The following is a 71,549-nucleotide window of genomic DNA, read 5'->3' on the forward strand; positions in this document are numbered from 1 at the left end:
AGCATAAAGATGCCTTACCCGATTTTGTGCCTGTTGCACTTCGTTGAATAGGCACGGCATGTCCACCTCATTCACTTTTGCCTGGTCTTCATCGGTTACCAGGCATCGGAGGTAGCTCGCTACTCCCACGGGAGCAAAAGGAACCCGGGCATCCTCCGATACAATGATGATTATCGACCTCTTACGGCCGGGATCCACACTCGGGGCAGGGAACTGGTTGATTAACTTTGGGCTCCTGTTCTGCCCGCCTACCTCTGAAGACGGATCCTTTCTCGGCACTTCTGGTCGCCCAACCCAGAAAAGTCTTCCAAGGCTGATGAGTCCATGCCGTCAAAAAAGGAATGAAGGGGATCGTCCATGCCATGAACCCCTTCGTTAGATTTCTCCTTCCTCGCTTTGGCCTCCTTGAGCATAGACTCGGTGTAGGAGGGCATCCCCGAGATCTGAATTACGCCGGGCACTTCCTTTGGTGCAGAACTGGCATCCTGGGAAGTTTCACCCTGGGAATCCACGTCGACTTTCTGAGTTGGAGGGGGGTCGATCTTGCGAGTCTCCCCCTCGGATACATCTCAATCACCGGGATAGGTTGTCGTCCCGTGAGTTACGAAGACAGATTCATCCTCCGGCTTATCCCTAATCTGAAGAAGGGAGTCAGAGGCATGCACACGGGAACTGGAGCCCTTCTCGGGCTTGCGGAGCATCCACTTCTTCGATTTCTTCGCCTTGGAGCTAGGGGAGCCCGAGGGTTTTCTTTTCCTTTTCTTCTTTCCCTCCATGGCAGCAACAGAGGGAACAACGTGCGGGGGAACATCTTCGTCCCCTTCCAAAGGCCTAAGTTCGGTGGTCTTAGGCAAACCAACAATGATGAAGAAGAGGGGTTAGTATAATATAAAGCAGAGACGTAATGTTGGCTATTCAGAAAGAGACCTTACCATGAGAACGGGCTTCCCATCAGCCCTTTGAGAGTCCGCGCCATGTGCGCTAGAAGTAGGACATCTGAGTACAAATACCCTCGATCCACTCCTTTAACCGGGGGACCGCATTTGGAACCCGTGCAACAGCTGCACAACCACAAACATAAATAAGAAGATTGAAATAAAAGAAGAAGAAATTTTGATGAAGGAGTTGCACTTACGAGACGCATTCCATTTCTCAGGGAATGGCATGTATTTTGGGGGGATCAAATCCTCGGTCTTCACTCGGACGAAGCATCCCTACCAGCCACGGTCTCGGTCTTCATCGATACTGGAGAAAGAAGCCTTGCTGGCCCGACGTGTGAGCTTGATCAGTCCCCCTCGGAACATCCGGGGACTGTATAATCGAAGCAAGTGGTCAATCATGAACTGACGAGATTCGGTCTTGTTCACAAAGTAACGGAGGAGGGTCACGATTCTCCACATTAACGGATGAATTTTCCCGAGGCATACTTCGTACCTCTTGCAAAAATCCAGGACGATCCGGTCCACCGGGCCCAACGTGAAGGGATAAGTGTAAATGCTTAAGTACCCCTCCACATGGGTAGTAACGGCGTCCTCGAGCCCGGGGACTACTACGTCTTTGCCTTCCCAATCGCAGTACTTACGGACTATGGGAAGAACGTCCTCGGTCACAAAACATATATTCCTCGAGACCCCTTCGCCCCGGTCCTGTTTGTGCGAAGGCTTCTTGACCTTGACGTCATGTGCAATTGAGCATCCCTCGGGGATAAACGCCGACAAAGGAGGCTCGAGGGCCGGTTCATTAGCAGCCGCAACAGGGGAAGCCGATTCGAGGGCCACCACCTCGGGGTCAGTCGCTTCAGTACTAGCGGCCGGTTGAGAAGATGAAGAGGCAACTTGTTGAGGAATAGTTTTTGATGTTTTTTCCATTGTCATATGGGAGAGAGTTTGAAAATTTGAGAAATAAACACGATGTTTTGGAAAAATGAGTTTTGAAGGCGAATAACAGGGTATGAAGATTTGAAGAAATTTTGGGTAGGAATCTGGAGATTGCTATGAAGATTGAAGAACATGGATGAAGATTTGAATATTTGAAGAAGGTTTTGATAATGGTGGGATGGCTCAAAGATAGCAGTTTGATCGGAAAGTAAAAAAAAAGGACAAAGGAATGAGACTTTTATGGGAAAACAACCGACGTTTCGCATTCGGGGGCAACCTGCTGGTGAGCGACACGTGTCCGAAGTCAGAACGACGCGATTGATGGGACGTTTCGGCTCCCCGTCGTAACATACGAAGCAAGGAACCGGAGCCATCTGTCGTTTCCCATCGTTTCGGAAAATCTACTCTTTGATAAACGAGGGGACTATCTGTATGCAGGTAAAATTGAGCCCGCTGCATGACTCGACTCCCCGGTGAGCCAAACGGAGCAAAAACGTGACCGTAATGTATCGTAGTCAGAGCGAAGAACCCCTCGTATCGGGGCTCGGGCAAAACACCTGCTCTCGGGGATATCGGGGCCATATCCTCGAGGCCCGATTTGAGGATTGAGACTTAGGAGAGCATTGCCAAGCAGGTGCACACGACTAACGAAGGGCCGTGATATCCGTGCCTAACCGGATATCATGGCGTGAATCTCGGTAGAAAATTAGTGATCGGCGAAACGGATGATTTTTATCTTTTTTAGAATTGTATTTGGGGTAAAACTCCTCTACTATATAAAGGGAAGAGCTTATTATTCATAGAGGACATTGTAACACGCATATCAAGGCAATATATTCTCTATTATTCAAAATTCTTACTTCTGTTCATCAGTTCTTCATTAGTGTGAGCCCGGGATCAAAGGCAGGCATTTCATTAAGCAGTTACTGAGTCCGGGGTCACTCCCCTTAATTAGTTTGATAATTTATTACGTCCTTTATCTGTTTAATCTAACGCTATTTATCATTTGTATTCAATTAATCCGCATATCCTTAAAACCACATATAAATTCAATTGTTATCCATTTTTTAGGGTAAATAGCTAGTTTCTCAAATTGCTGAATTCTTATTTACTTGTAGGAAAGAGTTTATTCACTTGTTTAACATAAAGTACTGCTTTTAAAACATCAAGCATGCATATATACAGCCAGAGCGAAGAAAGTCATACCCAAGAAGAAGAAGTAGAAACTCCATTAGTAATTTAATTATATTGGTATACATTAATTTTTTTGGAATTTTGTCCAGTGTTTCTGCATATTCATATTGTCCTTTCTCTTTGAGACCTTTTTTAGTATACACCGATAATGTAAAACCGTGTTAAGACCAAAGACTCCTACCACAAAAAGTGAAAGGAAAAGGAAAAACATTCATAATACCTCTTTGTTAATTATCTTCATATCGATTAATAGTAACCAGTTATCTCTTCTTTTCAACTATATATCTTGGGCATAGAAGTCAATGATCTCCTTGAGATTAAACTGAAACCAAGAAGAGCAATCATTTTGCATCAACCACAACATGTGTTCAAACAAGATAGCATCCACATCCACATAAATCACTTTCTTGGCTCTAATTTCTTTTATTCTTCCTTTATCTTCTTTCCTCACCATTTCAATTAAAGTCCTAAATGGACTTTCTTCCAACACAAATGGCTCCACCAGAAAATTTCTCTTCTCCTTTCCCACTACCACAGTTATCAGATCATCTGAATCGCCATAACCGTCGTCCACGAGTGGCCGATACCCTAATAATCGGCCCGAGCACCGCCTTGTCAAGATTGCTACCGGCAAAACTATGCAATCCATGAGATGAAATTTAAAAAATGGAAAGTACTTCTCTAGCTAGTAAATGGTCACTTCTATGCACTATTTTGTATGAGCTAGATCCTTGGACTAGCTAGGTTATAGTTGCTATATTGGTTGAAATGGAAGAAAGGGAAGAAGAGTTCTTGATGAGGGTAAGGATTGAATTGGCCAGCCAACGGCTAGTGTAGGTATTGCATATGCACAAAGAATAAATAGACATTCTAATTAAGATAAAAAAAAATAAATGGTGTAGTTTTCAATGGTAGTTTTCGTGGAAAGAGAGCCGTTTGAGTGAGACGAAGATTTTCTAAATTTTACTTTCTTATAGGTAGGAAGATGGAAGGTGACAGACAGACAAATGGTAGGTCTAATGGCACTTATGAAATTTGTGTGACTTGGCCCCCATCTTAAGCTTCAAACAAACCTACATCTTACATTTAAACACGTACGTATGGCAAAAGAGCCAGTTGGAGCTACAAATTTCACATCAATTATTCAAAGCGCGTTCAACCATCAAAGCCGACTATATGGGCCACCTGAATTTGCTTTTGATGCTAACAAGGCTTGGAACGAAATACAATAAGATATTACTTCCTCTTATTCATCTTTTTATCCGTCGTTTATGGTTTTCAAATATCTATTAAAAAAATTCGATACGATAAATAATAGGGAGTATCCGAGTAAATTATTGTCTGTATTTTTCTTAAGTGATTAATTAATGAATATATGCCTTCTTGGATGAAGATGAATTGGAGAAAAAGATAATTGCTTTCTTAGTCCTAAGCCGTAGAAAAGAATGTCCAAATGTGGCGAACTTCTCAACATGGGACAATGGATAATCAGGGAACTTCTCAAAAATTTGAAATAAAATTGTGGATACGCTTACGTGGGTAAAGTTTGTTTGAACTCTAAATTTTCCTTCTACTCCAACTAATTTCCGGCCGATTTGCATCCAAAGAGGTCGGTCCAGAACCAAACAAAACGTTACCAGATTTTGGTAGAGTACTGAATAAAGCATCAGTTAGGTATCAAACTTTGCCTTTGTTTACCATCAAAATCGGATAACAATTGAATTTGTCAGTGGTTATAAGGACATGCGGATTAACTTGATACAAAGCGATAAATTAGATTGCAATTGGAATAAATAATGATAAAATAACTGTAAACCACATAAATTGGATGATTCCAATTTAGGAATGTCAGCCACCCTTGAGTTGAATACACTTTTATTGACTGAAAAAATATCAAAGAGTAGGAGTTTGAAAAATGTATTGCTTATCAGTATATGTTACAATGTCCCTCATGAATTGTCCAGTCCCCTTTATATATTAGGGGAGATCTACCTTTTAAGATATTATTTTATTATTCTATAAAAGGCAAAAAGGACCGTTGGTTCCCTTTTTTCGTGATGTCTGCCATAATGACTGGTTAATGGCGAGAATTAAGGACCCCTGTCGGATGAGTTGGCAAAGCTTTCTTCGATGCCGTTGGAAAAAGGACCGGTTATGCCTTCGGTAAACTCGAGGGCATATCTGATGGTTTCGATGGCTAACTTCGACAACGCTTTGGGTTCAATCATAATCACCATGTGCTGATCTTGGCCGATGATGTTTGGCGTCAGATCGATCTTCGAGCTCGACTTCACCTGATCACAGATATTTCGACACTGGTCTAATCGGGGAGTTCGGAAGCTCGACCGAATATCGAGCTTGGTTTTACCCGTATACAGATAGTCTCCTCGTTCTTCGGAGAGTAGATGACAAGGAACGACATGAGCCCCCGATTCTCACTTCGATATATCATGACGCAAGTGATAAATATGACGTCAAAATCCCCTTATTTTTCGGAGAGCAAATGATGGGAAACGATTCGAGCTTTCGATTCTTACTTCGATAAAATATGACGATTCATGACGTAAGTGATAAGAATAGTGGAAACATCCTGCCGGTCCAGTCTTTGAGGTATTAAATGTGTGTCAGTTAACGGTCAGCCATCTTGGGATATGAACCGTCGTGATGTGAACCGCCGTTTGGGAACACTATAAATACCCTTCAATCCATTCATTAGAACCTTTTCCTTTCCAACTCTTACTCTTACGTTTTAAGAGAACTTCAACATCTTCATCTTCTGGTTTTCTGGTTTTAAGTTTAAGAACTTCATTCCTTGTGAGTTCTTTGAAATTTCTTCATAAGTTACCTGCTAGTTACAACTCCTCTTTTACCAACATCTTCTTCTCTCCTCTATTTAGAAAACATGGCAAAGACTTCAAAATCTATTCCTCAAAAAGAAACCCCTTCTTCCTCGAAACCATCAAAAATTGTTTCACTTGCTGCTACTGAGGAACCAACACCGGAACCCCCTCTAAAGTCGTTTGTCCCTTCGGGGTGCCCAACCAGGGCCGACTTTAAGATCGAGAACACCCTCTTGGTACCGGGTCGGTGCGAGCTGGTCTCGAGATACATAGCACTATTACTGACAGCATCCTCGATAAGGTCAAAGAGGACTGTCACTGGGAAGATAGACTCGTTGTGATCCCTACCCCCAAGGAATCGATCACCACCTATGTGGAGGGTTTTCTAAGTGTTTACACTTACCCTTTCACACTCGATCCCTTAGACCTAGTCATCATAGCCTTTTGCAAAAGGTACGAGGTAACTCTCGGGCAGATTCACCCCTTGTTTTGGAGGATTGTAATTCTTTTGCATTTCTTCGTGAGCTAAATCGAGGGGTGTCCATTTACTATCGACCACCTCATGCGCCTGTATAGCCCTTGACTTTACCGAGGGGGATTAATCAATCTCACACGTCGAGCCACTAAGGCCATATTCTCGAGCATCGACGAGGATCAGGACCGGGGCTGGTTGGGCCGATTCGTTCGAGTGAGGACCTTGGACTTGATCCCAGCTGTGGATATGCCATTTTCTGAGAAATGGAAAATGAAATGTAAGTATAACTTTGCCTTCAAGATTTCTTTGATTTCTTTTCCTTTTCATCCCTTCTCATCGACGTTATGTGATGATGCAGTTGCTGCCCAGATGTCGGATGCCGTTCCTCGACTCAAGGAGTGGGTCGAGGGCATTGTGACATAGAGACCTTATTCCGAGCGCTTATGTCATGAGCTCTCGAAGGGCCGATGGGAGGCCCGTAATCATGGTGAGAATTTCTTCACTAAGTTATATTTGATCTTACTTTCACATCATCGATCTTTGAATAGTTTTATTTTCTCTTTGTAGGTCTACCAAAAGACGCTGAAATGAGGCCTCCATCGGCCGATGATGACATATACGTCGATCCATCTGCTCCGAAGAAAGATAAAGAAAAGAAAAGAAGAAAAGCTTCGAGTTCCTCGAGCCCTAAAAAGAAGAGACCGAGGAAGCGGCTGGCGCACAAACATAAGAATGCCAGCGCCCGAGAACTCTCATCGGACTCACTCCAACGGTTGAAGGATGAGTCCGAAAAAGAAGAAAAAGATTCTGAGTTGGTGGCCCGCGTGAGAAGCGGTTCCGAAATGCCTCAAAGCCATGGAGGACGTAGAAGAAGCAGTGGTTGAAGTTTCCGAGCCAAGGAGGGTCGAGACCGATTTGCCCCGAGCCAGTGAGGTCGAAAACAAAACAGTGACCGGTACATCTCGGTCAGAAGATAATGTGCCTAAGGAGGTTCTTGGGGTGATTGATCTCTCTGGGTCGCCTTCGTTTACCAATTCTATGATAAACGAGGCTTAGGCGCTGAAAGGTAACCTCGGTGAAGGGTCCCAAGGAGTAGCCGATTCTTTCCACAATTTCTTCGACGGCTTGGATTCTACTACTTCGGAAGATGTCACCGATTTGGGTGACTTACCGGTACCAAGGAAGATACTGTCCTCGGGAACTGGTGGGTCTTCTTCAAGCCCAAAATTAGTGAATCAGTTCCCCGCTCCAAACATTAATCCTACTCGGACACGTGAAATTTGTTTTGTCCATTCCGTAGGATGCCCGGGTTCTCTCTACCCCGATGGGGATTGCTAGTTACCTTCGGTGCTTGGTGACCGAATAGGATTAAGCTAGAATGAACGAGGTGGAAGTGTCCTGCCTATTCAACGAAGCTCAACAGGCGCTGAATCGGGTAATTTCGAATATCCTTTTATTATGTACTTAGATTCAATAATGAATAATCCTAACATTTTTCTTTATGCTTGCAGGCCTCGGTGCTTCATCACGAGGTCTTTCTCCGATACCGGGAGGAGTTCAAGCATCACGAGGGCGAGACTCGGGAGCTTGACGAGAAGAAAGATGCTTACAAGCTTCTTAGTGAGAATCTCCAGGCCGAGTTAGAAGCGGCTCGGAAGGAGAATGCCTATTTGGTCGACTAGGTAATACGAATATTCGAACTTAGTGATGATGATTCAGACACATTGGCTAATGACTCGAACCCACAAGTTCAAAAGAGACTTGACCAGATCGAGCAGCTCCAGGTGGAGGTGGACATGGTGAAGGCTGGAGCCGAAGAATGGAAGAAAAATATGGACCGCCTGACCTCGAAAAAAGAGATTGCCCGGGCGCAGTTGGGTTCGGCTGAGATTCTGCTTCGGGCTATAAATGATAAATATTCGGTGCAGGCCAATAAGATCAAGGAACTCCATTCTCAGTTGAACTCGGTTGTTTCTGGTCAAGAGGCCCTGGCCAAGGAACTTGAGGCGGCCAAGTTAGAGGTCGTTGTGACAAAGACCGAGGCCGATGATAAAGAGGCTTAGTTCAAGGCCGATGCCGAGGCCATTCAGGAATAAGCGAGAAACATGGTAAAGCATGCGAGGTGGCAATCCCAAAGGGACACCCTCGAGGGAGTCCATGCTCAGAGTTTTGATATATTGGCTGAAATTGAGAATGCCAAGATATGTGAAGCCAAGGCCCGGAAGCTAGCTTATCCCGATGAGGATTCCAAGGGGTCTGAAGAGTCGGGTGGGTCCGATGGTGGTGAAGACCCTGTAGGCGATGATGTAGCCCCCGATGAAGATTAGTCCATTTAGGGTCTTTTTACCTTTTGTATTATCTTTTGTTGAGGCCGTTCGGCCTTTTGTAAAAAATATCCATCGGGGCTATTCAGCCCTTGTAAAGAGGTTTTTGATATATATATATAAGGCTTTTCCTTTTCATAGTTTTTGAATCTTTCCTTTGCTTTATTTGTATTCGCAAAGGTCAAAATGCCTTAGCATGAAATGATTAGGTTATGTTCGAAGGTTCGAACAAACCTTGCCTTTACTTTGTGTTAAGGCATTGTAGGGATTCGGTGTTACCGAAAACTTTTCCCCAAAATAATTTAGGTTTATAGCTTGTCAATGATAGCTTTTAAAACTGGTTATAAGAGATTTTCAAAGGCCTTATTTTTGTTACGAGTCTCGGACGTCTCCGAGCCGTATTAGTATGACCGTAGCCTTTTTAGTTCGGGCGCTTCCTAATAAGCTTTTGTGCCCTCGGGTGTTATTAATCAGAACGGCCTTAGCCTTTTAATTCGGGCAATGCCAAATAAGTTCATGCCCTCGAATGTTATTAACTCGGAATGGCCTTAGCCTTTAAATTAGGGCAATGCCAAATAAGCTTCATGCCCTCGAGTGTTATTAACTCAGAACGGCCTTAGCTTTTAAATTCGGGCATTGCCAAATAAGCTTCATGCCCTTGAGTGTTTTTAACTCAGAACGGCCTTAGCCTTTAAATTCGGGAATTGCCAACTAAACTTCATGCCCTCGAGTGTTTTTTAACTCGGAACGGCCTTAGCCTTTAAATTCGGGCATTGCGAAATAAGCTTTATGCCCTCGAGTGTTATTAACTCGGAACGGCCTTAGCCTTAAAATTTGGGCAATTCCAAAGTGGCAGTCCCCGAGTGAAAGTGAATGTTCGAACTTTGATTAAGGTGGCCCTTGGGCTCGATAGCTTTAGCTTTAGGAATTTCCTTGAAAGATGTAAGAAGTACTTTAAAGGACAAGATGTTTATGTTCAAGGAAGAATCTTCTTTTATAGTCTTGTGCATAATAGTTGTACATGTATACATGTTTTGTGCCAGGGCTCGAGCGGTCTGTGTGGGCACGGTTCATTTGACCGTTTGGGCCTTACAATAAATCTTTTTCTCGTTAAATTCGATATCTCTGAGGGTATTGCCCCTCAGTGTTCGAGGTTGACCGAAGAGAGGCCTCGAATGCTGTTGTGATCAATTCCACCGGTTCCTAGCCGGCCTTCGATTCTAAGTTAGCATAATTTACTTGCTGCCTCGTTAAAAACCTTGCCGAAAAACCCATTTGGGACAAAACCGGTTCAAGAAAAAAGAGTGCAACGCATGCTTTCAGACCTAGGATCTCGTATCATCCTTTGTTGGTTGCCTGCAAGTGTCAGTTTGAAATGTAAAAAGAAAAATAAAGAAAGAATTGGGGTCGTACCTTAGAAATAATATCGCTTTAAGTGAGTTATATTCCAGTTGTTCGGTAATTACTCGTCGTTCATTATTCCGAGCTTGTAGGATCCTTTTTCGGTGATCTTGATAATTTGGTACGGTCCTTCCCAGTTTGGGCCCAATTTTCCTTCGTTCGGGCTTCGGGTGCTCAGCGTGACTTTTCTTAGTACCAAGTCCCCTGTATTGAAGTGTCGAAGGTTGGCCCTTCGATTATAATACCTTTCGATACGCTATTTTTGGGCGGCCATTTGGACTAGGGCGGCTTCGCGCCTTTCATCTAATATCCCTAGGCTCGTATTCATAGCTTTGTCATTTGATTCCTTCGTTGTATATCGGAGTCTGATGCTTGGTTCTCCGACCTCGACTGGTATTAAAGTTTCGGTGCCATAAACTAAAGAAAACGGGGTGGCCCCAGTACTGGATTTTGAGGTCGTACGGTACGCCCATAGGACCTCGGGTAGCATTTTCTTCCATTTCCTTTTGCGTCGGTTAACCTCTTTTTAAGGCTTTGGAGTATAGTTTTGTTGGTAGATTCAGCTTGTCCATTTCCACTAGGGTGATAGGGAGTGGATAAGATCCTTTTGATCTTATGGTATTCGAGAAACTTACTTACTTTGCTGCCAATAAATTATTTTCCGTTGTCACACACAATCTCGGCTGGTATCCCGAACCGGCATATGATGTGGTCCCAGATGAAATCGATGACTTTCTTTTCCCTAACATGTTCGTATGCCTGGGCTTCCACCCATTTAGAAAAGTAGTTAGTCATAAATAATATAAATCGAGCCTTACCGGGTGCCCATGGAAGGGGGCCGACGATGTCTATTCCCCATTTCATGAACGACCAAGGCGACAAAACCGAATGCAGCAGATCCCCAGGTTGATGAATCATCGGAGTGTGTCTTTGGCATTCATCACATTTTCAAATGAACTCCCACGCATTTTTTTCCATGTCGATCCAATAGTAACCGGATCTGATTATTTTTCAGACCAGCGATTCGGCGCCCGAATGATTTCCACAGGTGCCTTCGTGGATTTCCCTCAGAACGTACTCAGTATCCCTCGGCCCTAGACATATTGCAAGTGGACCATTGAATGTTCTTCTGAACAGGGTTTCGTCTTCGGCTAGGCTAAATCGGGTTGCTTTTGTAGGCAGGGCTCTCGACTCTTTCGGGTTCGAGGGAAATTTTTCGGTCCTGAGATATTCCACGTACTTGTTCCTCCAGTCCCAAGTTAGGCTCGTCGAGTTGATCTCGGCGTGGCCTTCTTCCACCACCGATATCATAAGCTGCACGACTTCTCCCGAATTGAACTCGTTGACTTCGACCAACGATCCCAAGTTAGCGAGGGCATCGGCTTCGCTGTTTTGATCCCGAGGTACATGTTGCAAAGTCCATTCTTTGAACCGATGTAATGTCACCTATAATTTGTCCAAGTATCTCTGCATTCCTTCCCTGACCTCGAATGTTCCATTAACTTGATTTATTACAAGGAGGGAGTCGCACTTGGCTTCGATCACCTCTGCCCCCAATCTTTTGGCTAATTCAAGGCCTGCAATCATGGCCTCATATCCGGCCTCGTTGTTAGTCAATTTCACAGTCTTAATAGATTGTCTAATTATATTACATGTTGGTGGCTTTAGTACGATACCAAGTCCGGACCCCTTTGCGTTTGAGGCCCTGTCTGTAAAGAGGGTCCAGATTCCTGGAGATGTCCCTGAGTTAACCAATAACTCTCTTTCGACCTCAGGTACTAGGGTCGGCGTGAAGTCGACCATGAAGTCCGTCAAGATTTGGGACTTGATGGCAGTCTGAGGTCGGTACTCAATATCGTACCCACTTACTTCCACAACCCATTTGGCCAATCGGCCCGAGAGTTCGGGTTTATGCATAACGTTCCTTAACGGGTAAGTAGTTACGACACATATAGGGTGACATTGGAAGTATGGTTTTAGCTTCCTAGAGGCACTTAGCAAAGCGAGCGCCAGTTTTTCTAGGTGAGGGTACCTAGTTTCGGCCTCACCTAAGGTCCTGCTAACATAATAAATTGGAAACTACATACTTTGCTCTTCCCGAACCAAGACTCCACTTACCGCTACCTCCGAGACCGCTAAGTACAAATACAGTTGTTCGTCTGTCTTTGGTGTGTGAAGCAGCGGTGGGCTCGATAAGTATCTTTTGAGTTGCTCCAGAGCTCGTTGACATTCCGGAGTCCATAATAAGTTATTCTTCTTTTTTAACAGTGCAAAGAATCGGTGGCTCTTGTCGGACAACCTCGAAATAAATCGCCCCAGAGCGGCTATGCGCCCGGTTAGCCTTTGCACGGCCTTTACGTTGTCAACGATCGTGATATCGTCTATGGCTTTGATCTTATCGGGGTTGATCTCGATTCCTTGGTTGGATACAATGAACCCGAGGAATTTACCTGATCCAACTCCGAACGCACATTTTCCGGGTTCAACTTCATATTGTACTTCTTCAATATGCTGAAGGTTTCCTGCAAATGTTTTAAACGGTCCTCTGCTCGCAGAGACTTAACCAACATATCATCAATGTAAACTTCCATCGATTTTCCTATTTGTTCTTCGAATATCCGATTTACTAGGCGTTGGTATGTGGTACCAGCATTTTTTAATCCAAACAGCATTACATTATAAGAATATGTGCCATTTTTAGTGATGAAGGAGGTTTTTTCCTGATCACCCGGGTCCATCCGTATTTGGTTGTACCCGGAATAGGCATCAAAAAAACTGAGGATCTCGTGGCCGGCCGTGGCATCGATCATACGGTCGATGTTGGGCAAGGGAAAGGAGTCTTTGGGCCATGCTTTATTCAAATCTTTGTAATCTACACACATTTTTAGTTTATTCCCTTTTTTAGGGACTACCACTACGTTTGCTAACCAATCCGGGTATTTAACCTCTCGAATGGACCCTATTTTAAGAAGTTTAGATACCTCGTCCTTGATGAAAGCATTTTTGACCTCGGACTGGGCCTCCTCTTCTGCTTGGCCAGATTGATTTTTGGGTCCATGCTTAGTTTGTGAGTGGTTATCTCTGGTGGGATCCCTTTTATATCAAGATGGGACCAGGCCAAACAATCTATGTTAGCTACCAGAAATTGCATAAGTTTTTTCCTAAGCTCGGGAGTTAACCCCGTGCCCAGGTATACCTTCCGATCACGTAAACGCTCGATCAATATAACCTGTTCCAGCTCTTTGACCATTGATTTGGTTGCGTCGGAGTCATCGGAGGTTATAAAAGCTTGGGGAACCCCGTTATCATCGTCTCCATAAGTCTTGTGCTTATCCGGTTGAGTCTCGGCCGGTATCAGTGATTGTTATTTGGCCTCTTGGTTCACGCTCGAATTTGGTTCCTTCGATATTGTGGATGTTAATATTAGAACCACTTCTTTGGCTGCAAACATCTCTCTTGCTGCCGGTTGTTCCCCGTAGATTGTCTTAATCCCTCCCTCCCCCCCCCCGGGGTTGGGAATTTCAACACTTGGTGAGGAGATGAGGGCACTACCCTCATGTGATGGATCCATGTCCTTCCGAGGAGGGCGTTGTACCTCATGTCCCCTTCGATCACATAAAACTTGGCCTCTCGTATGATCCCCGCAGTATTGACTAGTAACGTTATCTCTCCCTTTATGGTTTTACATGCTATGTTGAACCCGTTTAGGATTCGGACTGCGGGCACAATTTTGTCTTGTAGACCGAGCTGTTCTACGACCCTCGACCGAATTATGTTGACCGAGCTACCTGGATCAATTAACACACGTTTAATTTTAGTTTTATTTACTAGTACAGATATTACCAGTGCATCATTGTAAGGTTGTATGATCCCTTTCGCATCCTCGTCGCTGAAAGATAAGATTCCTTCCCATATGTAGTCTTGAGTTTGTTTCTCCCTGGTGATGGACACTCTGGTCCATTTCAACATCGGCTCTTGTGGAATATCGACTCCACCGATGATCATATTAATGACGTGTTGAGGTTCGGTATCTTCTTGTTCTGTCTGTCTGTTAGAATCCCTATTCCTGAAATGATTCTTGGCCCGGTCGCTCAAGAATTCTCGAAGGTGCCCATTGTTGAATAATCAGGCTACTTCTTCTCTCAGTTGTCGATAATCTTCCGTTCTATGACCGTGAGTTCCATGATATTTGCACATCTGGTTGGGATCCCTTTGAGCTGGATCGGATTGTAGAGCTCGGGGCCATTTGGTCTCCTTGATGCGCCCGATAGCTTATACGATGGCGGCAGTATCGATGTTAAAGTTGTATTCTGATAGCCTCGACGCTTCTTTAGGCCCGACGGACCTGTCGAAGCTATTTTTGGTCATGAGCCCCCAGTTGCTTCGACTTTGTACATTTCTCCTTTCGCTTCTTATGGGGTTCCGCCCGGACCCACTATTTCTCCGATCTCCATTATATGGCAGATACTGATCCCTGTTTGATCCTGGTTCATGATCGATGTCTCTCTTGACTCTGTCGAGGGTTCTGGGGGGATAAACAGACTCCGAAGGGGCCCCGAGTTGATCATCTTCGACCCTGATTTTCAATTGATACTGATCGTGTACATCGGCCCAGGTAACGGTAGGGTACTCTATCATATTCTGCTTCAATTGCTGTGAAGCCACCGAGCTTTGAATATTGAGTCCCTGAGTGAAAGCTTGAACGGCCCAAGCATCAGCGACCGGCGGCAGATCCATTCGTTCCATTTGAAAACGGGACACGAATTCCCTGAGCATCTCATTGTCCTTTTGTTTGACTTTGAAAAGGTTCAATTTCCTAGTTTCGACCTTGATGGCACCGACATGTGCTTTTACAAAAGAGTCTGCAAGCATAGCAAATGAGTCAATAGAGTTAGGAGGTAAGTTGTGATACCATATTATGGCTCCCTTTAATAGGGTCTCCCCAAATTTTTTCAGTAAAACAAACTCGATCTCGTCATCTTCCAAGTCATTCCCTTTGATGGCATATGTATAAGAGGTTACATGCTCGTTTGGATTGGTCGTCCCGTTATACTTAGGTATATCGGGTATACGGAATTTCTTGGGGATCGGATTCGGAGCCACGCTTGGAGGAAAAGGTTTTTGCACGAACTTCCTAGAATCCAGTCCTTTCAATATCGGAGGTGCTCCTGGGATTTGATCCACCCTGGAATTGTAGATTTCCCCATTTTTGTCGTTTGCTTCAATTTTTTTCCCCTGATTCTATCCGCTTTGTCAGCTCATCAAGCATCTTTATAATTTCGGGGTTAGGGCCCGATTCTTGTTCATTCGACCTTACAGCGACCGGCTCAGTTCTGCAGGCGACTTCTCGGGGCGGATCGGGCTCAACCCTGCTTGGTGCCTGGCTTTGGCTCTGCAACTGAGCTATCGCCACCTGTTGGGCTTGCAGCATTTCAAAGATCATCTGTAGGCTGATCCCGTCTTCTTCAATGTTTTGTGTGTTTCGAGCTGCAGATCGGGCTCCAACATGGACGCTATTTTCGGGGCTAGTAGGGAGGTTCGCGTCGATGGCCACATATGAATTAACGTCAATCAGATCCGTGGTCCCGAATTCTAACGGGGTCAGCAGGTGGCCTTACGTTACTGGGCGCCACGTTGTTATTCTCACCTTGATGACCGGACTCGTTGTCGATATGTAGGGGTGCTAATTGAGAGTTTGTCATTTTTAGCCTGAAATCAAAGACACTTCAAAGAGCAAGTGTAAAGTAGTGTGTGTTATGGAGATTTGTATCAAATAACCACTATTATCCTTATCCCCCACGGTGGGCGCCAAACTGTTTACCCTCAAAATCGGATAACAATTGAATTTGTCAGTGGTTATAAGGACTTGCGGATTAACTTGATACAAAGTGACAAATTAGATTGCAATTGGAATAAATGATGATAAAATAACTGCAAACCACAGGAATTGGATGATTCTAATTTCGGAATGCGAGCGACCCTTGAGTTGAATACACTTTTATTGACAGAAAAAATATCGAAGAGTAGGAGCTTGAAAAATATATTGCTTATCAGTATATATTACAATGTCCCTCATGAATTGTCAAATCCCCTTTAAATATTAGGGGAGATCTACCTTTTAAGATATTATTTTATTATTATATAAAAGGCAAAAGGACGTTGGTTCCCTTTTTCCGTGATTTCTGCCATAATGACTGGTTAATTGCGAGAATTACAGACCCCTGTCGGATGAGTTGGCAAAGCTTTCTTCGAGGCCGTTGGAAAAAGGACCGGTTATGCCTTCGATAAAATCTAGGGTATATCTGATGGTTTCGGTGGCTAACTTCGACAACGCTTTGGGTTCGATCATAATCACCATGTGCTGATCTTGGCCGATGATGTTTGGCGTCAGATCGATCTTCGAGCTTGACTTCACCTGATCACAGATATTTCGACCTTGGTCTAATCGGGGAGTTCGGAAGCTTGATCGAATATCGAGCTTGATTTTACCCATATACAACCTTCCTTAGCGCTAGCGGGTACGGTTTTAGCTCGGTCTTATCATAGGCGAATTCAAATTTAAATTTGATGGTTTAACCTCTACATTCTTATTATTGAACCAGTTACGCTTTTAAAATTAGTTTCAAAATTTAACACACATTTTTTGAAATTTTAGCGATTTTACGCATGTATACTCCATGTGAAAAATATTTGATTAAGTTAAACCCATTAATTTAATGCTACCTTTGCCACAACTCGTTATATTCTAGCATCGGTTATCCGAGTAGAACGCATGACATAACATATGGAGTAATATTAACAAGGTAAGTTTTGAATCTTAATTTTGTTTAATTTAAATTTTTCTAGTTGCATAACTAAAAAGTTACAAATTTAGTGTTACGAGCAATAAAGGTCAATTGTGTGTTATCAATTTAGTGTTAATTCTTCTGCAAATAGAGGGGGAAACAGTCATTTTGCATTTCTTCTAAATCGCTAAGACAAGGAAGCACGTTATAAAGATGGAATCGGAAATCCTAACTAAGATCCACTAGATTTTGTGGGATTCTCAAGTCCAGGTAAAACTTGTCTAGCTTTTAGCATTTCACTAAAAAGAAACGTGATTTCAAGTACTAGATCATATTGGTGAGCATGTTGATTACTCATCATGATTGGAATTCGAAAAAGGAAATAATTTGAAAAAGGAATTAATTTGTATAATCTTAGTAGCTAACGAGAGGATAAGAGATGAAAAGTGCATATCCTACTCCATCCATTTACAAGAATTTCTAATCAAGTACTCTCTCTCCGTTAACTTTTAGTTATGAAGTATTTTTAAAATAATTTTTTATTTTTAATCACTTTTCGCATATCAAGAAAAAAAAAATATTTTTTCTATTTTGCCTTTAACATTAATTACTCATTCCAAATCAAAGGGTCAAATATACCCATCTATCTACTTTCATATATTGTCTACATTTAACATCCGTTATACTATCGGGCCAAATTTATCCATACCGTTATACTATCGAGCAAAATTTACCCCTACAATCAGCAAACTTTAAAAAATTACCCCGTACTCCGCAGGTGACCCAGAATCTCCCAAATCATTTTAATTAAGATACTGATTCTTCTTCTTGGTCCACTATTTTCGAAATAATTGGCATTCACCTACTTTCTGAATTGGAAAAAAAAAAAAAGAGAAAAATATTAAATAATACAATTGTTATTAAATAGAGTATAGTAAATTGAAAAATCTAAATTAGGTAGCTTTTCTAAATTCTAAAAGTATTTACAACATCCCAATTTTAATGAATTTGTTGCACCAAATGTATGGAGACTTTGCAATTATTAGTGATTGAAGTTGAAGTTCCTCGTAGACTTTACATTGTCGAATTCAACTTTGATTTAATCAAATGTCTACACATTGTGTACTCTTAAGTTAATCAATCTAACTCTATACTAATCAGGCAATGACAAAATATATTTGAATATACATGTACATACATGATGATCAGTTGCAATACAAAATAAATGAAACACTGAATTCTACTGTATGTATATGATTCAAAAATAAATAAAATTTTAAACCAATTTCAAACCCATTATTACAAGAAGAGAAGTGGGTGCATTGGTAATTAAAAACAAATTATGAATAATTTGTAGTCTAGTAACTTTAGCAATTTCTAAAAACAATGAAGCAAGAAGAACAACAAGTGATTTAAATAAAAAGAATTTGGGAGACTTAGGATTACTTAACGATCAAGGGGTAATTTTTAAATGTTTGTTGATGATAAGGGTAAATTTAGCCAGATAGTATAACGGTAGGGGTAAATTTGACCGGAGGTTAAATGTACACAATATTCAAAAGTAGAGGGGTATATTTGACCCTTTTCCCTTTTCCAAATCAATTAAGACTACACCCATTAATATGGGTATCATGATAAATTATACACTTTATTTATTACTCTCTCCATTCACTTTTACTTGTTCACTATACTAAAAATGCATTCACTTTTACTTATCCATTTTAGCAAATCAAGAGAAAGACAATCTTTTTTTCTTGTTTTACCCTTATAACTACTTATTCCCCAAATTATTTCCCAAGACTTTTTGAAATGCTATCATTATTAGGAGTTATATAGTAAAATAGATACTACAATTATTATTTCTTAAGGGACATGAAAAGTACAAAGTGGACAAGTAAAAGTGAACGGGGGAATTATTTCTTAAGGGGTGTGCAAAGTCAACAGTGGACAAGTAAAGTGAACGGAGAAAGTAATTCCTAAAAGAAGTTACAAAGTTAAAACAAATACTCAACCAAATGTCACCTAAGCGACCATGAAAATGGCTTTCTGGAAATCAGCCATGCTTTTTACCTCAGCTAGTACAAATCAACTACATACCAAAAGGAAAAATATTGAAGTGGGGAAAGGTGGGGGGGGGGGGGGGGGGTGGGGGAATAAGCTCAAGTCGAGAACTCAAGAAACACCTATACTCTGCCTCTGTTAGCATCGCGAATATATTGCCAACTCTATTGTAGGGAACGAAGAAAGTCAAATATCGTTGGCAATGTCATGTCAACTAAGGAAGCATTTTTCACAGTGATTTTGGCCAGCCCATATTTGCAAACATAGACATACCATGCATAGGTTGGCCAGCATTACCAAAGGGTCCTGGTTCATGGTGGAAAGGACTATTGCCATTTTCATCAGATGAGTCACTTGAGGCACCTTGAGAAGGAGGGCTCGTTTCTGTGACTGGAGCACCAAAATTCAACATATTGGATGGTGGTGTCGAAGATGGTGCCTTAGACTTTGGCTTTTTCCCTTCTGCAATGAAGCTACCTACAATTACCTGGTCATGAACTTAAAAAACAGTTAGTAATGACATATAGTGCACTCAAACATGAGGGGAGGGGTACAAAGGTAGATAGAACAGCACCTGCACGGGTGTGGCAGCCATAAGCATTCCTGCAACTCCACCACCCAATACTCTACCATCTGAACCAGCCAGTGACACGCTTAGACCACTTGCTCTGCTGCTGTCATTACTTTCCGACTGCAGGAAGGAACCTGACAAGGAGATGATTTCAAATCGGCCCTGCATATTAAAATATATCATGATTGAGAAAAATATACATATATCATATGAGATTATTAGTATAGGTACTATACTAAATAATTCTGTGTATTACAAGCCAACAACCTAACTCATCCGATGCCACTCACAATCAGGTTAGCAACACCATGTTCTAGAAAAGTACATTGATCAATTAAGATTCCATTTAAGCTCCACATGATCATATGCACAAAGTAAGCGAAAAATTCACTAATGGTCATTCAAGTTACGCTTTGCGTTTTATGTCACTTAAAAATCATTTTTCTAAAGCCTAGTTAAAATAAATATAAATGTGGCCGGAAGATGCAAATTTTGGCACGAAATCTGATGCGGCTATCCTAATCCTCTAATTAATTTAATAAAATTGATGGAATGTGTTAATCCATTTTAACATAAACCCTTAACCGACCCATACCTACTCACCAAATGGGTCAATAACCCATTTAACCCATATTCACAAATGGGTAAATATAAAAGTTAACTACCCCACCATTTTCCACAATACTTATCCATTCTCTTTCACTTTCTATCCTTTGGCGATTTAAGGCTCCAAAACACAAAGTTTCTGAAGAACTTTTGTGTAAAAGGATGGAATCCTCTTTCGTGAAAAGAAATAATTTAGATGACACACTTTCCTTATTAGTCCGTTCCAAAAAGAATGACACATTTCTACAATTGAAAATAATTTAACTTTAAACTCTTCATTTTACCCATCTTTCCTTTAATGAAAAGCTTTTATAACCACACAAATGTCATGGCTCCACAAAACTTTTACCCCTTAAACTTTTAAGACCACAAATTTCAAAAGTCTTTTTTTTTCCTTAAACTTCGTGCCAAATCAAACTACCTCATCTAAATTAAAACAGAGAGAGTAATATTTTTCTTGTTGTTCTTGTTTGTTTATGTCTAAACACAAATGATCCTTTTTCTGCATTGTTCCGAATGGCAAATTTAAGCAAGCCAAGTATAACCATAATTTAAGAGCTATGCACAAAAGAACCAATCAGCCGTGGAAACAGCCTCTTGTAGGAATGCAGGGTAAAGCTGCGTACGATAGACCTTTGTGGTCCGGCCCTTACTCGGACCCCGCGCAGAGCGGGAGCTTAGTGCACCAGGCTGCCCTTTTTGCACAACAGAACCAATCAACTGAAGCTCACTTGCGATCAGCTAAATTAGCTCATTCAAATATATATCTAAGCAGGTCAAGTTCGACTGCAACTTTAAAGCTCTCTAAGCATCAAAAATAAAACTTGACTAGCTCTATTTCATGCTTTTACCTCTCAATGGCTTCGCCTAACTGGGCTTAACAGAACCTCGAGCAAATAAAAAAAATTATAAGGGAACCGCAAGCAAATAATGATTCTTAAAGAAATGATTGGCGCTAAATAAACCTTGTTTGCACTATGGAAATTATTACCTATGGTTAGAAAACACAAGTATGCCCAGGGGAGAAAACCTACCCATAAATATCCTGACCCATGCTGTTTGATTATAAAATATTTAAGTTTTAATTATATGCTCATCATAAACTATTAAATCTCCTATTTTCAAGGCCAGTTTCTGTAAGCCTGCAATCGAACAAAGCGAATTGCTTTTTTTACAGTCTAACCAACTGTTAGCCTGGAAAGTAATGTTGCAAGGACTGAAGGACGCAGATAGCAAATTAAACACTATAGTGACCTAGTAATCTCCGCCACCCCTTACTATCACTTTAACGTAGTCAGTCCTAGTTATCTACTAAGGAAAGGTTTGCCTAAGTTTTGCAAGAGAATTAAAAAGATGCTTTAGGGAAGAGATTTATCAATCTCCTTAAAGAAAGCGACCTAAGAGAGTGGATCCAATTTTAAGACAATCCTTCAGACAGAACTTAAGAAAGCGATCTTTTTATGGCATAAAATGCACCTTTATCTTTCCATCATTGGCAAGGTTAAATAGATAGCTAATTCTAGCAACCAAAATTGTATCAATGGTTACTACTCTCCATTGCAGTCAAGGTCAATTGAAATAAGACCTATCTCAAATATCAAACAAATGAAGACAATAGAAATGTCAAAGTCAAACAAATTGACAACAGGAAACAGAAAAGAATTTTGATCTTCATTCTCAATGGCTAATTCCGTATTGCAAAGCTGAGGTCATGTCCTATATATAGTCCAAGTTGTTTTCCAACTCAAAGAAGATGAGCAACGTTTCACGGCTGAGATAAAAAGATCAAATAGATCTCAGAATAAAACTAAAGTACTGTTCAATAACAGTTTTGCTTTTTGCCCACAAATAACTAGGCCACTCAAGAAACAAATCTATAAGCATTATTGCATTTATGAGTGTACTACCATCCATTGAAGACTTTCCAGTGTTTCAACCCATTTAAACCACATCCATCACACAAACTTGCGCATGAAAAGCAAGGACTAGGTCTAACACGAAATAGAAGAAAAAGGAGGAAAGATTGAATTAAAAAGCAGATAAAAAGAGATGTGGTTTCTATTACCAAACACTTCTATAGTTAAACTCCGTATTTGTTATCAATCCACCTGACAGATATGTGCTCAAAAATGTACAGGGACACAAATCAAGATTCTCAGGGTAACTAATGTGTTTCATACAAACCTCTAATCAGTAATCAGGCAATAACAAGGACCAAAAAATGGTATCAGTTCACAATAGTTTTTTAACAATCATTTAAAAGAGGATTCAATTAAACAAACTAATAAACTTAGCAAGGACTACAGGAAATATTCCAAACTATGCTACGTCAAGAGTCAATTTTTCAAGTATTAAAAATGTTAGGTGAAAGTATGTATATAAGATGGAAAAGCAGATACTTTAGAACATGCTCCCATTAACTCCAGTGCACAGGCATGATAGGGAAAACTATATGAACTAAGATAATGAAACAGAAATTGTCTTAAAGGCAAATGCATACAAACCTCGTAGGACACAGTGCCACCTCCCATTGCTGGTTGGCGAAGGGTGACGTTACAGATGGCTCCATTTGCAGATAGTATACAAACTGTACGTGGCCCCTGCTGGGAGAAGGCGATTATTTTTGATGCTATGTCCTGAAGACGAGGAAACAGATTCGCATCATATTGAACAGCCAACTGAAGATTCACAGGACTAGGAATTTATTAGAAGTCAATTTTAACAAAGACAGATAAAGCTAGAAAACAAAGGCTTCAAACTGCATCAGTGTTCTGCAAAACCGTAACAAAAAAAATAAAAAATAAAAAAACACCCCACCACCAAGCCCTTTAGTAGATACAAATCTATGAACCATGGGCAGCAAAAATTAAAGATGTACATCTACCAAAGGTGCACCTTCTCAAAAGATATGTCTAAAACGGTAAAACCTATCCAATTCTTTTGATTTTGCAGCATACAAACCAAGGTGCAACAATTTTGCATAAATCTAGATAGGCACATGCAATCTATCTGTTAAAAGCCACCCATTCAAAAGTCTAATCAAATGCTGAAAAGTATACCCTACCATTTTCGTAATACTAATTCACAATTAAAATAGTTGAGATCTCCCAAACAACATGTATATCAAAAAGAACAAAGTAACTTCTAGTAACAAGTTAGAGTCAAGGATACGAACCTTGGCCAAAATAAATAAAAATGCTATATAAACTAAGTAATTTTCGCAAATTATAAAAACGGACTGAATAAGCAAACGAAGATTGACATACTTGAACCTTACCACTGCAACCGGTCAACTGAACTCTTAAACTGGTCATATACAATGTCAACCACCAATGACGTCGAAACAACATGCTGGAAACCCTACTTATTTCCACAACCAAAACAAGAAGTTCTATACACAATATTCTTTACAGAATGAGATAAAATACAACAACAACAACAAGGACTACAGGATTAAGCATAAATTAGTTCGTTATTTCCAAATCCATACTTCCCCAAAAACGAAAAAATAAACTAATTAATTTACCCAGCCACTTCCTGGTGCAATATTTACACCTCTTGCGTTCCCAAGACACCAGTGTGAAAAGCCTACCTTCCCAATGCCCAGGATACCTCTCAAAGCACTCCAGCTGGTGGCAAAGATCATCGATCTCCAACCATAAGGTTAGGGTTCAAATGATAATGTAATGTAAATTGATTAATTCCAAATAACAAGGACTACAGGATTAAGCATAAATTAGTTCGTTATTTCCAAATCCATACTTCCCCAAAAACGAAAAAATAAACTAATTAATTTCCCCAACCACTTCCTGGTGCAATATTTACACCTCTTGCGTTCCCAAGACACCAGTGTGAAAAGCCTACCTTCCCAATGCCCAGGATACCTCTCAAAGCACTCCAGCTGGTGGCAAAGATCATCGATCTCCAACCATAATGTTAGGGTTCAAATGACCAAGGGAGCAAAAGCACACCAGGTAGGGGGATTTGGTAGTAGAATTACTACACCTTAGGGGTGAGTAACCTTCAAGCCAGAAGATACGTAACAATGCCTCAATCCCAAACAAATTGTGATCGCTAGAGTAAAAAGAATTAAGGTGTCACATTTGAGTTAAGATTTTGTCTTTTTACTGATTACCTGTTTTGTTAACATACAGGTTTGACCAGGAACGGAAAAAGATTGAAGCATTTGTCGGATCAAAAGCTGGTATTCAGGTAATATCAGGTTAACCTAGCACATGCACATCTTATTATACTGACCGGTTACTGCCATTGAGTTAACTATCTTTTTTTATAAGGGGCTATATGAAACATCATTGTCCATGTCACTCCATTTAAACTAACAGTCCAATATTATATAATATAATTTAAGAAAAAGCACTAGAAGTTCTTTATAATCTCTACCGCATATATAAATCTCTGACAAGATGACAAGACTCCTGGAAACATTGGTCCTAAAGTAAACAAGAGATCATGAATAAAACTTAATCCCAACTTATTTGTATCGCCTATCTGGATCTTTTTCCCCTTCCTTCAACAATGCAAAATTTAAGTTAATTCATAATACCAGGAAGATTTCTTATATTAAAGTTCTACTATATTATTCATAATCACTATCATATCCATCCATATCATCTCCTTGATGGTTCTTATATATATTGTTGCATGAAATAGCCATCTAGTCTCGTAGAAAAAAGACAAAACATAGGTCAGCTCCTGTGGGCACGTGACGCGCATGCCTTAGCGTCATTGTGCCTACAATAAGTGCCAAGCCAATGTTTATAAAAGCAAAAATCGTGAAAAAGCGACAAGCCTCATGGGGCTTGAAGCAAAAAAGCGAGAAGTAAAACGCACTCTTCTTTGAATTGAAGCACACAACTTACAGAAAATTAAAGAATGCAAAATAATATGAACTTAGAAATATAATACTCCCTCCGGTCCATAATAAGTGACTTTTTTACCTTTGGCACATCCATTAAGAAAATACTAACTCCTAGAAAAAAATAGGTATTGTGACTAAACTACCCTCAATTAAAATTTGCGTAAGTAGTTATAGTAGCACTTACCGTAGCTCTATTATACTCCAACTTAAAGTGGCACTTAGCGAAGCAACAAATAAACCTTTAAACTCAGCGGTGGATCCAGTATTTAAACCCAATGGGTTCAACTTTTATGGTTTTTAGCGTTGAATCCATTATATTTTTAAAGTTATGGGTTCATATCTACTACTTTTGTAATTTTGATGAATTTTTACATACAAATTTTTATTCCGCGTCGAAAGTTATGGGTTCAGTTGAACCCATCCCCAGAACACTACATCCGCCTATGGTTAAACTTCTCTTCTCAAGTCATTTCTCAACACATAAATCTAATTATATTAATGGCAATCAGCCTGAGAATGTGATAAAAATGTGAGGAAGTTATTCTCACACTTAGCGCACATCAATTGCTGAACCTATTTAGTGTTATCATTAAAAATTGGAGTAGGTTAAGAAACATTCTAGGGATAAGTAAATAAGGATAAATTTGGAAAAATAAAGTGAATTCTTTCTTGATTATTATGTAAAAGGACACTTGTTTTAGACCAAAATTAAAAGGTAAAAAAGTCACTTATTATGGACCGGAGTAAGTAATGAAATTGCAAGTAAAATAATTAACTTTAGCATCAAAATACAATGATGTCGATCGATATTAGTTCAACTTCTCAACGTTGAGATTCGAATAACCAGTTGCTTCTCCTTTGGGTTACCTTGAGAGTCATTGTCTGAAGCGCACATCTCTATCAAGCGCAAGGATTCACCTATAAAGCGCTACCCTCGCTTCAGGTGACAAAGCTATGACTCATAACAACAATGTGCCAACTAAACAAGGTAACCACTCAGCTTGCTCTACACCTAGGTTCAGGGCTTAAGCACGTCTCAAATGATATTGTGAGCTCCATGGCCAATCCTAGATCTAAAAGTCCCAAGATGAATCCCGCCAACCCTTTGGATCAAGGATATCATTCAAGGAGGAGCAACTAAATTACTTCTCATGTTACACTGATATGACTACATCCCCTTCTTGAGCTCGTGTGCAGCAAAATCGTTGACTTTCACCAATGAAATCTTCAAATCGTAGCAACAGTTACATAAATGCATACATTCCCTATGCTATAAAAATCTCCAACAAGATTGTTGGTCATTTTTGTCTCATTTGCATCTCAAAGGAGACAGAAATGCGACTTTCCTTTCAGTCAATTCGGGGAGTTTGCAATTTCACCAAAAACAGATGCTTCTGTACCAAGAATTCACTCTCTCCAAAAATATTTGTCGCAAAGTCATTATAATGCAAAAACACAGTGTAAAACATGCATATAACAGTGTAGATAGACACCTCCTAACACGTTCAGTAGGTTAATGAGCATGTTTTGTAAAAACAACATAACATACTTACCAAAAAAGAAAATAAAAAACAAATGAACAAATTATACCTCCCCAACATTCACTGTGATCACATGGGGCGTAAAGCCGACTCCAGCTGCACCTGTCAACCATCAAGAATCCCAAGAATCACTTACTGCAAGCAAACTGAATTGTAGAAAGAAGTTCAAGAAACCGAAAAAGGCAGTATTTTTTTTCTTTTTTACAAACAAGTAAAAACTCAAATTACAACAGCAATAATATACTGTATATATACCTAAAGCATCAAGCTGTTTTTTTGAAGAACTAGGAGGCCTTCCTCGGGCCTTTTTGGACGGGTTCTCTGAAGATGTACCCTCCACATCACCACCACCCCCAGAATCTGTATTCGTCGGCACCACAGAAGAAATAGGGGTAACAGGAGTAGGAGAGAGACCCAAAGCGATGTTACCATCAGGAGAATACTTTCTGGGTCGGCCCCTTTTCTTCCTGGCAGGCTCAATGCTGAACCCAGTAGTAGCTGCCCTAGGAGATGATGCATCTGAGTAATCAAGATTGGGTTGTTGGACTGCAGAAGCAGAAGCAGTATTCACCGCTGAATTAAAGGGGAACCCAGAATTCTGTTGCTGGTTCTGGTGCTGGTGCTGCTGGTGTTGAAGCTGTTGCATCATGACAGAAGAATTGTTGTTGTTATGTGTTGGAACATTGTTGGATACAGCATAGGAGTTGGCTTGTTGCTGCTGCTGTGGGTGCTGTTGTTGTTGATGTTGTGGATGTTGATGTTGTGGGTGTTGTTGGTGTTGATGTTGTTGTTGGGGTCGTGCCATCATCATAGGATGGCCAAGTGGCGGTGCTTGTTGTTGGTGGTGGTGTTGGCTTTGGTGGTGTTGAGGGAAAGAATGAAGATGGGGGTGTGGGGATTGATGATGATGTTGATTTTGGTGGTGACCCGCTTGTGATTCTTGGGAATCCATGGAACACAGAATTATTCTGGTGAAAAAGGGAGTTTTCAAAAAATGTAATCGAGGGGGGTGGGGGAAGGTACTGTTTCTGTGCACTGAATACCTACTACTGTGGAGTGAGAGAGTACAAAATGAGGAAAGAAAAAGAGAAGGGGAGGGGGGGGGGGGGGGGGGGGAAGATGGTGAAAACACTGAAAAGCGGAGGAGAAGTTGGACTAAGGGGGAAGACGCAGATGGGAATTTTAGGGTTTTATGGGATTTTTTTATTTTTGTGCTTGCGGATCTGTCTGGCGACTGCGTGGTCTTTGCAAACTACCACAACAAATAGTCATTTTATCAAAACTTTGCGATATAGTCCAGATTTGACCATCATTTTTCTGAGTAACTCCTTCTAAATCAGCCGTAATTGTAACAATTTATTCTCTCCACTCTAGAAAAACATCACTTGAAGACTACCGTTAGTACTCCACCACTTATATTTCCTACAACACTCACAAAAAGAAGACAAAAAATCACACTATTCGAATGATCTCTCTTGCACCTTCAGTTGTATCATTTTCCCCGATCAACATTTTACCTCTCTAATAGAAGAAAATTGATCATCAACCACTATAATTGCACATTCACTTTCACAAGATGTAACTATCCAACAGGTCATACAGTATTCTAGCATCTTGTTATGTTATTTGAGACTTTGAGTAGGTTTGTGTGATATTTTATGACTTGTGGGTATGCATAATTTGGATCACGAAGGATTCGGGAAGACTTAGGAACACTATTTTGCTATTTGGAAGATTAAAGGCTAAAAGAAGCAACTTCACCCCTCAATTTATGTATTCACGCTTTTATTCATGATTTGAAACTTCTAATAAGTTTATATGATGTATTTGAACTTGTACGTATATATTCGAATTAGAACCCGAGAAGCCAGGGAGCATTTTAGCGCCATTGCATAGAAGTTGGAACTTAAGGATTCATAAGTTTGACTTTAATCTTCGTTTTGAGTTGTTGTGTTTTGCTTTGTGTTTAGAGCCTTTGAATAAGTTCATAAAGAGATATTTGAACTTGTCGGGATGGTTTGGAGGAGACTCGAGCGACACGGGTAAATTTCAACACGTTTTTAGCAAGTTTGAAAAAGCTTTGAGCTGCTGAAACATAACCTGCTGCATTTGGCCTCGCTTCACAAGTATATCTTCCAACATATAGCTAATTCAGGGATGATTAATAAATAAAAAGAATTGTAGGCATTTGAGTCTAGTTTTTAGAGGTGCAAATCGTTTGTCATTTAGACATTGTACAAAGAGTTAACCTTTCTACTGGAGGATGGCATTGCTATCACAACTTAACCAAAAATGTTGCAAGTTAGAGACCTGATGCGATGCATAGCGTAAGAGTGTAGGGTTAATTTTTCAGCAGATTCTTAGATTTCTTATATAAATAGCCATATTTTGTACTATGAGCTTATTTCATACAGGGAGCTCGAATTTAGGTAAATTTGGAAGAGTTTTTCATCTACGACGATGGGCTACTAATCCCAACTCGATTATATGATTATAACATGAATCTATCATCAGTTTTGCCTTAGAATCAAAGAATCATAATGATGGAAACGAGGATTTTTGACTTGAAGGAAAGAAAGTATTTTTGATTATTTCAATATTGATTTGCACTCGAATTGAGAACTGATCACGCTCAACTCTAGTCCTAAAAAGGATAAGCAGTCGCTGCAAATATAATTTGGTCTAAGAGTCCAGAGTCGAATCTCACAGACAACTAAGGCTTAGCTACATCTTTTTAATATCACTAAGTAGACAAGCTCGAACAATTTCTAAGTTATAAATATTAAGATTCTTATGTCTAACTAATTAACTAACAACTTAAAGTAGTATATTAATAATCAGAGATACTAAGGGTTGGAGACAAGATTAAGGAGATCTAAAGTTATGATTTTCCCAATTGTCAGAATCCTTCCCGCCACATCTCCTATAATTTCGCCTAAGTATTCTCTACCGATCGTGAGTACTTCGGGTGTCGTAATTCTCTCTCGAGTAACTACCACTATTTACTATATGTATTCTCTCGAACTACACTAGCTGGTACTAATTCACCGCTCACTACGATCGCACCAAGGTTTCGTTATCTCTAATCCCGCCTTTAAACCCTCCGTATTGACATCTCACATACGTTAGGAGTGATGTTGTTCAACAACTACCTAAATGCGTACTCTCTCTCGAGCAGTACACACTAAATAGGCACAGTTAATTGATGGACATTCAATCAACAACAACAAACACGTAGTTGAACAAGTAGAGAAATCCAACGGCTCAATTATATAAAAACATAACAATAATTTATCCTCCAAAAGGTTCCGTCAAAGCCCTAGATAATAAATTAGCTATTTATAATAGTATGCAAAACTACAATACTATAATTCATAGCCAATAATGAAAATAGAGGAAGAAAGAGGGGAAAACGTGAAGTTGAATCCTTCTCCTTGCTTCAAGTGTGTTCTTGCCTCTCTAAAGTCTTCTCTCTCTCCAAAATAGTAGCTCCCTTCAAAATCACATTTTAGAATATATTTATAGCGACTAGGGTTTGTATGGGGCGAATTTTCCTTCTCCTAATTCGGATTGGAAAAGCTAATTTTTTTTTTGCTATTGTCCCGGCCTGGCGAAGTAAACCTCGCTTCGCTGTCCGGGACTTTCCTGGTTTCTTCTGCTACGGTCCCTGTCTAGCGAAGCGAAGTCGCTTCGCTTTCCGAAACTTTTCTCTTCAGCTCTTTTTTTCACCAATTTTTCTCCTATTTAATCCTTTTCCATATAAGTTTGTTCCTACATATAAAAAATATGTAATGAGCATATTTTCACTTTAAAAATGGTGTGAACTCTCACAACTCACATAAGAAATAATATACAAACATACTAAAAAATATGCATTTTTCACCCTTTATCATCACCCCACACTTAACCCCTGCTCGTCCGCGAGCAACAAAATTAAGCACATGTGCAAGAAACACATTTCGAAATATATTCAAGCATCACACCAATGACAATAGTTTAAATCAATGCTTAGAACCCAGCATATGCACTCTTCATACCTTTTCTCAAGTTTTAAACCCATGCCAAGATCATTTAAAATATTCATGTGACTCTTTCTAATATACTCGCCTTAAAACTTGACTCTAATACATTCCACACTATGACTCGCTCCTTGTGCCAACTCAAAAACCAAGGTCTCTACCAATCCTTTGTAAATCATGTGCTCTCACTAACAAACCATAGAGAAAATAGTCCATACACTCAAATATAAGTTCAAGTATAGTCTAAGGACTCTCAAATCAGAAGAATTTTCTCATTCTCACAAAGAAACTCTTATGCCACCAAAACTCATACCATAGGCTTGCCCCTAGTGTAAGTCTCCACTAATTTAAGCTCGCAAAGTCTAGGATCAAGTAGGGCTTTATAGGTTGTAATGTAGGCTAAGGAACGAGTAGGATATATTTGAGAAAATAATGACTAACCCTCCTAAATACACTACATTTCTCTTCCAAGCACATTCTTATCATGACCACTTCAATGTCTTGCCATTTAACCATATACATTTAGGCCTTTCTTTATTAAGCACGTCAACATATAGATACTTACTAGCCCAGACAAAGATATAGGAGGTGTTATTTTTTTTTCACTCTCCTTAATTTGGTATTTTTGGCTAGTACTTTTTTTTTTACAAGTGCACCTTGTCGGCCTTTCTATGGTTTCACTCAAAAGCTACCCAATCAATTTCTTTACTCTTCTAGCTACTTAAGTGCTTTCGGAGGTAAAGGTTTAACAAGATTTGATTAAAAACAAAGAGGGTTCATCTTGTAATGTGGTTGCCAAAGAAAAGGTCTACATGCTCAAAAGGGGTGACTATAGATAATATTAGCACTAGTAGGCAAATAGGCTAAATGGTCAATCAAAGAAAGCCTATATCACCTCCCAAACTGACAAGACTTAATCATTTTGCTTTGACTTACACAGGGGGCAAGTTCTAGACTAGCAAGGATGGCACAGAATACACCAAAATCTCACCTCACACAATGCACATGACTCACTCAGGACGGCTTGGACCCGACTCTTAAGTTAAAGCAACTAGCACAGTCATCATAAAATTTAAGCACACGGAAAGAGTCAAAAGATGATCCTCGGTGTCAAAAGAAAGCCACACATATTTTCAAGACATGTAATTACTAAGACCATGAAGAAAGTACTTTGTTCAAATGCTCCTGACCTAAGCCCCGATATAAAACATGTCAAAATGCATAGATACTCAAGTTCTCCCCATTCCATTATCAATTCAAAATGAAAAAAAATGAAAATCTTTTTTTTCTTTGGACTTTAAACCCTCAAGAAAACTGTCTAGGAAGTCTATCATTGGGAAAAGACACAATTTTTTGAAAATTCTACCTACAAAAAAAACTACTACCCGGTTCAAAGAGTCATCCCTTGGAAAAGAACCGTGGCTATAAGAAAAACCAAGAGGGATTATTTCTACCTAATAACTTTTTTGATTTTATTTTTCAACACACATAAAATAACACAACTAAAATAGCATAGGAACACTCAAACAGTCTCTTCACCCCACACTTAAAATTGTGCATTATCCCCAATGCACACTCAAAAATACAAGAGGGTAAAATAAACTACCTGGTAGGCCAAAAGCCGAAGCATTAGCCACTCATGGGGTAGTCAGACTTCTCCCATACTTGGTTCTTTGTGCGGGCATCCCAACTTAGTTCTAACCATCTTACTTACATTTGCTTTTTTCCTATAGCCTTGCTTCCCATGCTCCTAGAGAAATAAAAAATAACACTATAAAAATAATGCAATAAAAAAAAAGAAAAAGAAAGAAGTAAAGCTGGGTTGCCTCCTAACAAGCGCTTGATTTAATGCCGCAGCATGACGTAAACTATTTTTTGCCTCCACCTCGAGCTTATGAATTGAACCCCAAGTTTTGCTTCAAGCTTATGATTATGCTCCTGGGGTGGTGGAACGAATCTAACTTTCCCAAGGAAACAATGTAGTGTTCTGCACTTCTTGGCCTTTAGATGAGGTGTGTAATCCTGACTTTCTAGCAAGAAGAATTCCAGAATGTTGACACCTTGTTCCTCATTCCTTGACTCCTCAATTGGCTCGGATGACTCTATTTCTATATTATCATCCAAACACAATGTAGAAAAATACTTGGAGTATGGACCAATGCGCTCAACTACATGAACTGTGGGACTGTCAACATCCTCAATACCAATGACACTAGAGTCAGCTAAATATGTATCCTCAATGTTCTTGGATGACTCTAGTATTACTTCTTCAACATATACATCCTCAAATTCTGGTTGGATAGATTGTTGGTGTTCTACTCTGACCTCCTCCATTAGCATCTCAATTTCTACATCTAATGCATGCTCTTTTTGGCTACTATCCACAATATCAGCTTGTTGAGCATTAAATGTTTCAACTAATTGACTCACTTGTACTTCCAGGTTATGAGTAGTTGCCTCTTGCCTTTGGATAGTATCACATAGCCTTTGTTTTTGCAGTTGTTTCTCATTACTTTATTCTGTGAAACACTTTAACATATCTTTGATCTCCTTCGGGTCAGCTTCCCCGGGTTCTTTATTCCTGTTAACCTCACAAAAAAAAGTAGAACCATCATAATAAGGGGTTGGGGGAGAATAAGACATATAAGCACAACCATAAAAGTGACTATCTTGACCACCACAAACATTACATACATTTCACATACAAGATTGAGTTGGTGCACATAACTCGTTCTTAAAAATATTTTGACAATTTTGTCACAGGTGGTTTCCTCCACAATATACACAAGGAAGTTCAACAGTAGAATTACCAACATCAAAACTTTCATAATTCAACAATGTCATGTTTCTCAAATTAACAAGAAAAACTAAAATAAAAAAATCAAATACTAGAAAATAAAATAAAAGTTCAAACTTGAAACCTAGTAACATGTACCGCTACAACTACACCATTAGTTCCCCGGCAAAGGCGCCAAAATTTGATCACGCCCAAATCTAGTCCTAAAAAGGATAAATGGTCGCTGCAAATATAATCTGGTCTAAGAGTCCGGAGTGGAATCTCACAGAGAACTAAGGTTTAGCTACATTTGTTTAATATCACTGAGTAGACAAGCTCAAACAATTTCTAAGTTATAAATATTAAGATTCTTATGTCTAACTAATTAACTAACAACTTAAAGTAGTATATTAATAACTAGAGATACTAAGGGTTGGAGACAAGATTATGGAGGTCTAGAGTTATGATTTTCTCAATTGTCAGAATCCTTCATGCCACATCTCCTTTAATTTCGCCTAAGTATTCTCTACCGATCGTGAGTACTTCGGGTGTCGTAATTCTCTCTCGAGCAACTACCACAATTTACTAGATGTATTCTCTCGAACTACACTAGCTGTCACTAATTCACCGCTCACTACGATCGCACCAAGGTTTTGTTATCTCTAATCCCGCCTTTAAACACTTCGTATTGATATCTCACGTATGTTAGGATTGATGTTGCTCAACAACTACCTAAATATGTACTCTCTCTCGAGCAGTACACACTAAATAGGCACAGTTAATTGATGGCCATTCAATCAACAACAACAAACATGTAGTTGAACAAGTAGAGAAATCCAACGGCTCAATTATACAAAAACATAACAATAATTCATCCTCCAAAAGGTTCCATCAAAACCCTAGATAATAAATTAGCTATTTATAATAGTATACAAAACTATAATACTATAATTCATAACCAATAATGAAAATAGAGGAAGAAGAAGGGAAAACGTGATGTTGAATCCTTCTCCTTGCTCCTAGTGTGTTCTTGCCTCTCTAAAGTCTTCTCTCTCCCCAAAATAGTGGCTCCATTCAAAATCACGTTTTAGGATGTATTTATAGCGACTTGGGTTTGTATGGGGCGAAATTTTCTTCTCCTAATTCGGATTGGAAAAGCTATTTTTTTTGCTCCGGTCCTGGTCTGGCGAAGTGAACCTCGCTTCGCTGTCCGGGACTTTCCTGGTTTCTTCTGCTGCGGTCCCTGTCTAGCGAAGCAAAGTCGCTTTGCTTTCCGAAACTTTTCTCTTCAGCTCTTTTTTTCACCAATTTTTCTCCTACTTAATCCTTTTCCATATAAGTTTGTTCCTACATATAAGAAACACGTAATGAGCATATTTTCACTTAAAAAATGGTGTGAACTCCCACAACTTACATAAGAAATAATATGCAAACATACTCTTATATATTTTCATCCTTTATCAAGAACCTTCTTATATATTTGGCCTTGTGAGGGTATGGATTAGAGGGATTTAAATTTTGCTTTCGGATTTGACCATCTAGCCTGGATTGACTTTTGTTGACTTTGACCTAGGCATATCCTTTGCTTATGGAATTGAGGCATATGACCTAGATTGATGTTTTAGAGAACCTCACTTCGTTATCCGAGACTTTTCTCTTCAGCTCTTTTTTCACCCATTTTTCTCTTATTTAATCCTTTTCCGCATAAGTTTGTTCCTACATATAAAAAAAATACGTAATGACATATTTTCACTTCAAAAATGGTGTGAACTCCCACAACTCACATAAGAAATAATATGCAAACATACTCAAAAACATACATTTTTCATCCTTTATCAAGAACCTTCTTATATATTTGGCCTTGTGAGGGTATGGATTAGAGGGATTTAAATTTTGCTTTCGGATTTGACCATCTAGCCTGGATTGACTTTTGTTGACTTTGACCTAGGCATATCCTTTGCTTATGGCATTGAGGCATATGACCTGAATTGATGTTTTAGAGCATTCTTTGGGCTTGTTTGAGGGACTTGGAGCATAGAAAGATAGATTTTGAAGAATAGAACTAGTTCGGAGTTGAGACTTGACCATGAATAGGAAACTTTTATCAAATTATCTTGTTTGCTATGTGCTAGGTATTTTTGGTGTAACCTACATACAAGGTGACGAGTGTATATAAGAATACCATATGATTCTGTGCTTGGATAGATGGATAAGCTTCATAATATTTACTTGATTTACTTGTGTCATGACTGTTTGTGCATTTTCATATGCTTGTATAATTGTATAGGCATTATTCACATGCTAGTTTAATATTATAGATTTTATGTACTTATTTTACATGATGGAACTGCTTAGTCATGCATTGTTTCTTATATGCACCTTATTAGCAAATATATTTTGTTCTCATTACTTATTTGAGGCTGTTATGTGTAAAGTTGAGTTGTTCGACGTGTGCATTCATGTTCCTGTTGAGGTATCAATTTGGACTAGCATTACATATTCCTGCTGAGGTATAGTTTAGCTATGTCATTACATGTTCATGTTGAGGTATCCGTTTGGGCATATCACTACATGTTCTTGTTGGGCGTGTGAGATCAAGTTTCTATTTACGTGTGGATTAAGATCTATCCCTCTAGAATCATGTGATCACCCATGTTACCTTGAACCGTATGCGAAGGTTCAAAAACCAATGGGTTTCTGGTTTGATTATGATAGTGAATAAAGAGAATGAGCAAAAAGGTGAAAGAATTATTTTGTTTAAGTGATCCTTTATGTATATTCATGCATTTTTATATACTTATTCATGCTTATTATCTATATATGCTTTTCATGCATTCATACACATGTATAAAACTTATTAGAAGGTTGAGCGCACTTGGGAAGTACCAATTGGATGTCAAGGTTGACTATATATCATACATATATGATATTAGGCTCTTGTTGATGCGTTTCATATGTTCAATATTTTTATATATGCTATTTGAAGCATTGATACATGCACGGGACATGCTTAGCCGAGATAATATGCATCACTTCATATGCCCTATATATACATATTATTATATGCTTGAATTTTAATAGCTTATTGTGGTGCTTATGTGCATTTTCTCTATAATTTCTATGTATGAAATGTATAGGTTTGTAAAGTAAATATTTTGACTAAAGTTTTGTCACTACTTTGTTAGGGGATAGTAAGGAATACTTACTAAGTACTGTGTTGGTATACTCATATTACACTTTTACACCCCGTGTGCAAATATTGTAGTCGAGCTATAACAGAGTTTGAGAGTGAGCGTTGGAGATTCAATAGTGTTCCAGTTGTGATCTACCAATTGTTTGCAGTAGCCTAGAGTCTATATTTCTATTTATGTATATTCAAACAAATGATGTATTTTCTTCATATCATCCTTGATTCTTATCCTTAGTTGTTCATGACTTGTGATACCAGTTCTTGGGGTAGTTGTATAAAATTTCTCACTTTTATTTCATTATTTGTAAGATTATCTTCAGTTTGGGTTGCATTTATGTTTGTTGGTTCACCTAGAGGATTAGGTTAAGTGCCATCACGACTTGGTGGGATTTGGGTAGTGACAAAGTGGTATCAAGTACTAGGTTCGCAGCTTATATGAGTCATGAGCGGTGTCTTAGTAAAGTCTTATTTATGGATATATAGAGCTCTATATCTATAAGCGAGAGGTTATAGAGGCATTTAGGAAAGTATTCCCTTTTTCACTTATTTTTCGTGCTATAGAACTGGAAGTAGGACCTTGAAATTCTTCTTGTCTTTCCTATACAATGTTAAGAGCATGTTCTTTATTTTAGCACTAGAGGATCGAAATAATGTCATGGATGGGTCATGAGATGTTTTCCCCGTGATATAGGATAGGCCAGTCTAAAAGATAAGTCTCAGGTTTAGACCCAAAATAGGCTCAGAGGACTTAATTGAGTGAGCTTGTTTAGGACTCTTTAGTCCGATAATGCCCCTAAAAATAGGAGTAATGGTGTATTGATGCTATGATATAGTTATGTTTTCCTAGTTGGTTGCTTGCGGATTTAGTAGATGTCTTCATAGCATTAAAGGATAGTAGAGGGTTATGTTGCCAAAGGGAATTAGTAGAGTTTGCTAAACAGCTATGTAATAAGTATTATGTGCCTAAGAACTAAACTTGGAGAGTTAGATATAACGAGAAGAAATTACTTTAGATGCAAAAGGAAATGGGGAATGCTTGATCATCGTCCCAAACTATTAGTACAGTCTTATGGTATGGATATAACAATAGACATTCAATCGTTCATTAGTGGGATAGAACAAACTCTTACATCTTTTGGGTATGTGTAAACTCGAAAAGTTCAGTTGATCACATAGAGATAGTATCCATTATAAGGTTACAATGGGAAGTCGGATAAGGACAAAGATAAGTAAGCTTATCTCTTATGATGAGATCCAAGGCTTTTATGACTTCTTATTGATATATTTTCCTTCTATCGCGCATAATGGATGTGCTATGAAGAGAGTTTGAATAGCTTGAGCAAGGTGACATGACTGTTACAATGATAAATTGTGCATCTAACAGATGTTGTGAGATGCGCTATACTTAGTACCATAAGATCTTATGAGAAGTTTAGCTGAGTATCAATGAGAGGTAATAGTAGTTAAGAGAAAAAAACTATTGTAAGCTCTCGGATGATGTGATTATGGATTTAAGACAAGTGGGGAGCCTATCATCAACGATTATACCACACGTGCATGTGTTGTTATAGTTCCTAGGACAAGGTGCACTTGCAAATTTGTTACAATTTGAGAAGGGTGTCATTGGGGTTTATTTGGAAAAAGGGTTTTGCCGGATATATGATGTGCTACACTTGATTGATGCTCCAAGACTGTTGGATTACTCAGACTTCTCATTTTTAGTAGGCATGATGTTGAATGAATAAATATTCACTCGGTTGCCTAAGGGTGAGGTTACTCTTTTTAGGGAGATTTTGTATAATGGAGCACAAGTTGTTTGACATGTTCGGTTGTGCATTGGGACACTAGAGTGGTTGACTCTCAGGAATGGTTCTAGTGGATTCAAGTTTCATGATATGTTACTTGAGGAGACCCCAAATGTTTTACTTGTTTGAGAATTTGATTTTAGCATTGGATCGTGTCAGAGTCTTAGAGTACTTTTATATAACTGTTAATATGACTTTGTAGAATTGGAGAGATGAAAGGAATAATTTCATATTCATTGAGGGAACTTTAGAGAGAACATCTCGATTTGAGGTACTTCCGTGTATGTGATGGAGGTAGAGAGGCCTACGGATATTATGATAATGTCATTTCATATCAGGATCACTTGGTGTGTATTTTGGTTAAAGAACATAGTGTTTCGGGAAGACAAGGGATGTCTTTAAAGGGAACAGTAATCTGCAGAATATTGAGGTAGTATAGTAATGGTTTGGACCAGTATTGCAACAGAAATGATTGATTTCAGTGGTGTAATCAGGTATTACAAACACCGTGTACGAAGACTTTTGGGTTTGTCCTTCTATGTAGCTTGGTTGACTTAAAGAGGTTCAATTATAATGGCTTGATTGTGTGGAAGTGAACCTCTAAGGGCTTGAAATAGTTTTGATCATGAAATTAAAGTCGATGTGCCTCACCAGTTGGTTTAAGTTGTATGATTTTAAGACAATGAAACTTATTTAGAAGAACTATCATACTTTGAGGATTTGGAGTTGATAACAAAATTTATGTACTCAGATATGAAATTATTATCAATGTAGTGAGTCGTGTGAGGTTTGTATTTATGTATAAATGTTGTCGACATCTTCATGTAGAAAATCAAGGGCTAGAGACATCATTAAGAATTTGAGTAGCTTAAGAGCGTGCTAGTACTATTTTGTATCACTCAGGAAGGGAGTGGGTTGCAGAGGATGCTTACAGATGAGGTCTACGGATAATTTGATTAAGTGCTATGGTAATTGTGTGATAAGTAATTGTTGAGGTTCAGAGATCTTAGATTGAGGAGTATGGTTCAAGAGGTTGCTGGCATTGTTTCTGTATGATTAGAATGGTGAACAGGTTAAGGAAAAGACCTTAAAGACTCATAGATTGGAGTACTTGATGCATTAGGGTTCCACGAGGTTGTATCAGGCTATGTGTGACTTGTAAAGACAAATGAAACATGAAAGGAAAAGATACAAAATGTTTCTTTTGGGTATTTGAGTTGATACTAGTTAGATATTAGTAGTTGGGACTGGTGGGTTAGAAACTTATTACGATATCCATGAGTAGAAGTTAGAATGGGTCACTATGGACTTGTGGAAGACTTATTACCTTTTTTGAAAAGATTTTTAATCTGTTTGGGTTACTAGTGGCCCATTTGGATTGTATATTTAATGATGGGTTAGATTTGCTTAAGCAATGCAGTATTTACTCTAGATATACCACTTGGAAGATTATCATGTTATCCAAAAGGTTGTACGTTGCACTAGGTACTTGTTTCATCAGATTGACAGAGTGACAATTCACTGTGTGATTATGGCAGTTGTGTCAGATGGTTTGGGTGCACAGGCTGAGTTGGGTTGAGCTTACTTATCCGCTACTTGATGGACAGATTGAGTTTGGAACAAAAGGGAATTTACTAGTATGGTGCGCAAACCATGTCATTTGAGGTTTTATGTGGAATTTGACATGGTTTGTTGTCACAACCCAAAATCTCCACCAATCGAGATCGTGATGGCGCCTAACACTGCTTGCTAGGCAAGCCAGCACACAATAATAAAATATGAAAGAACTGCAATAAATGACTAATAATAGGATAATGACATTGCATAAAAGCAATTTCTAAGATAAACGTGATAAGTGTGAAGCCAAAAACTAATGCAAACTATCTCACGATGTGGAGTCACAAGTACATGAGCTTATAGAGTTTACTACATACACTGTTTTGAAAGAAAATACAACATTGTCCGAAGAATGGAAATAGTACAATGGAAATAAAAAATGACTCAACACCTACAAACGAAATACAGCTCTACCTCGAATCACCTGCCTGGTATCTGCTAAGCACCTCGCGGGACTCTACTGGTACCGATGTTCGGATCTGCACAAGAAGTATATTATGAGTATAACCGACCTAATGTACTTAGTAAGTGTCGAACCTAACCCGACAAGGTAGTGACGAGATTAAAACAAGACACCCACAATAAACCTGTACAGTTATATATCAAGAGGTAGCAAAATAACAGATAAAATAATCAAATATGACAATGGATTAATGACAAGTGGAAGGGATAACAAGTACACAGGTAAAGAGGCATAAATCGGTAACATAAAGTAAGGTGTCACTGGTAAGCCTCTTTCAAAGTAAGTAACGAAGTCACAAAGCCAAGTTGACATTTCAAATATCAAAGTAAGAGCAAGGAAATCCATAGAATTGCACGGCATCACCCTTCGTGCTTTTACTCTCATCCTCACATTATAATATAAAAGCAAGTGAACTACATCAACATTCATGCTTTTACTCCCATCCTCACATAATAATAATAAAGCAAGTGCATGCCATCATCCTTCGTGCTTTTACTCTCATTCTCACATAATAATAATAATAAAGCAAGTACACGGCATCACCTTTCGTGCTTTTACTCTCATATTCTAATAATAATAAAGCAAGTGCATGACATCACTCTTCGTGCTTTATCCTAACGTTGGCTCAAGCAATGATATCAATATATAAATAAGGCACGACAACACCCTTTGTGCATTTCAATCTTTCTCACCAAGTAATCACATACACCACATTGCCAAACGAGGTGGGAAGCATATTCAACATCAACAATAGTATTTTTACGCAACTCGTCATATGAGAATCTTCCAACAATTAGTGCCAACAACAAATCAATATTTTTCACGATATCAACACACAATATAACAATAATCTCAATATAAGAAATATAATAAAAATGAGCAATCAAATAATTCAACAATCTATCTAAAGCATGGAAGACATAATACACAAAATAACATAGTACAAGTAAGGCTAATTCTTCTCGCATGCTTATCCCATGGTCAACGCATATACACTCGTCACCTTGCATATACGTCGCCCCCAACACATAGATCACATAACAAATAAACTCGATTCTACCTTATTTCCCTCAAATCAAGGTTAACCAAGACACTTACCTCTTTTAGGAACACAATCAACGATCCAACATGGCTTTTCCTTTAGAACAAGCCTCCAAACCAATCGAATCTAGTCAAATATTGTTCAAAAAATTCAAAACAAGCTTTAGAAACTCCCACGAATAAAAAAGATTCAATCTTTATTATAATTGAAAAAAGTCAATAGAAAGCTAACTCGGGCCCACGTGGTCGAAATATGAAAATAGGACCAAATTTCGACTACCCATTCACCCCCAAGCATGGATATGTGATTTGTCTCAAAATTTGACCTCAATTTGAGGTCTAAATTTTAATTTTATAAAATTTCTAAATTCTACCCAAAGCCCCCAATTTTTGCTTTGCAATTCATAGATTTGATGATAAAATTCATAGAAAAGTAATTGAAATTGATTGAAAATAAGTTAAAGTTACTAATCTATTTGGGAAGAAATTAATCACCAAAAATTGCCTTTATAGGGTCTAGGGTTAAAAAATGGTGTAAAAGAGCTAAGTACCGAAATCCCAACATTTTACCTAGCTGCAGATGTCGCAATTGCGAACTCTTGTTCGCAATTGCGACCTCCACAAAAGCGAACCATTGTCCGTAAAAGCGAACAGCTTCTGAGCCCTTCAGTTATCACAATTGCTCGCCTAAACTTCGCATTTGTGAAGTCCCACCTATCGCAAAAGCGATCCTGTCTTCGCATTTGCGAAGCTCTCCAGTACAGCATCCTAGTCGCAAATGAGACACTTTGATTGCAAATGCGATGCCCACCTGCTCGCAAATGTGACCACTGCTTTGCAATTGCGAAGCATGCCTGCCCCTGCCCTTTATCGAAAATGCGAGCTTGGCTTTGCAAAAGCGAAGCTCGCATTTACGAACAGGTCCTCGCAAATGCAAGTGCAGATTAAAGAGCACCAGAAGTTCTGTTAAGCCAAAAATAGTCCCCAAAGCATCTCAAACTCACCCGAGTCCCTACGGCTCCAATACGAACAACCACTGGTGACGATCAATTTTGACCCTCCCTTTTAAACTTAATTTATTCATACTTAATGATTTGCAATAAATATTTTGAAAAATATTTTCTAATCAATAATATATATTTTTACAAAAGTATTAAGTATTAATGGTGTTGAAATTAATAATTTAGTATTATAATTACAAAATATATCATACTTACTATTTTAAGATTATTAAAATAACCTTTATATATATTACATAGGTTTTATAATTAATTTAATAAATTATTCCTTAATTTTTGGTTAATTAATCTACTATTTCAATAATTCAAAATCTTTTATAAGTAATTAATTAATTACAATATTTAGTAATGTATTTGATAATTATAAATTTACTACATTTTGTTGAAAGTAATTAAGTTTATTTAAATTAATTTCAAAAGGGTTAAAAAACTAAAAGGCTACCATTGCAATCTCCTAATTAAACATAAAGTGGCTACCATTTAAATAAAAAACGACCCAATAACCAAGCCTAAAGCCAAAACCCGACCCAGTCCAAACACCCCTTCCTCTCCACTTTAGCAAACCATGCCACTCCCTTTAAACCAATAGCGGTGGGCCACTTCACCCATCCCAATCACTCACACAACAATTACAACGAATCCAAGCCATCCATCTCGTAGATCAACGACTCCGAATTTATCTCCATTATCCCCTTAATTTCAATACCCCATCAGACTTAATCGTGGTCATTGAAACTAGGAGATCCAACGGCCCTCACATTTTCTCCTTAAAAACTTTTAAACCCGGAATTATCAGGGCCGTTGAGCTAAAGAATCAATGGCCCAGATCCCTTCTCTAGACTTTATCCCTATAGACGGACTACCCAACCCCAAAACCCTAAAGCATTTCACCTAAGACTCCCCCTTCCTTTTTCTCTCTCTATCTCTAAAATGTCATGAATGAATCAGTCACAGACATTGCACAAATTTGTGCAAGGTTACAAATCCTGACCCCAAATCATTATTTCTCGCCGGTGCTTCCCCATTTCGTCATACAAATTTGAAATCTCGAAGTCCTCTGACTTAGATGCAAACATGAAACTTCAAGTCCTCAAGTCCTTCGATGCTGCAATGAAATCCCTCATGCATGAGCACCTCATGATGATTATTCGAAGCCAGAGGTCAAATGCAATGACTTTTGGATTTTCGGTCTTTGTTCGCTGGTTTTCTCACTTGTAACGGATGTCACACACTCAAGTAAAACTCCCACTGATCTTTCCCCTCTGTTCGTTTATGATTTTACTCGATTGTGCTTGCATCACCATTCCTCCGTCACTCTCCACTACCAATTTGAATATGTGAAACCCTAAGGCTTCAAAGGCCACTATAAATTGGGGCTTTTATTGCTTTCACCTAACACATAGCAAGATACATATGAGAACCATCTAACAATACAGAAAAACATTAATTTTAGTCTTCAGTAGCAAAAAATCAAACTAGGGTTCCTAACTAGCTTTGATCTCCTTTCCTTTATGGGTTTTGAGCTTCACATTGGTCGGAATTTGAGCTCTTGATTCTTAATGGCTAAGGAAGATTCTTGTTTGGTTTATTGCTCAAAAGAAGGTCAGTGAACTCGACCGTTTTTCTTTTTTATTTTCTTTTAGTTGCTAAACTATGTCTATTCTGCTATCTCTTATTGGTTGTTTCAGCTTATAATATTTTTAATGTTAATTTACAATTGATTACTTCTATTCATGATGTGTTCATAGTCAACTATTATACTCAGACATTGTATTATTCAAGTGGATACCAATCGTTTGTTGCGAGATTATAATGAATACTGCTCTAAGTAACCTATATGATCAACCTTCTGTAGTTAACTAAAGACTCTTGATGATTCCCTGCACTTGTTTGACTGTTCTGTTATGGCTTTCATGGTCACCTTATTGATCCTGCATAGTGTTATCTGTTAGCCTGTACTTGAAGTTATTTGTGTGATAAAACAAACTAAGGATGTATATGAATACCTAAGGTAAAGTATAGAACTGTCTCTTTAACTTAAGTATGGCAGCTTAAAAATGTTTGAGTTGCTTTTCCTCTTTAATGTGTTCTTCTATGGTTCTGTGACTCTAGAGAAACCAATGTAAGAATCTTTTGTCAACTCCCATAATTGCTTAATCATATTTGTGTGTCTCATTGCATGAGATAATGCCTAGAGGTAACTAGAATGGGTTCTAATGAATCTCGGTATCCAAGTGTTGTCTGCTGTTATCTACTTAGCCTAAGGCCATGCCAGAAATCTGACTAAAGTTGCATCTGTTGTGATTGAGTACCACTTGTTGAATTAGGTGTTGCTAAACTTCATGATGTTAGACTAGTTTGAATGAATATGAGTCTTTAAGAGAGAAGACAGAGTCACCATTCCTAGTTTGGGCATATCATACTCAATTATTTGAATGACTCCTTTTCTAACATGCTCCTGTGATTCTGTTAAACCTCATGGTTGTATAACCATGTCTTGATCTTACTATGTAAGCATGTCCCTAACTAACTGGATTTTTATACTTATTCTTGTGTGTATTCTGATAGTTGCCATACATTTAGCTTAAGCTATGAAGCTTGGTTAAGATATTTTCATGTTGTTTTGATGTTTCATTTGTTGTGAGAGCTGAAACTAAGCTTCATCATAGCTGAATTTCTATACTTGACCTGCATAACATATCTTTAATATAAGGTTTTCATTGCCTTTTCTGAACTCACATAATGACACTGCTAGTCTGATTTCATGATTCCCTATCATGTTTGTGATGGTGTAACCCTGTTAAATGTCCCATGTAAGTGCTCTCTCTTGGATACCTTGCACTTATCTTGTTCTTGAACAACTCTATGATCAAATAAGTACCTACATTATCTTTAAAACCTCATCAAGCTTACCTAAATGAAATAGGATTGGTTTATGAATCTTAAATGAACCTTCTATTGTTGCATGTTTTATTTGAGTATAGTAATATGCTTTATTTCACAATGAGATTGGGTGAGTATAAAGTTAAGAGCTCTTAGAAGGAAACAATCATGTCATTTGCTTAGAATGTAATTGAATTGTTAACTCGCATCTTTGTTAATACCCTTTAGAGGTTTCAATTGAAGCCGTTAACCTGTACACATACTAGAAGTTAAGATTTAGTTAAGGTGAATCCTGTCGCACTCCGTTTTCTCGCGAAAGTGGGTTTCGACATGTAACAACTCTTTTAAATGACAACTCTTGAGAGGGCCAGTTGCTCATATCGGCTCTGTATCCATTCAGCACCACTAAGCTCGGCCTCCCATATGATTCTTAGGGAAGGAATCTTCACCTCGGTATGTATAACAGCTTCAGTACCATAAAACCAGTAGATAGGGGGTTGCCTCAGTTGATATGCGGACTGTGGTGCGGTATCCGAGCAAAGTAAATGGTAGCTTCTCATGCCATTGCTTGTAGTTATCCACCATCTTCCTTAATATCTTCTTGATGTTCTTGTTGGATGCTTCCATGGCTCCATTCATTTGCGGTCTATATGCTGTAGAATTTCGGTGCTTGATTTTGAATGTTTCACATATGGCTTTTATCAGATCAGTGTTGAGATTGGCAGCATTGTCGGTAATGATTGACTCAGGCACTCCGAATCGACAAACAATACGATCCCGGACAAAGTCTGCTACGACCTTCTTAGTCACAGCTTTATAGGAAGCAGCTTCGACCCATTTTGTGAAATAATCTATGGCTACCAAGATGAATCTTTGTCCATTAAAAGCAATGGGTTTAATTGGTCCGATGACGTCCATGACCCAGGCAGAGAAAGGCCAGGGTGAACTCGTTGCATTGAGTTCGTTGGGTGGCACCCGTATCATATCAGCATGTACTTGGCATTGGTGACACTTCTGTACATATTTGATGCTGTCTGTCTCCATAGTCACCCGGAAATACCCTGCCCATAATATCTTCTTGGCTAGAATGAACCCGTTTATATGAGGTCCGCAGGTTCCGGCGTGTATATCTTCAAGCAACCTAGATGCCTCCTTGGCATAGACATATCGCAGCAATTCCAAGTCAGGAGTCCTTCTATATAGAATTACTCCGCTCTAAAAGAAGTGGTTGGCCAATCATTGAAGCGTACGCTTCTGAGTGTGTGTGGCATTTCCTGGGTATTCTCCTTTCTCCAAATACTCCTTGATATCATGAAACCATGGATTTCTATCAAATTCTTCTCCAACATGAGCACAGTAAGCTGGCTGCTTACGAATCTCTATCGGGATAGGATCAATAAAATTCTTGTCTGGATGTTGTATCATGGAAGACAAGGTAGCCAGTGCATCTGCGAACTCGTTTTGAATTCTCGGAACATGTTTGAATTCTATCTTCGTGAAGCTCTTGACCAAATCTTGCACACAGTGCACGTATGGCAACATTTTAGTGTTCTTGGTAGCCCATTCTCCGAGTACTTGATGTACTAGCAGATCTGAATCTCTGATTACTAGCAACTCCTGAATATTCATGTCGACGAACAATCTGAGTCCCAAGATGCAAGTCTCGTATTCTGCTATATTGTTGGTGCATGGGAACCTAAGCTTGGCAGATACCGGGTAATGTTGACCGGTTTCTGATACCAAAATAGCTCTGATGCCCACTCCTTTGAAGTTTTTGGATCCGTTGAAAAACATCCTCCAACCATCATATGTTTCGGCAATATCTTCCCCTACAAACGACACTTCGTCATCGAGAAACTACGTCTTCAATTGTTCATATTCTCCATCTACGGGGTTCTCTGCCAGGTGATCAGCCGATGCTTGCCCCTTGACCGCCTTCTCAGTCACATAGATGATGTCAAACTCACTCAGCAATATCTGCCACTTTGTTAGCTTACCCGTAGGCATGGGTTTCTGAAAGACGTATTTCAGCAGATCCATCCTCGATATGAGATATGTGGTGTATGCGCAGAAGTAGTGCCTCAAATTCAGGGCTATCGATGTCAAGGCACAACAGGTTCATTCCAACAAAGAGTACCGGGCTTCGTAAGGTGTGAACTTCATACTCAGATAGTATATCGTCTGCTCTTTTCTCCCGGTTTCATCATGTTTTCCTAGGACGTAACCAAAAGCTCCATCCAACACAGATAGGTACATCAATAGAGGTCTCTCGGGCTCTGGTGGGACCAACACGACTGGCTTGGACAGGTACTCCTTGCTTTTATCGAAAGCCCTTTGACACACTTCGGTCCAGCTTATCGCGGCATCTTTCCTCAGCATTTTGAAGATCAATTCACATATTACCATTGACTGTGCTATAAAATGGGTGGCTTGGATAGGTACTCCTGAATAACTTTGATCTTTTTTGGGTCTAACTTAATACCATGACGACTGACGATGAAACCCAGCAACTTTCTAGCAGGGACTCCGAAAGCACATTTTGCAAGAATTAACTTCAGATTGTACTTTCGAAGTCGGTCGAAAAACTTCCTCAGGTCTGCTATGTGGTCCGAACTCCTCTTAGACTTGATGATGACATCATGCACATACACCTCAATTTCTTTATGTATCATATCGTGGAAAAGAGTAGTCATGGCCCTCATGTAGGTAGCCCCGACATTCTTCAAACCAAACGACATCATTTTGTAATAATATATTCCCCATGGGGTGATGAAGGATGACTTTTTGGCGTCCTCTTCGTCCATCCAAATCTAGTGATATCCTGCGAAGCAATCCATAAAGGATTGGAGTTCATACTTGGCACAATTATCGATCAGTATGTGTATATTGGGCAATGAGAAATCATCCTTTGGGTTTGCTCTGTTCAGATCTCGAAAGTCAACGCATACCCACACCTTCCCATCCTTCTTCGAAACTGGTACAATGTTGGCTAGCCAAGTTGGATACTTGACCACCCGAAGGACCTTGGCTTTGATCTACTTGGTAACCTCTTCTTTTATATTTAAACTCATATCTGGATTGAATTTCTCGAGCTTCTGTTTTACCGGCGGACATGTGGGGTTGGTAGGTAGCTTATGCGCCACTATGGATATGCTCAACCCTGTCATGTCATCGTAGGACCATGAAAAAATATCCTCATATTACTTTAGAAATATGATGTACTCTTCCTTCTCTAATGGTGATAGATGAATTCTAATGCGGGTTTCTTTGGTTGTTTCAGAATCGCCTAAGTTTACTGCCTCAGTTTCTTCCAAATTGGACTTTGTTTTGTTCTCAAAATTCTCTACCTCTTTGACAATTTCCTCAGGTATTATATCATCTTCCCAAACTTCTAAATCATTTTCCTTATGTTGCATTGTCTTATTACATGTCACAATCGTAGGTTCATCAGGATATGTAATAATTATGCTGAAAAAGAATGTAGAAAGATAATAATATAAATAAACAAAAATCAATGATGCATTAATAAAACTTAAAACTATCAATAAGTATAACTCGATGTTTCGAGTAATTATTTCAAAACAAAACACTAAAAATGTCTTAAATGCCAAAAACAATTTTAAAAGTAAATCATGCTAGTTCTGCCAAGGCTACCTAAGTGCCCGGCGAGCCCGAGATGGTGTAGTAGTCCAGTTCCTGAGAACATCTCCTTATCCCATTATCTGAATGGTGAGGTTTTCCTCCTCCTCCTGCTCCAAGATTGCACTGCAGTCCATATTTTCCTCATCCAGAAATAGCTTCCTCATACCGGCCAAAACGTTATCTTCCTTGAATCCCTAAATCATATCAGTCTGGCAGAATGTCTAGTGCAGCAATGGTATGGGTTATTCTAATGGATAGTAAAAGTCACGCCATGGCAGTGTCCAATCATTATATTCTTGCATGGTGTATTCGTATCCGAGACCAAAGGTTGTGCTATGATATTGTGGCTGTATTGGTTCTGTGATCCCTTGAAGCTTTGGACCAAGACCCTTGGCGAGCTCAAAACATACACTTAAATTATGCTCGCTAATCAAATATAGTATAGTATAATATCGTATCAATAGGGATTGGATTTAAATAGTATTCTCATAGTTTCTAGCTTGGTCGCTATACAAGATGATCAACAATTGAGATTTATATGATTTCTAACTAAAATTAACTAAGAGTTTAAAGCTATTGACTAATGACAATCGAAACAAGGAATAAGCAAAGAAAGTTATCAATGGGAGAAAATAGGGTTTTGATAGGATATGTGCACGATAATTATTTGGGATCTAACTCTAGATAATTCACTTCTAATGTGTAAGTGAGTATCTCGAATTCACTCAATTATTAGTTCACACGTTCAGCAAAAACTCCTCTCTCGATTAAGTCTTCACCTCGCGAGATGAACCAAATTAAGCACGTAAAGATATGCAAGAATGCATAGTGGATTGATCTTTAGGAGAACCTCTTTCGATTATCCTCCTAACTAGGTTTAATCAATGATTCAACTAGCCTCTTTCGATTACTAAGAAGAATTAATGAACTAAACCAACAATATAATGTAAAGATATCACAAGTTATGCCTCTCTCGATTACATGAATACGGGAATATAGATGCAATGATTAAATAATCCAAAAATGCTTCAATATATATAAAACTAGAGTTATAATCTACAAACAATCATCAATACACCAAATCCATCAAACCCTAAAGAGAACTACTTCATAGATATGGATAAATTCATCACAAATAAAGTTAAAGTATAGGAAAACATAAATTCGATCCAAACTCGGGCCTTGAGTGATGAAGGAATGAAGAAATCCTTGTGCTTTTACCTCCAACTCTTCCTTAGCCTCCTTAGGTCGATTATGTGTCAAACGCTTAGAAAATAACGTTTTCCATGTATTTATACCAAGTAGAGTCGGGCCCATATGAAACCACCTTCTCCTAGCCGAAATAGAATTTTCACTCTGTAAAAATTTCACAGGCACGTCGCATGGGGCGACACTGTCACGCCCCGAAATCGGGGAGCGCGACTGGCACTCAACCGAGTGAACCCGACCGAGCAAGCCTGTTAGATTTTCTTCTACCCAAACTCACCCATGAATGGAGATAATACATATTTTCATTAATTAGACAAAAAGGTGTTCATGTCTACAATACCAATTCATTACCAATAGTTTCATCATTTTTAAAGTCTCAAATGGAACAAGTAATACAACCACAACATAACATAGTTTGACTTTCCCAGCACCAATACACAACCCACACTATGTCTACGGAGCCTTTAATAGATACAAAAGAGTACTATGATAATGCCGTCAACAAGTCCCGGCTATACCTCAAACACAATACACGAGGAACAAAAGATACATGACCCCGAAATGAAGTGGGGCTCACCAAGTCAGCTGGGAAGAGGATGTACCGCTATCACTGATCAATGTCTCCTGCTGTGGAACCGACTGTATCCATTGAAGATGTAGTGCCCCCGGCAAAAGGGACGTTAGTACATATGAAATAGTACTAGTATGAATGATAAAACACCCTCTCAATAGAATAATAAATAATACAAACAAGAATATTATAATATCAGTGGAAGCATTAAACAACATCAAACCTCAATTTAGGATCAAGACAGTGTTCAAATAAATTTCAGTATGTTTAAGTTAGGAGGTTTTTAGTACCAATATGACACTATTCCCGACTCCAGTATTCACAATACCAATACCACCGTTCTTTTAGCATGGAGTCCGATCACGACACTACAAGAAAAATTCGCAATAGCGAAGGGAAAATTGGTCCCTAAAAGTAAGGAATTGGTCCCAAATGGTTAATAGCGACCAGATAATATGGTCCTTATAGCTTCCGCCGCTAATGTCATTAAGGATGAGATAGAGTACTGGTCGCTAAGACTGTTTCGTGACCAGTTTAACACTAGCCCTTAAAAGGTTTTTAAGGACCATGTTTTTGGTGCCTATTTGTTTATTTTAGCGACTAAATTCCTGGTCCTTAAAATATTTTCGCGACTAGTTTAAATGTGGTGGTTAAAATGTTTCACGACTAGTTAGAAGCTGGCCGTTATATCTTTTCGGAGAAGTTTAACGCTGGTCCCTGAGTCGAACAGGTCAGTACTTCAAAGCTACAGATTTAGCAACTAAATTTTCTACTCTTAAAAAGGATTTAAGGACTAATAGTCTAGTCCCTAAATCACATTCAATTTGCAACTAGAAAATCGGGAATATTCATATATAGATGATGTTGCTTTCATAAAATAATACCAAAAATGATCAACATCAGTTAGTTGCACCATACATCAATGATGTAAGCTAGTCACAATATTGTGTTCATAAACATTTAGCAAAAAACTGCATATCACTAATATCCCTCGATTGTAATATAAAATTTTCTTGAAATTCCCAGCAAAATGATGGTTAATCTATATGTCGTCAAAAATCTGCTTCTAGTAAACTTCAATATCCAAAACCTGTAGAAGAAATAAGAAATTTTAGTTAGAAAAACTATATATAACAGTGTAGACGGAATGTTATCACAGTAGGTATGGGAATTGACAAAAAGAACAGTAAATTATTAGGTATGGAAGAGCATAATTTAGGTGATAGAGACCACTCTAGAAATAGACCCAAGGTGTATCATTGCCTTTTTGAAAACTTTGAAACTTTTATTTCTTAGAGTCAAAACTTGAATCCTGTTCAAGAAACCAACCACGATGGAAGTTGTTCTAATCTAGTTTGATGCTTCCTTGTCGTCGTTAATTAACCAGATTTTCTGAAAATAGTTGCCACTCATAACATGAGAAATAAAAAGAGAGATTTCCTAATTCTTTAGGAATTGTACCTCTAAGACCCATCTCCCATGCTTGAAACATAAAAAGAGAGCCATTTTATGCTTGTTACTAACTGCTACTTGGTCCAGTCAATGTTGGATTTTTACTGGAAATTGCTTTCTTCTTGGAGTCACTGGATTTTAGTTTCCAAGTATTAGTGATTGACAAAAAGAACAGTAAGTTTAGTAGGTATGGAAGTGCATAATTTAAATAGTTGATCAAAATAAAACTTACATTATAACTAGAATCAAAATAGAGCCTATATTATAATAGTTGATATAGTTGATTATTACTATGTTAGTGTCATCTAGGTTCACTTGTGGGTGGAAAAATAAGGCAGAACTAGGAGAAGGATAGAAGGAAAAATTGTACTTGGATGTATTTCTGATTTTCTGTTGTTCAGGATAATGTGTTTGCTTTTTATTGCACAACATATGTTTTGGAAAGTGTAGGAAAATAGTTGACAACTGACAGTAGTGTCTTGTGACAATGTGTATCTTGTTTAGAGAGATAGGGAAGAGTTGGACTATACTACAATGAGGAGCCAGGTGGAATTAGGTGCTATCGGGAGATGATGAAGAAACTCTTCCATGAAACACAACGTTTAGCCCATTTGAAAATGCCTTTGTTAGATAGTGGTAACTGAGTATTTATTGAGGATTTTGTCGAACCATACTGGAACATGGATGATACAAGGAACCAGCCCACCTTGTTTCTTTGATGTTCTAACTTTCAAGAAATACCTTATCCACCCTTTCCTTCTTTGTGAAGATCTTTTGTTTCTCTTATATCTTTGGAAGTGCAATGAGGCATCAGGTGCATACAACATGATACTTTGTTAATCAACTGAAATTGTTCACATCCAGTTTTTACTATCTGTACTTAAGCTTAGTAGTAGAGTAGTGAACATGGTTAATTTAATGCTCAAAACATTGACCTAATCAGAACATTACGAGGCTTAGCCTATATTCTCTTTGCCTTATCATTACTCACATTTGAGCCCCATTTGCTTGAAAGACAAAAAAGCAAAATCTATTCCATGACTGAATGTTGGGATATGCTGAACCAAATTATAAATCATATTGCAGTCCTAATACGAGCAACCAATACCCATTTTTGGTGAAATTTCAGTTCTGGGGTGCTTGACATTCTCTGATGTCCGATGATTTTACGAGCAACCAAACAGCTCCTCTTTTGTAAAAAATTCTCCTCACACAATAAAGATCACCCAATTTAAAACCCAATAATCTCACTTTTATCACTCACACAAGAAAGATCACTATTCAAAACAACCAATTGCAGAAAACAAATAAAGAAACAAAAAATTACAGAACCCTTTTGCGATTTCTGATTCAATGGGAAAAAAAAAGCACGATGAAGAAAAAAGAAACAGAACAGATTAAAGAGAAAGAAATTAAACTTACTCTTGTTTAGGCGGATAATCTAATAGTATAATTTGTGTAAAGTACTTTGGAGGTTTAGCGGCCTCCGAAGAAGAAATTAAACAGAACATATTTCTGAATTTTGACGAAGTTTAGCGGCCGCCTCTTTGCAACCTTCTGAGTTCTAATTCAACCTTCTAAATTTTGAAGGAGTTTAGCAGCCATCTCTTAGGGATTTTAGTCTGAAAGTACTTTGGAGGGATTTTAGGGTGAAAGAGAATTTGGAGGGATTACCGTGAAATTTTGGAGTTTAATTTCCTTTTTTTTCTTTTTTTTACTTTTAGTTTTCATCAGTTTCCCACCCTATCCTGCTAAAATCTAATATTAGAGACCAGATATTAATTTTTGTATAGACCAGAATAGGTCTGGTCGTGTATTTAAAAGATAAAATTGCATATTAAAGACCAAAAAAAATTCTCATCCCTATAAGTACACTTTTAGGGACCATATTTAAAACTTGTCGCTAAATGCTGGTCCCTAATAAGGTTTTTCTTGTAGTGCGACCCAATCGGCTAGGCTATCTCATTAGAGACATCAATCACAATCACTCTCAATACACATACCACCGTACCTTTAGCACAGAGTCCGATCATGACCCGATCTCTAGGCCATCTCATTAGAGACATTAACCACAACTACCATTTCAATTACAATTTATAGCACAATCACTACCATGTGTGCAGCATGGTATCCGATCACGACCCAATCGGCTAGGCTGTCTTATTCGAGATATCAACTTTTTTATATCAATCATCGCATTTCATACTTCTTTCACATTTTTTCATTTCATTGGCACTAGTGGCCACAATTATAAAATCATTCTTGGCACGTTGGCTGCATTTAGTATTTCATGCTCACCTTTTCAATTTCAAACATCATCATCATCATCAACAACAATTACAATTCAATTCAAGGTTTGTAGTACACATGTGAGCAATTTAGAGTCTTAGGCACATAGAGATATTTCACAAAATTTGGCATAATAGCATTCGTTTGAACTTGACTTGAAGTTGAAATATTATTAATGCACAACCCATATTTTGAACACATCCTCAATTGATAACATAACATAAATAAAATATTTGGGATACTTATTGCCATATATCTTTCAACACAACCTTACTCGGAATAGCCACTTTTATAGTAAACAATTCGGGACTTACATAGATTACATGGATACCATGGGATATAATTCTAGGAGAAAGGTTTAGCCAACATACCTCAATTGAGCTTCCTTACACTCTAAAATATTCCGGAATTCTTAGCAACTTCAATCTATTTTAGAAATATAACAAATTAAACCAAAATTAGGAGGATGATCATAGTTCTAGCTCATTTGAGCATTTTATCAAACACTAGGTATGCATTAAGATTTCAAGGTCCTTTTATGGAGGATTCCATCATCCACAACCCATTCTTTGCCATTTTTAGCTCAACAATCTTCATACACCCCTTGATAACACATGCATGTAAAATAAATAACTCTCATGCCCAAAATTATCTTACTAATTACCCATTTCTAGATACAATTCGAGATTGAGGGTTAGGGTGTAGAATCTTAGCTCTAGGATAAAGATCTAGTGAGTTTTCCTTGTTAATCTTCCAAGATTCGAGCAAGAATTGAAGAACAAATTTTGAAGAACACATTCTCACTCTAGGGCACTCTCTCACTCTAAAAGTATCAGACTTTTGGTCAAAAATGGTACACATCGTCTATTTAACGAAGTAGGGTCGGGTTATAAAAACCCAAAAATGTTGCCCCGGAACAGGATATGCGATCGCAGAATGGATATGCGGTTCGCAGAACAGGCTGCATAATTGGCCATCGGAACTGGGAAAATCTGACTCGGTGTGCGGTCATTATACGGCCTGCAGACCTATTCTGTGGTCGCATAATACACCACAGAACTGGTCTGCGGTCGCACAATGCGCCGCAGAACCTCCTTCCGAAAATCACAAAGTTGGATATGCGATCAGAGTGCGGCCCACAAAATCGATTTGCAATCGCATAATGGACTGCGAAATGACATCAAAAACTCCTCAGTTGCCTGCTCACTCTACGGACATTATGCGGTCCGCAGAGTGATTCTGCGGCCGCATAGTGGGCCGTATAAGTGCCTTTCTTCTGCCCAAAGTTTTCCTTTACTTTCCAAATCTCAAACACGTAAGCCCAATTCGGCACCACGAAATATTAGTTTTCCTTTGTGAAATTTTACAGGGCCTTACATTCTCCCCCACTTAGGATCATTCGTCCTCTAATGAGGGTCAAAATCTGCTATTAGCATCAAATGTGGCCTAATTGTTGATTCTCACTCACCAGTAGTTTCAAAATTTGGCTAACTCCCTAAATTTTCAAAAATTTTGCCAGAGTCTCCCCTGTAACTGGGCCTATCCACCTACCAGCGAATCTCAGAAATCAATCCTAACAATATATACATGATCCGATGATGCAATATAATATAAGAACAACACCAATCGTGGCCTCATAAGCAATGTATTGCCAGAAAGGAACACCCTTAACGTCAATTTGTACAAATGATACATAATTCATAGAAGGTAACCCTAAGAATTTTCATAGAAGACAATTTTATAAATACATGGTTATTCAAACAAATAAGGATACATTTTCTTCATTTCTTCCTCGGCCTCCCAAGTAGCCTCTTCAACCTGTTGGTTTCGCCATAGCGCCTTTCACGGATGCAATTTTTTTATTTCTCAACTTTCGGACTTGTCGATCAATAATAGAAACTGGAATCTCTTCATAAGTCAATTCTTCATTAACCTCAATAGTCTCAACTGGAATAATGAGTGTCGGGTCTCCAACTACTTTCTTCAACATAGACACATGAAATACTGGGTGCACTAATGACATCTCAGGTGGTAGCTCAAGCTTGTACGCCACCTCACCGATCCTCTAAATGATTCTGTACGGTCCGACATACCTCGGACTCAATTTTCCTTTCTTAACAAATCGCATTACATCTTTCATGGTGGAAACCTTCAAGAATGCCCAATCATCTTCTTTGAACTCTAAATCCCTACGACGAACATAGGACTTCTGATGACTCTGAGCAGTCTTTAACTGCTCCTTAATGATTTTAACTTTTTCCATAGCCTGATGTACGAGGTCTGGCCCTATCAACTCTGCTTCCCCAATTTCGAACCACCCAATGGGAGATCTACATCTCCTTTCATATAAAGCCTCGAACAGTTCCATCTGAATGCTAGCATGATAACTATTGTTGTAGGTAAATTCTATGAGTGGCAAGTGATCATCCCAGCTACCTTGGAAGTCTAGAACACAAGCGCTCAACATATCCTCAAGCGTCTGAATAATTCGCTCTGCCTGCCCGTCAATCTGCGGGTGAAAGGCTGTACTAAGATTCACCTGAGTATCCAGACCTTGCTGAAATTTCTTCCAAAAATTAGTAGTAAATTGTGCTCCCCGATCAGATATGATGGAAACTGGAGTGCCATGCAACCTAACTATCTCTTTGATATACAACTGAGCATAATGTTCTGCTGTGTCGGTAGTCTTAACCAACAAAAAGTATGCTAATTTCATGAGTCGATCCACAATCACCCAAATTGAGTCAAACTTGCACGGAGTGCGAGGTAGTCCTACCATAAAGTTCATATTAATCATTTTCCACTTCCATAATAGAATTTCTATGTTCTCTTCCAACCCACCGGGCCTTTGGTGTTCGGCCTTCACTTGCTGACAATTTGGACATATTGCCACAAAGTCCACTACATTTCTCTTCATATCAATCCACCAATAGACTTTCTTAAGATCATGATATATTTTTGTAGAACTCGGGTGCACGGAATACCTAGAAGTGTGAGCTTCAGTCATAATTCTTTCCCGGAGACATCCACGTTTGGAACACATAGTCGTCCTTAGTACCTTAGTGTACCATCATCCATGCCAAGAGAAAATTCCATGGTCTTATGTTTATGAATCCCTTCTTTCAATTATGCCAACAATGGATCGTTGTATTGTTTCTCTTTGACTTCCACAACAAGTGATGATTCAGACTTATTTTGCACAATCACCCCTACTTCACTAGAGTCCGCAAGACGAACTCCCAAACTAGCCAATCGGTGAACTTCCTTGGCCAATGGCCTTTGATATGCCTCCAAGTGTGCTAAACTGCCCATAGATTTCCGGCTAAGAGCATCTGCCACAACATTAGCCTTCCCCGGATGATATAGAATATCAATGTCGTAGTCGTTGAGTAACTCAAGCTATCTTCTTTGCCCCAGATTCAATTCCTTTTGCTTGAAAATATATTGAAGGCTCTTATGGTTCGTGAATATATCCACATGGACCCCATATAAATAATGACGCCAAATTTTCAGTGCAAATACCACCGCCGCAAGTTCTAAGTCATGTGTTGGATAGTTCTTTTCATGATTCTTGAGTTGCCTAGAAGCATAAGCTATCACCTTGCCATGTTGCATTAATACACACCCAAGTTTGATTCTCGAAGCATCACAATATACTACAAACCCATCCATACCGTCTGGTAGAGTCAACACTGGTGTCGTAGTCAATCTCAATTTCAACTCCTGGAAACTCCTTTCACATGCATCTGACCATTGGAACTGAATTGCCTTCTGCGTTAATTTAGTCAACGAAGAGGCAAGGGTTGAGAACCCTTCACCAAACTTTCTGTAATACCCCGCTAAGCCTAAGAAACTGCGGATCTATGTTGGGGTTGTAGGCCTCAGCAAATTCTTCACAGTTGCAATTTTCTGAGGATCAACCTTAATTCCTTCACTAGAGACGACATGACCCAAGAATGTGACAGATTCAATCCAAAATTCACACTTTGAAAACTTTGCATATAACTTGTGCTGATATAGGGTTTGCAGAACTACCTTGAGATGATCAGCCTGGTCCTTTCGATTGCCTGAATATACAAGGATATCGTCAATAAACACTATCACAAAGGAGTCAAGAAAAAGCTTGAAGACTTGATTCATAAGATCCATGAAAGCTGCTGGGGCATTTGTTAGCCTAAAAGACATTCCCAAAAATTCAAAGTGCATATATCGGGTTCTAAAAGCTGTTTTCGGAACATCTTGCTCCCTGATCTTCAATTGATGATATCCAGATCTTACATCGATCTTGGAGAAGTACCTAGCACCATGCAACTGGTCAAACAAGTCATCTATCCTTGGCAGTGGGTACTTATTCTTGATTGTGACCTTGTTAAGCTGCCGATAGTCAATACACATTCTTAGTGACCCATATTTCTTTCTTACAAAAAGGACCGGTGTGCCCCAAGGCGACACACTTGGCCAGATGAAACCCTTTTCTAACAAATCTCTTAATTGTTCCTTTAGCTCCTTCAATTCTGCTGGTGCCATTCTGTAGGGTGGAATAGACATAGGATGCATGTCTGGCATCACATCAATCCCAAAATCAATCTCCCTGTCTGGTGGGATCCCTGGGAGTTCATCCGGAAAGACTCCCGAAAATTCATTCACAACAGGCACGGACTTAAGTGTAGGTGCATCAGCATCGGTGTCCGTAACCTGGACCAAATGGTAAATACACCCCTTGTTGATCATTTTCGTGGCCTTAAGGCAAGAAATAAGCCTAACTTTCGGCACTACTTCATCACCCTTCCACTCAATAACTGGCTAATTTGGAAATTCGAACCTAACAGTTTTGGTTCGGCAATCAAGCTTGGCAAAACGTGAATAAAGCCAATCTATACCTATTATCACATAAAAAGCGACCATTATCAATTCAATAAGATCGGCCACGGTGTCCCGACCACATAACGTGACAACAGAATCCCTATAAACCCGCGCGGCCAAAATAGATTCACCAACTGGAGTAGACACAGAGAACGACTCATGAAGCTGTTCCGGTTCTATCCCAAATTCCATAGCAACATAAGGAGTGACATATGACAAAGAGGAACCTAGATCAATAAGAGCATACACATCATGAGATTGGACAGTCAATATACCTGTGACAACATCTGGAGAACCTCTGAATTTTGGTGACCCCTCATAGCATAGAAATGGCCGGATCCTCCCGAACTCTGTGCTCTATCCCTAGCTGCACCACGCCCTGTGGGTGTTGGAGTGCCTCGAGCTGAAGGAGGTGCTGTGGATATAGTAGCTGTAGAACTTGCCAGTTGTGACGAGCCCCTGCTCGCACCCTGGCGGGACGAACGACAATCCCTCTGAATGTGACCCCTCAATCCGCACCCGTAGCATATGGGTAAGTCCATGTAGAATATTCCTAAGTGCATCTTTCCACACCTAGGGCATGGGGGCCTCCTCTACTGCTGGAATCTACCACCATGACGACCCTGCTGAAAGGAGCCCCTGTTGCCCTGACTGGGCTTGAAATGGCTCCACTGTTGCTACTGACTGGGCCCTGATGGCGGTGCACTAGCTGAAGACTGAGCAAAGGACTGAGATGGACCTGACAACCCTCCCCTAAATGTTGAATTGCCACCACCAGAAGAACCACCTAAGTTACCCGCAGACCGGGCCTTATTGCTACCCTCCCGCTCCATTCTGTTCCTCAATTTGCGAGTCTCTGTGGCTTGAGCGAATGCCACCATCTTACCATAGTTCATATCAGAATTCAAGGCAGCTGTAGCGACCTCATTAATTACCAAGGGACTAAGTCCCTACACAAAGCGGTGCACTCTAGCCTCCATAGTGAGCAACATGTAAATAACATACTTAGACAGGTACGCGAATTTCATATGGTAATCCCACACACTCAGGCTACCTTGTCTCAGGTTCTCAAGCTCAGCAGCACGGGATGCCTTAGTCTCGGCAGGCAAGAAATGATTAATGAAGGCATCGACAAACTCACCCCACCTTGCTGGAGGGCTCCCTTCTCCATGGGACTCCTTGCATAGTTCAAACCAAGAATATGCCACCTCTTTCAGGCGGTAGGAAGCCAATTCCACTGCCTTTGTCTCAGTAGCACGCATAACTCGGGGAGTCTTGTACATCTCATCAATGAAGTCTTGGGGATACTCCTCTAGGTTAGTACCCGTGAACACTGGAGGATCCAACTGGAGAAACCTGTTCACCCTGAAACTAGTAGAATCCCCTGGCTGACTAGAAGAAATGGGTGCAACATTTGATCTCTGGGCCTGGGAAGCCACTATTTGAGCCAACATCTGCATGGCTCCCCTAAGATCAACATCAGAAACACCAGAATTGGAAGCTGGAACTGGAATATCAGTTGGAGGGACCGTTGCATCGTCAGTAGGTGTAGGGACAGGTGCGATCTGATCAGTTGTAGTGGAATCATGCAATGTAGTAACTGGAGGAATATTCTCACTCCTTGGGTTCTCACCCGCATCATCAAATATAGGATCAACTACCACTCCTGGGGTGACATTGGCTCTTTGGCCAGTTCTTGCCTTCTTTTTAGGCGCCATATGCTGAAAATTAGAGCAATGCACGAGTTAAAGGAGGAACAATCTTACAATCAGCTTTATCGCACGATCGAGAACATGAAAGAAGGGTATTATTCCTAAATGCCCAAGTAGCATCCTAATTATAGATGTGGTCGACAACACACCGATAAGAAGGACTCTATGAGACACGGCTCCGAGACATTCTAGGACACTTTAAAATTTTAGGCTCTAATACTAAGTTTGTCACATCCCGAAATCGGGGAGCGCGACCGACGCTCAACCGAGTGAACCCGACCGAGCAAGCCTGTTAGATTTCCTTCTACCCAAACTCATCCATGAATGAAAATAATACATATTTTCATTAATTAGACAAAAGATTGTTCATGTCTACAATACCAATTCATTACCAATAGTTTCATCATTTTTAAAGTCTCAAATGGAACAGGTAATACAACCACAACATAACATAGTTTGACATTCCCAGTACCAATACACAACCCACACTTTGTCTACGGAGCTTCTAATAGATACAAAAGAGTACTATGATAATGCCGTCAACAAGTCCCCGGCTATACTTCAAACATAATACATGAGGAACAAAATATACATGACCCCGAAATGAAGTGGGGCTCACCAAGTCAGCTGGGAAGAGGATGTACCGCTATCACTGATCAATGTCTCCTGCTGTGGAACCACCTGCATCCATTAAAGATGCAGCGCCCTCAGCAAAAACGACGTTAGTACATATGGAATAGTACTAGTATGAATGACAAAACACCATCTCAATAGAATAATAAATAATACAAACAATAATATCATAATATCAATGGAAGCCTTAAACAACATCAAACCTCAATTTTGGATCAAGACATTGTTCAAATAAATTTCATTATGTTTAAGCTGGGAGGTCTTTAGTACTAATATGACACTATTCCCGACTCCAGTATTCACAATACCAATACCACCGTTCTTTTAGCACGGAGTCCGATCATGACCTAATCGGATAGGCTATCTCATTAGAGACATCAACCACAATCACTCTCAATACCAATACCACCATACTTTTAGCACGGAGTCTGATCATGACTCGATCGGCTAGGCCATCTCATTAGAGACATCAACCACAACCGTCATTTCAATTACAATTTATAGCACAATCACCATCATGTATGCTTCATGGTGTCCGATCACGACTCGATCGGCTAGGCTGTCTTATTCGAGACATCAACCTTTTTATATCAATCATCACATTTCATACTTCTTTCACATCTTTTCATTTCATTGTCACTAGTGGCCACAATTATAAAATCATTCTTGGCACGTTGGCGGCATTTAGTATTTCATGCTCACCTTTTCAATTTCAAACATCATCATCATCATCAACAATAATTATAATTCAATTCAAGATTTGTAGTACACATGTGAGCAATTTAGAGTCTTAGGCACATAGAGATATTTTACAAAATTTGGCATAATAGCCTTCGTTTGAACTTGACTTGAAGTCGAAACATTATTAATGCACAACCCATATTTTGAACACATCCTCAACTGATAACATAACATAAATAAAACATTTGGGATACTTATTGACATATATCTTTCAACACAACCTTACTCGGAATAGCCACTTTCATAATGAACAATTCGGGACTTACATAGATTACATGGATACCATGGGATACAATTCTAGGAGAAAGGTTTAGCCAACATACCTCAATTGAGCTTCCTTACACTCTAAAATATTCCGGAATTCTTAGCAACTTTAATCTATTTTAAAAATATAACAAATTGAACCAAAATTAGGAGGATGATCATAGTTCTAGCTCATTTGAGCATTTTATCAAACACTAGGTGTGCATTAAGATTTCAAGTTCCTTTTATGGAAGATTCCATCATCCCATAACCCATTCTTTGCCATTTTTAGCTCTACAATCTTCCTACACCCCTTGATAACACATGCATGTAAAATAAACAACTCTCATGCCCAAAATTATCTTACTAATTACCCATTTCTAAATAAAATTCGAGATTGAGGGTTAGGGTGTAGAATCTTACCTCTAGGATGAAGACCTAGTGAGGTTTCCTTGTTAATCTTCCAAGATTCGAGCAAGAATTGAAGAACAAAGTATTGAAGAACACTTTCTCACTCTAGGGCACTCTCTCACTCTAAAAATATCTGATTTGTTGGTCAAAAATGGTACAAATCGTCTATTTAACGAAGTAGGGTCGGGTTATAAAAACCCAAAAATGTTGCCCCGGAACAGGATCTGCGTTCGCATATGCGACCGCAAAATGGATATACGGTTCGCAGAACAAGCCGCAAAATTGGCCTTTGGAACTGGAAAAATCTGACTCGGTCTACGGTCATTATGCGGCCCGCAGACCTGTTCTGCGGTCGCATAATGCACCGCAGAACTGGTCTACTGTCGCACAATGCACCGCAGAACGTCCCTTCAAAAATCACAAAGCTGGATATGCGATCAGAGTGCAGCCCGCAAAATCGATTTGCGGTCACATAATGGACCGCAAAATGACATCAAAAACTCCCAGTTGCCTACCTCACTCTGCGGCCATTATGCGGTCCGTAGAGTGATTCTGCGGCCGCATAGTGGGCTGCAGAAGTGCCTTTCTTCTGCCCAAATTTTTCCTTTACTTTCCAGTCCTCAAACACGTAAGCCCAATTCGGCACCACGAAACATTATTTTTCCTTTGCAAAATTTTACGGGGCCTTACAGACGCGCCATGCGGGGCATTAGTGGGGAAATTGAGATAGCTAAGCTCTGAAAGATAATAGGAATTTGTACAAGCACGGTGCCCCACGTGCCACAGCAGTGGGGATTTCTCAAAGTACGGATTTTGCTTACGTTTTGACGTCCAAACTTGGTCCTCAACCCCCGAACATGATCCCGACTTAATCCCTTGGGCTTTTACTCGGACTTCAAAGGTCCAAATAGCTCGAATTAGCTCCATAACATCTACATAACTTGGAATCACTCCTACAAGGCATAAAACACACAATAAGTGCAAACACTATCAATTAAAGCTCAAACATGAATAGAGTGCAATAAGCGACTAAAATACGCAATTATAGCCTACCATCAACACCCCACACTTAAATCATTGCTCGTCCTTGAGCAATTAAACTACACTTCATATAAACACGACCCTTTTCAACAACTCTCATAACTCATCACACCAAGACTATTTAAAATAGACTAAGCACAATACCGTAACATCCTCGCCTCAAGATTTGACTCAAAAGGACCATGCATTTTTATAACCCCCTAACTTACTCTAACACAAAGGTCAACGACATTACCTTTCCTTCATGAATCAGGTGCCCTCACACAACAATAGAGAGTAGTTCCACACACAATAAAATTTAAAAACAATCAGGAACTCAAGATAGAAAGAATTCACTCACTCTCAGAAGTAACATTCATATGCCACAAAAGACGTACCATAGACTTGCCCGTGGTGTATTTCTCTACTAATTGAGCTCATTCCGTCAAGGATCAAGTAGGACTTTAATCGGTTGTAATGTAGACTGCGGGATGTGTATGATATATTTGGATATAAGAGTGACTGCACCTCCCTAAGCACTTTAATACATACAATTCATTGTTAAAAACCCCACACTTATATCAAGCCATAACTCCATCTTCACATCAATATACATCAACTCCCTACTTCTTTAAGCACAATTATATCAAGAGTTACCACTGTCAAGGAATATTTTTTCCACAATCATACACTTATTTTTTCTTTCTTTTTTCAATTCAAGTGGCTCTTTCTTTTTCAAAACAGTGCATCTTTCTCCTTAGTTCATTAGTTCCACTCAAAAGCCAAACCAGCCACCCCACACTTCAACTTTTACAAAGTTCATAACAAATTCAAGTGCTTCGAGAGGTAGAAGGTTCAAATAGATGGTCGATTCAAACAAATGGGTAAGACTTGTAATGTGGTTGCCAAAGAAACATGATTACATGATCAAAGGGGTTAACTAAGATACATAACAATTAGGTGGGTAAAAGTCTATAACTAGCTCAACAAAGAAATGCCTATATCACTTCCAAGATTGAATAAAACTACTATTTTGTTTTGTAAACACACGGGGCAAGTTCTAAACATCAAATGCAATGCACAGGATACACAAAACCTCACACACATATGGCACATAACTCACTCAGGATTGGACTATCAAGATACTCTAGTCAAAGCAGTTAAGCAAAGTTAAGATCATACAATTTAAGGTACTTGTACAAGAGTCAAAAACTTAGCCGAAGCATCATAACTAAAGCACTTACTATTCTCATGGCATAATAAGGTTAAGAGGTATTGCCTTCAATTCAAATCACAGCACAAGGTTTCCTACCTCCTAAAAAACAAAAACTAACTACACCCGGTTCAAACAAAATTTTTGGAAAAGAACCGCGGCACAAAGAAAAACCAAGTAGAAATTATTACACTACCTACAAACGAAAATCTTTTTGTCTTTTTTCTTTCGACTTTAATCCCTCAAGAAACATGTCGATGATATCCATCGTCGGGAAAAATCGAATTTTTTTTATTTTTTTTCAATTGTTTTTATCCCCAACTACTACAACCAACAAAAAAAAACTAATATACATACATACATACATAAATACAAATATCCCCCACCATACACTTTAAGTTGTGGCATGTCCCCATGACACACAATTAAAAAGCATAAGGTAAAGGAACTTCCCTGAATATCTAGTCGGGGTCTGAGTCAAAGTCGGGCTCCATTCCTCGCACCCGAACTAATGCACACATCCATGCAGACATTTTCTTCTCAGCCTTTTTGGGGTACACCCCACACTTATCTTTCTCACTCACTGTAGCCTTCTTTCGAGCCCTTCACTTTCCACTCAACATTCACAGCTAGTTTTTCCTTTTGTGCCCCATTTACTACATTTATCTTAAAAGCCACAGTCTCCTCACCCATTCTAAGCATGAGTTTTCTCTCATGTATATCCAATATCGCTCTACCCATTGGTAAGAATGTTCTTCCTAGGATAAGGTGGACCTCCTTGTTTTCCTCCATATTCACCACTATAAAATCCATAGGAAATACGAACTTATCCACCCGAACTAAGAATCTTCCACTATCCCCTCGGGTATTAAAGTTGTTTGGTCTGCCAGCTGCAATGATATTGGTGCAGACCTTATCTCTCCCATCTCCTTCTCCAATTTTATGTAAATAGATAGAGGCATTAAATTAATTAAGGCACCATAATCACATAAAGACTTATCAAAATGAATAGTTCCTATAGAGCATGGTATAGTAAAACTCCTTGGATCTCCACATTTTTGTGGGAGTTTGTTTTGCAATATCGCACTGCAATGCTCTGTGAGCTTGACCACTGAGGTCTCTTCTATCTTCCTCTTATTTGTCAGGATCTCCTTCAAGAATTTGGCACAAGCAGACATTTGTGAGAGCACTTCTGTGAATGGTAAGTTTACATGAACCTGTTTCAGCACATCCAAAAATCTCCCAAACTGCTTGTCCAACTTTTCTCTATATAGATTTTTGGGGAAAGGTAAAGAAGGCATATGCTGGCTCTCCTCAGGTTCCTCCCTTCTCGAAGTTTCTCCCTTCTTCTTTTTCTCAGTTTTTATCTGGCCCTTCTTCTTTTTATAAACATCATTCTTCAGCCGCTCCCCACTTTGTTTTTCAAGTTTCATATCGTTTTGGATCGGGGTGGGATCTTTTAACACTTCCCACTTCTCAGAGTTACAACATTCACTATTTCTTTGGGATTTCTCTCAGTATCGGCGGGGAGAGTTTCTGGAGCCCTCTTAGATAATATTGTTGCAATTTGTCCCACTTATCTCTCCCGGTTTCGAAAAGATGTGCCCAACTCTTTGATAGCTGCTCCATGGGTGTCCAACCTCTCATTTGTTTTGATAATGAATGCCTTCATTAGATCCTCTAGACCAGGCTGAATGGGCTGTTGAGGCTGAAATTGCTGCCTCTACTGATTTTGGTCTGCTGGAGCTCCTTGTCCCTAGGGTCTAGAGTTATTTTGTTTCCAAGCGTTCGCAGTACCCCAGGTGAACTCCATGAAAAACTGGGGTGCCTCTGACCCATTGCATTAAAATTGTAGTTTCCCACAGCATCCACTTCCTCAGTTGAGGCTAGACACTCATGAGTAGGGTGTCCTCTTCCACATATATCACAAGCTGCGTGAGACTCATTTTGTATCGAGGCTAAGGTAAGCTTCTTTATTTCTTTAGCCATAACATCAAGGTGTACCTGCACAGATGTAGTAGCATCAACCTGATGAACACCAGTCGATCTTCTTCTTTTAGCACCCTCAGAGGGCCACTGATTTGCATCTTCAGATAACTCATCAAGAATTGTAACTAGCTCCTCTAGATTCTTCTTAATCGACGGGCCTCCAGCTGCATTGCTTAATGTTTTATGTGAAGCCGGTGTCAATCTATCCCAAAAGTCCTGAAGTTGCATCCATAGTTCAATTCCACTATGTTGACACTTTCGAACGATCTCCTTAAACCTCTCCCATGCTTCAAAAACAATTTCATTCTCTTTATGGCAAAAGTTATGGATTTCTCTTCTAAACTTGCCCGTCTTAGATGAGGATAAATATTTATCAAGAATTTTTCTAGTCATCTCCTCCGGTGTTCTAATCGATCCCGTGGGCAAGCTTCGAAGCCATTGCTTTGCATCATCATTGAGTGTGAAGGGGAATGCCCTTAGGTACACTGCATCTCGTGACACACCACTGTATTGAAAGGTGTTCATAATCTCCTCGAAGTCCATCAGATGTGTATTTGTATCTTCGTGCATCTTTCCTCTGAAGACACAACAATTTTGAAGGGTTTGAAGAACCCTTGCTTCAACTCAAAATTGTTAGCTGCAATTGGAGGTGGTCTAACACTTTATAATCCTTGATTGTAGACTGGTCTAGCATAATCGCCCAGTGATCTCCCAGGTATGGGAGCTATATTACTGAACTGGTCTGCAACCAAGGATTGATTTTGTGCAATTCTCCGACCCCTCTCTTCTTCATAGATGATCTGTGCATCTCTAATAGCTGCTTTCTCAGCATCCCGTGCAGCTTTTTTCCGTTGTTGGGCTGCCTCTCTTGTAGCCAAATCTACATTATCATCACTGTTTCCAGCCATAGTTCCTTTGGTTGAGGATTGTCCAACCTTTTCTGATGTATCGGTGAGATCTCTTTCCTTCCTCAGCTATCGCAATTATGTTTCTATCTTTGGCTCGTATGGTAGCACTTCTTTTGCAAAAGCTCGAGTCATGCACCAATCTAAACCTGTAACCTGCGCACAGTCAAAGAACACCAAACGTAAAAAGAGAAAAATAAAATAAAAATTCCTGAATTAGCACTACAAACTATTTCAAACACTATTGATTGCCAATCCCCGGCAACGGCGCTAAAATTTGACGAGCTTGAAACACACACTTAAATTATGCTCGCTAATCAAATATAGTATAGTATAATATCTAATCCACAAGGATTGAATTTAAACAGTATTCCCATAGTTTCTAGCTTCATCTCTATACAGGATGATCAACAATTGAGATTTATATGATTTCTAACTAAAATTAACTAAGAGTCTAAAGCTATTGTCTAATGACAATTGAAACAAGGAATAAGCAAAGAAGGTTATCAATGGGAGAAGATAGACTTTTGATAAGAAAAGAGCAAGATAATTTTTTGGGATCTAACTCTAGATAATTCACTTCTAATGTTTAAGTGAGTCTCTCGAAGTCACTCAATTATTAGTTCACACGTTCAGCAAAAACACCTCTCTCGATTAAGTCTCCACCTCGCGAGATGAACCAAATTAAGCACGTGAAGATATGCAAGAATGCATAGTGGATTAGTCTTTAGGAGAACCTCTTTCGATTATCCTCCTAACTAGGTTTAATCAATGATTCAACTAGCCTCTTCTGATTAGTAAGAAGAATTAATGAACTCAACCAATAATATAATGCAAAGATATCACAAGTTATGCCTCTCTTGATTACATGAACAAGTGAATATAGATGCAATGATTAAATCATCAAAAAATGCTTCAATACATAAAACTAAAGTTATAATCCATAAACAATTATCAATACACCAGATCCATCAATCCCTAAAGAGAACTACTCCATAGATATGGAGAAATTCATCACAAATAAAGTCAAAGTATAGGAAAACATAAATTCGATCCAAACTCGGGTCTTGAGTGAGGAAGGAATGATGAAATCCTTGTGCTTTTGCTCCTCCAACTCTTCCTTAGTATCCTTAGGTCGATTATGTGTCAAACGTCCAAAAATAACGTTTTCCATGTATTTATACCAAGTAGGGTCAGGCCCAGATGAAACCACCTTCTCCTAGCCGAAATAGGATTTTCACTATGTAAAAATTGCATAGGCGTGCCGCATGGGGCGACGCACCATGTGGGGCATTAGTGGGGAAATCCAAAGAGCTAAGTTCTGATAGACAACAAGAATATGTACAAGCGTGGTGCCCCACGCGCCGCGGTAGTGGGGATTTCTCAAAGTACAGATTTTACTTGCGTTTTGACGTCCAGACTTGGTCCTCGACCCCCGAACATAATCCCGGCTTAATCCCTTGGGCTTTTACTCAGACTTCAAAGCTCCAAATAGCTCGAATTAGCTTCATAACATCTACATAACTCGGAATCACTCCTACAAGGAATAAAACACACAATAAGTGCAAACACTATCAATTAAAGCTCAAACATGAATAGAGTGAAATAATATTGTGACTCTCTAGTATCTGCCCCACCATATATGCCATCTCTCCACTAGTGATATCAGTAGCTACATAAGCTTCACTTAACACCTTCATCAAGGCGTACTTGTGTGCATCTGAGTTCTGCATCAATGATAAGATAGATATTTGGGCGGGAGTCTTGTTTAAGTGATCAACAACAGAGTATTCCCTTGCTTGTACCTTCCTACAAAGATCATCAGTGCCTGTCTCCACAGCAGGTGATTGTGGTGCAGTCTCTTTACTCGTTCTTGCAAGATTTTCAGGCGTGTAAACTCTGTCGGTTCTGGTCATTCCTTGTGCAACACCTGTCTCTTCCATCTTGGCTTTTCTCTTTCTCCTCGCCTCCGCCACATAATCCCATGGGACAATATCAGACTTATAAGGCGGTGTTGGAGCTACCATCACAGTGAAGAGCGTAGCTACCTCAATCTCGAATGTTTCCTGGGTTTGCACCACGATCGGTGAGAGGGTGACAGGAGACGTTTTGGAAGCATCCCCCTCTCGGATAAGTCTAATAGATCTTTCCTGATTGTCACGCCCCAAAACCGAGGAGCGCGACCGGTGCTCAACCGAGTGAACCCGACCGAGCAAGCATGTTAGATTCTTTCTACCCAAACTCATTCATTAATAAAGAGATTATATGTTTTCCTTAATTAAACAATAAAGTGATCATGTTGCAATACCAATTTTTTACCATAAGGTTTACCATTTTTAAAGTCTCAAATGGACAAGTAATACAACCACAACATAACATAGTTTGTCTTTTCCAGCACCAATACACAACCCACACTATGTCTACGGAGCCTCTATAGATAAAGATGAGTACAATGATAATGCCGGCAATAAGGCCCCGGTTATACCTCAAATAGAATACACAAAGAACAAAAGATACATGACCCCGGGATGAAGTGGGGCTCACCAAGTTAGCTGGGAAGAAGGTGTACTGCTATCACTGATCAATATCTCCTGCTTTGGAACCACCTGCATCCATTTAAAGATGCAGCGCCCCCGACAAAAGGGACGTTAATACCGTCGAATAATACTAGTATGAAAACTAAACACCAATTTAAGAATTCAGAAATACAAGATGAATATGATGAACCAATGCGACAATAGTATAATATAGATAATTGTTAAAACCAGAGCAAGCTTATTAAGAGTTATCAATAACATTTATAGGATTTAAGATGAGATCCTCTGTAACCATCTTTACATAAAGCAGCCCCGCCGCCTCACCCGATGTATGCAGGTGGAGGTGTAAGTACAATACCACAACTCTACTCAAGCGGCCCTGCCGCCTCACTCCAATGTATGCGGGTGGATTTATAACCACAGTACCAAGAACCTACACAAGCGGCTATGCCGCCTCACCCCAATGTTTGCAGGTGGAAATGCATCAATGACACCAATACCAAACAAAGCGGTCGTACCGCCTCACCCCAATGTATGCGGGTGGAGGTGCAGTCCCACAATACCATAATCTCTACACAAAGCGGTCATGCTGCCTCACCCCAATATATGCGGGTGGAGGTGTATCAAAATCCCAATCTCTACACAACTTGGCATAATAACTTTCACATAAATCACGACTTGAAATTAACATGTGGATACACAATCCATAGTTGGAAACACATCCTTAAATTTATAATGCAATATGATAAGAG

At 39.3% G+C, this 71,549-nt stretch overlaps 7 protein-coding genes and 1 non-coding gene across 8 annotated transcripts in view; 2 read left to right on the forward strand and 6 right to left on the reverse strand.

Moving 5' to 3' along the window:
• The window catches only part of LOC117276618 (uncharacterized), a 3,983-nt gene extending 1,035 nt beyond the window's left edge, over nt 1-2,948 (reverse strand). The window contains exons 1-3 of the mRNA XM_033655945.2: nt 1,136-2,948; nt 933-1,061; nt 19-845 (exon numbers count right to left, since the gene is read on the reverse strand). Of these exons, the coding sequence (XP_033511836.1) occupies nt 19-60 (42 nt within the window). The 5' untranslated portion in view covers nt 61-845; nt 933-1,061; nt 1,136-2,948. The remainder of the gene's footprint in view (nt 1-18; nt 846-932; nt 1,062-1,135) is intronic.
• Nucleotides 2,949-3,080: 132 nt separating this feature from the next.
• On the reverse strand, nt 3,081-4,127 carry LOC104095595 (auxin-responsive protein SAUR78-like). The gene has a single exon (XM_018770561.3). It carries the CDS (start codon nt 3,718-3,720, stop codon nt 3,349-3,351), a length of 372 nt encoding a protein of 123 aa, XP_018626077.1. The 5' UTR covers nt 3,721-4,127; the 3' UTR covers nt 3,081-3,348.
• A 1,846-nt stretch (nt 4,128-5,973) lies between these two features.
• On the forward strand, nt 5,974-8,449 carry LOC138897463 (uncharacterized). The gene is made up of 4 exons (XM_070183432.1): nt 5,974-6,154; nt 6,954-7,210; nt 7,898-8,006; nt 8,106-8,449. Exons 1-4 carry the CDS (start codon nt 5,974-5,976, stop codon nt 8,447-8,449), a joined length of 891 nt encoding a protein of 296 aa, XP_070039533.1.
• Nucleotides 8,450-18,853: 10,404 nt separating this feature from the next.
• LOC104095596 (AT-hook motif nuclear-localized protein 10-like) lies at nt 18,854-27,668 on the reverse strand. The gene is made up of 5 exons (XM_033655942.2): nt 26,810-27,668; nt 26,604-26,656; nt 22,639-22,770; nt 19,532-19,690; nt 18,854-19,444 (listed from the first exon to the last, which is right to left on the reverse strand). Exons 1-5 carry the CDS (start codon nt 27,504-27,506, stop codon nt 19,187-19,189), a joined length of 1,299 nt encoding a protein of 432 aa, XP_033511833.1. The 5' UTR covers nt 27,507-27,668; the 3' UTR covers nt 18,854-19,186.
• Nucleotides 27,669-46,603: 18,935 nt separating this feature from the next.
• On the reverse strand, nt 46,604-47,773 carry LOC138897464 (uncharacterized). The gene is made up of 2 exons (XM_070183433.1): nt 47,533-47,773; nt 46,604-47,196 (listed from the first exon to the last, which is right to left on the reverse strand). Exons 1-2 carry the CDS (start codon nt 47,771-47,773, stop codon nt 46,604-46,606), a joined length of 834 nt encoding a protein of 277 aa, XP_070039534.1.
• An 11,560-nt stretch (nt 47,774-59,333) lies between these two features.
• On the reverse strand, nt 59,334-61,111 carry LOC138897465 (uncharacterized). Its single transcript, XM_070183434.1, has 4 exons — nt 60,923-61,111; nt 60,448-60,739; nt 60,079-60,306; nt 59,334-59,620 (listed from the first exon to the last, which is right to left on the reverse strand). The coding sequence occupies exons 1-4, from the start codon at nt 61,109-61,111 to the stop codon at nt 59,334-59,336; spliced, it is 996 nt and encodes a 331-aa protein (XP_070039535.1).
• Nucleotides 61,112-65,942: 4,831 nt separating this feature from the next.
• LOC138897466 (uncharacterized) lies at nt 65,943-67,925 on the reverse strand. The gene is made up of 3 exons (XM_070183435.1): nt 67,371-67,925; nt 66,346-66,838; nt 65,943-66,166 (listed from the first exon to the last, which is right to left on the reverse strand). The coding sequence occupies exons 1-3, from the start codon at nt 67,923-67,925 to the stop codon at nt 65,943-65,945; spliced, it is 1,272 nt and encodes a 423-aa protein (XP_070039536.1).
• On the forward strand, nt 67,594-67,700 carry LOC117276620 (small nucleolar RNA R71). Its single transcript, XR_004506883.1, has one exon. It is a non-coding gene; the product is annotated as a small nucleolar RNA R71 (small nucleolar RNA).
• Nucleotides 67,926-71,549: the final 3,624 nt, after the last annotated feature.

This window comes from Nicotiana tomentosiformis, chromosome 8, assembly GCF_000390325.3.
Source record: "Nicotiana tomentosiformis chromosome 8, ASM39032v3, whole genome shotgun sequence".
Lineage (NCBI taxonomy): Eukaryota > Viridiplantae > Streptophyta > Magnoliopsida > Solanales > Solanaceae > Nicotiana > Nicotiana tomentosiformis.

Excerpts from the sequence above, each read along its gene's own strand:
- LOC138897464 (XM_070183433.1), bottom strand. The coding sequence starts at position 47,773 with ATGGTAATATGTGAATTGATCTTCAAAATGCTGAGGAAAGATGCCGCG. Across the intron at positions 47,197-47,532 it reads GCAGACGATATACTATCTGA|GGGAAGATATTGCCGAAACA; the intron begins GTATGAAGTTCA and ends TGTCGTTTGTAG.
- LOC104095595 (XM_018770561.3), bottom strand. The coding sequence starts at position 3,720 with ATGGATTGCATAGTTTTGCCGGTAGCAATCTTGACAAGGCGGTGCTCG.
- LOC138897463 (XM_070183432.1), top strand. The coding sequence starts at position 5,974 with ATGGCAAAGACTTCAAAATCTATTCCTCAAAAAGAAACCCCTTCTTCC. Across the intron at positions 7,211-7,897 it reads ATTCTGAGTTGGTGGCCCGC|GCCTCGGTGCTTCATCACGA; the intron begins GTGAGAAGCGGT and ends TTATGCTTGCAG. Across the intron at positions 8,007-8,105 it reads AGATGCTTACAAGCTTCTTA|ACACATTGGCTAATGACTCG; the intron begins GTGAGAATCTCC and ends ATGATGATTCAG.
- LOC138897466 (XM_070183435.1), bottom strand. The coding sequence starts at position 67,925 with ATGCACGAAGATACAAATACACATCTGATGGACTTCGAGGAGATTATG. Across the intron at positions 66,839-67,370 it reads ATGCTACTACATCTGTGCAG|TGGGAAGTGTTAAAAGATCC; the intron begins GTACACCTTGAT and ends AACTCTGAGAAG. Across the intron at positions 66,167-66,345 it reads TAAGTCTTTATGTGATTATG|TGGTGAATATGGAGGAAAAC; the intron begins GTGCCTTAATTA and ends TGGATTTTATAG.
- LOC138897465 (XM_070183434.1), bottom strand. The coding sequence starts at position 61,111 with ATGGCGCCTAAAAAGAAGGCAAGAACTGGCCAAAGAGCCAATGTCACC. Across the intron at positions 60,740-60,922 it reads CACCTACTGACGATGCAACG|TTGGATCCTCCAGTGTTCAC; the intron begins GTCCCTCCAACT and ends AGGTTTCTCCAG. Across the intron at positions 60,307-60,447 it reads GCTTGAGAACCTGAGACAAG|CTGCCTTGAATTCTGATATG; the intron begins GTAGCCTGAGTG and ends AGGTCGCTACAG.
- LOC104095596 (XM_033655942.2), bottom strand. The coding sequence starts at position 27,506 with ATGGATTCCCAAGAATCACAAGCGGGTCACCACCAAAATCAACATCAT. Across the intron at positions 26,657-26,809 it reads AAAACAGCTTGATGCTTTAG|GTGCAGCTGGAGTCGGCTTT; the intron begins GTATATATACAG and ends GATGGTTGACAG. Across the intron at positions 19,691-22,638 it reads GTGGCACTGTGTCCTACGAG|GGCCGATTTGAAATCATCTC; the intron begins GTTTGTATGCAT and ends TTTAATATGCAG.